At 41.3% G+C, this 60,948-nt stretch overlaps 1 protein-coding gene and 2 long non-coding RNA genes across 17 annotated transcripts in view; 1 reads left to right on the top strand and 2 right to left on the bottom strand.

The window, feature by feature from the left end:
* Window positions 1-22,313: 22,313 nt before the first annotated feature.
* On the top strand, window positions 22,314-24,194 carry LOC143126146 (uncharacterized). Its single transcript, XR_012987387.1, has 4 exons — window positions 22,314-22,723; window positions 22,799-22,948; window positions 23,190-23,266; window positions 24,036-24,194. It is a non-coding gene; the product is annotated as an uncharacterized LOC143126146 (long non-coding RNA).
* A 20,952-nt stretch (window positions 24,195-45,146) lies between these two features.
* Window positions 45,147-47,020, bottom strand: LOC143125408 (uncharacterized). The gene is made up of 4 exons (XR_012987254.1): window positions 46,653-47,020; window positions 45,945-46,012; window positions 45,590-45,700; window positions 45,147-45,459 (listed from the first exon to the last, which is right to left on the bottom strand). It is a non-coding gene; the product is annotated as an uncharacterized LOC143125408 (long non-coding RNA).
* A 4,577-nt stretch (window positions 47,021-51,597) lies between these two features.
* Window positions 51,598-60,948, bottom strand: part of LOC143125406 (uncharacterized) — an 86,370-nt gene continuing 77,019 nt past the window's right edge. For 8 of the 15 annotated variants that reach the window (XM_076286839.1, XM_076286852.1, XM_076286849.1 and 5 more), the window contains 4 exons: window positions 58,871-58,981; window positions 58,477-58,507; window positions 52,478-52,553; window positions 51,598-52,313 (listed from right to left, as the gene is read on the bottom strand). In XM_076286839.1, coding sequence (XP_076142954.1) covers window positions 52,284-52,313; window positions 52,478-52,553; window positions 58,477-58,507; window positions 58,871-58,981 — 248 coding nt within the window. In that variant the 3' untranslated portion in view covers window positions 51,598-52,283. Of the gene's footprint in view, window positions 52,314-52,477; window positions 52,554-58,476; window positions 58,508-58,722; window positions 58,745-58,870; window positions 58,982-60,948 lie in introns of all 15 variants that reach the window. The other 7 variants (XM_076286844.1, XM_076286842.1, XM_076286846.1 and 4 more) reach the window with 7 other exon arrangements.

Here is a 60,948-nt window from a genome sequence, read left to right as displayed (position 1 = left end):
AAGCAGCAGCCCTTTTTTTTGGGGGGGGGGGGGGTACCACTTACTACTTGCTATAAGGTATAAATCATAAATATTAGGTACACTAATAATTTCTAATTGTGATCATTAAGTATGGTCATTGTCAATGACAATGTTTTTTTGTAGTGTCGAGGAGTTCAGTTTCAGTTGTCCTTACCTTAACCCTAGCCCTTGAGTTATCCTAACCAGCCCTTAGCCCTAATAAGGTGAATGATAACCTTGGCACAAATGACGCTAAAACACCAAACATGTGTGGTGAAAAATGAAGAACAAACACCACCGAAACAACTCTAGTCTAAGGATAGGCCCAGAAATCTATTTATATGGATATATAAAGCCATTATTATTGGTATGGTATTGTTGTTGCACATTTGACACAAAGCAGTCCGTGAAAACATGCACATCAGTGGAGTGCTTTAATGCAAAATTGAAAACTATGATTTCATTGCATTACTCAGCATGGATGCACGATGCTTGCATGATAAATACTTCCCAAAACAACAGTTAGGTAGGTAGGTAAGGATGCCATTTAGGAGTGTAAATCAAGTTTAATCACAATTTGATAAAATATAGATTCTTTAAGCCAATGATTTGATTATTTTCAATACTTCAAAATGTGTAGCAATGCGATTCGATGCGTTACTGGTCTGTTGTCGATAGGAAATGATAGATTTTGGTTAGTTTTCATGGATTCAAATGCCAATATTATAGGCTAAATTATAAGCCAAATACTGAACATTGACTGTGGAATCAAGTAGGTTACAGTTTCTTTCCCCCCCTAAAACCTCCTGTCACTAGCTAGATGCTTTCAAATTTAACATGGTTTTAAACTCATATGTTGCAGTTTTCTGTCACTGCAATAAAACTAGCCTATTTGGAATATTTTGTATAATTTGCTGTTCCTTTTATGAGAACAATTTAACTGATCAAGTTTTCACAGGCTATTGAATGATTTAAATGTGAATGCCATAAACTTAATTCGCCATTAACTAGATTCGCGTGGTTCTTCACGCAGTTGTCATCTAAATGCAGTGTTTTGTAGGCTATTCAAAGAATGTCACGTTCATCACTCAGTTGTGGTGTAGGTCTGTCTTGAGTGACCGCTGTCCCTTTAAATGTCTGGGACTTTAAATAACGGGACTTTTAAACTGCATGCTGTTTTTGTTGATGGACAGTTCCGTCTTTGATTCAGTTTTCTACCGTTTTAATAAATGACACGCGCACTTGCGTGGTTAAAAGTAAGGAATTGTTTTCACTCGTTTTCTTGCAATTCCGTAACATTAGATACTAGGTCTAGGTTACGTTAAAAAAATGTTGTCGGTTACAGTGACTAGTTCGAACTTTGTTACTGATGGGATAGGTGGAATTTTATTGCACGGTTCTGGATGATCAGTCAGATGGCAGCGCTACCGTCAGCTGAACGAAAGCTTAGGCCTACACTAGTCAAGTCCACAGTTGTTAAAACTTCCAGCTGAAGTAGCCTAGTGTAAACTGAGAGAGTAGCCTATATATTTTTTAGCTGCTATCCGAGTGATAGGCTAGCCTAGGCCTACATCTACCGCTCCTTTGCTACATGAACAAATATTATTAGATGAGTGACAGAAGCACCGGACACCAGACCAGCAGGCCCATATGATAAACGCAGCTCTGGTAGCCTGCGGTAGGGCCTAGATGACGTGAAAAACGCGAGAGTCGCCGAAAAGCATCCCTGGCCCCTAAAAAACTCTTCGGATCTGCACGATTCATATAAGTCGCCCAAAGCAACGTGAAGGAGACGCCGAAAAGCGTGTTGTTTGTATCCCCTGTAATATCAACTGAAGCAAAAAGGCGAAAATGTTGTTTGTTGGCTGTCAACCACGGAACTCTACACAGTTTACTTCTACGTCATTGCTATCGACTCAGACTCACTCAGGTCCTGTTAGCACGTATATATTTTTTAATTAGGCAAGATGAAGTTAAGACATGTAGACACAAATATTAAGCAAAATGTAAACTCATATATTGAGGTGGTGATGAAAAATTTACTACCAAGTCAAATTGCATTTATTACCTTTTACTACCTTTCAAGGGCCTTAATTTTGGTAGATTCTATTTACTACCTTTTACTACCTTTTACTACCGCGCGGACACCCTGACATTCTTCTTAAAGTGACAAGCACTCAATTAGATTTACACACCACAAGTGATGATATTAAAGACAAGTTTAGCCTAATCATTTAAATATCAATATGATGTATTCAAATTACTAAATATGTTTAGCTATTAGTAATCATGCAGATCATAAAATTATAAGTTTATAGTTTATATGAATTCCAAAATATGACAACCATCACTTTCTATGTGTGTGTGTGTGGAGGGTCAATCAAATTCTATGATTGCCACTGATGTGAATGATCTCACAAATCACAAATCACACAAACCAATTTTGAGTTGTGAATGTGTCCCCACCAAAGCTGAGACCAAACCTACGCCCTTGCTCCAATGTGAATGGCCCCCTCCATGATCTACCTTTGCTCTTGCTTCCATGATCTGCCTCTGCTCTTGGTTCCGGAGTCGGATGCACAGGAAACAGTCTGTAAGATCAAACTCTATGGCCCACAGTTTTTTCTGGGTCTCTGAGATAAAATATCCCTTCAAGTCATTCTGTTCCGCTGATGTCCATATTAATTCCACACCTTCCAGTATGACACTGTTGTTCTCCTCTAAGGCATTGTGAGCAGTATCCATTTCGCAAAGAGGCGTCCATATCTTCTGGTACTCCTTGTAGTCTTCATATACTGACTTTGATGGATAAAGCGCCAATTTTGAGAAGCATGTGGTGGGTCTTTTTGAGTGCTCCAAACAGACCTCAAACTCTGGGCTGTTTATCAGGTGTACTTCAGGAGTTCTACATGGGCCCATTCCAATTTGTACTGGAAGGACCTTCCCCAACCTGAGTTCCAGAGACTTTTTGAAGTGGTGTTTATCTGTTTCAGCATTCATTCTCTCATTTTCACCAGCCTTTGAATCTGCCCTTATGGCCTCCAGACATTGTTCAGCTTCATCCCAATTCTGATTTTGCGCAGCACTCCTCATCTTTTGCCAGGTATCCACAGCAGTGCAAGTGGTGTATTTGCTGCCCAGTGTCTTGACTGGATTCTTTCCTGTATTTGTGAAGGAGTACACTCTTCTCTTCCAGTGTAGTGTCATGGTATTTTGCTCCTTGTTGTACTCTGGCTGATCCGCTACTTTTAAATGTCTGTACAGGATGGACAGATCCCCTAATGTTGAAGTAAGAGGAAAAGAGAACCAGAAATTATGGCCACCTTTGTGCAGTGTATGGACAAAAGCCATATGTACAGCACACTGTTTGTTTAGTTGAGTTAGCATTTTCACATGTAGGGTGTAGTCTGAAGCCTGGTCAAAATCATGTAGAGCACAGAACTGGTAAATCTCAGCCTGTGTATAGCCCGTATCTCGAATCTCTCCACAAAGAACACAGTGCAAAAGCCTCTGCAGGATGATGTCAACATATCGCCTCATGGGGGCAGAGGCCCTGGTGTAGGAATCTAGTTGCAGGTCAAAGTGGCCCATTCTAGACTTTGGAGTGGAACAAGATCGCAGAATCTCAGCCTGGCTAAGCAGTTCTCTGAATTCTCTCTCCACAGAGATCAGAGTTGGGTGGATATGATCAGAGGCCATAAGTTTCAGTAGAGTGAATTGGTCTCTGTTCCTTATTGCTTCTTCCAGTTTCTTTACAACACCATTAAAGACCTCAAACTCCTGTGGAAGCAATAGTTGGTTGTTGGTGTAAACGCATAAACGCAAGTAAACATAGTTTATCCACCTCTGAAATTTCAGAAATAGAGTTTATCCACCTCTCAAAAGAGTTTTTCACCAATTGCAACTTTTGACATTCAAAAATCACACTATATTATCCACATTCACAATATGTACACTCATCAACACTCTAGGATCCATTTAATAACACTGGTATTGTTATAAACACTGGACAATAACCTCCACCATCATCAAACATGTTCTGAATGCCTTTTTTTAAAAATCCGATACAGCATGTCACAGCCCACCTCACCGAGATCACAGAATTCATAGTTTACCCAACTCTTATTTTACCACTATATCCCTGCTTCTGTGGCCAAAAGTTGACATGTGACATCATGCCAATCATCGTGCCAATGTGTTGTGAATATATTGTACCAAACAATTGTTGTCATCTCGCCCCCTGAGCGAGGTTGGTGTTGTGAAGACTTGGGCACACGCAGTTCTGCTCGAAATAGATGCCCGATAATTGCCCAAAATGCGTTGCAATATGGCCGCCGAGAGACAGGACTTGCCTAAAAGGACTTTGATAAAGTGCCTTAAAGGAGATATAGATCTCTCTTTCTGGAGATCAACAAGTACTGTCGTTACGAAAAAAATCGGTGCTACTGAGTTCGAGTTACTGCAGCCAATAGCTAGAGCAACCAGGCAGCTACAGTGCTGCACTCTGGGAGCATTTTTAAAATTGTGCCCCCACCATACTCAGAGACAGTACTCGGTGACCTCGGGAAACAGAGATCTATGTGAAAATTTGTTAATTGTGATGCAATAGTTTTACAATGTGAAGGCAATAGAACTGACTGTATGCCTTTAAAGTAACATGCCACCGTTTTATGAAATTGGGTTATTCACCGACTCCCCTAGAGTTAGATAAGTGAGCAAAAATATTTTTGTCTCAGTGCATGCATTGTCTTAGTCCGGCAGTGCCCAGTAGTGAATCTCTCGTTGCCAGATAGCATGTCATGAGTAAAAGTGAACCAACAAAATCCCTAATTACTTCTTGTGGTCTCCGTATTAACAACGAATGGGTGCAGAAATTTCACGCAACACATGAGTACCTTGTCTCACTCGCCACAGTACGGACAATATCTGCGCTCTCGTTGTGAATACGGAGGCCAAGGCGTAATTTTTTTTGCTTACTTATCTAACTCTAGGAGAGACAGTGAAAAACCCAATGCCATAAACGGTGTCATGTTCCTTTAAAAATGTAAATTATATTTGAATGCAAAGATTTTCAGACATCTCCAGTGATTTTGTATTTGCACACATAAATGTAACTGATGTACACATGAAGTTCACAAAACTAAGATATTATATGAAGGTATATTTGCCCTCTATATAGCATATCTAACCAAGAGGTAAACTGTAAGGGGTACTAATTCAGCAAAGATAATTTGCATCTTATTCGGTAGGCTAGAAGTTATACATAACAAAGTAATGACCACCACATATCCAACTCAAGAACTGTGCATGCAAAGTAAACAGATAGTACATTAACAAAAAACACCAGAGAACACACTGGATTTGAATTCTTGATCAGTCTAATCTGTCTGGAAAACTTTCCTGAAATGTTTGCCTATTTTATATCTCATAATTTTAGAGCTGTATCTATGTATGTTTAATTGTTCAGTCAGGACTTGGTCCAGATGGTTGATGGTTGCATAATGTTTCATTTGGCAGTATGGCTCTGTTCTGGGAGCTCCCTGCCAGATAAACCCTCAATGGGGTACAGAACAGACCAAACATCAATGTCAATGCCAGCACCTCAATTAAATAAACAAAAACACAATGTGCTCTTAACCAATGAATACAGCTACAGTCCAACCTTTCAATACACCAGCAGTTTCAATCAACAATGGCACTCCACTTTCATTGATGACACGTTTTAGTTTGGGTTAATAACTGACCTTAAACCACACACCTACCTGTGTAAGACACTCCTAAGGGAGTGTCAAAAGACATCTGTGTGTGACATTTCATCGTATGACTGATTGTCAGAGTACAAAGTATGCCATCAATAGACATTGGTTTGTCATTTCAATTTGTAAGCCACACATTATGTTATGGCAGGCTACAGCAGCCTTAAAAGGCCGCCCTGAATGATGTCCACCAATGTAAGAGGGAGTAATCAGCTGGGTAGTCAGCTGAGCAGTTAGCCAAGTTGCTGGGCGTGACTCTGTGGCCTGCATGAACTAACGCTACAGTATGCTTCATTTTTGCCATATTGGTTCTCTAGTTTCATCTCATTAATGTGTGATTTGTGCCGGTCGACGCCAACCTCAATCACAATCAGTGTTACCACACTCACAGTTCTGCTCTGACTGTACAATGATATACAGTATACAATGTTGTTTAAGAAACTGTTATTAAACAGCATCAAGCTATTTTCCTACAGTGACACACAGAAACTATGAGCCCATGCAGGGTTGCTCAGCAACAGAAACAACAGGACTGACTGGTTCATGTCAGTTCAGATTAAATGAAACAGAACCTCAGTTACAAATCGATCCCTATGGTTGGTTTAATGAATCAATGTTAAAGTTCAATGCCTTTGTGAAACTTAATTCTCATCACCCTTTAGCAATATACAGTTGTGTTCAGAATAATACCAAAAAAAAGTGAACAGGTGTTCCAACCCTGAACTGAACTACATTTCTGCATTTCTGGGTTTTGCCTCAGAAACAGCATTTTTGATGTCACCCAACAAGTTTTGTATGGGATTGAGGTCTCGGGATTGGGCTGGCCACTCCATAACGTCAATCTTGTTCGTCTGGAACCAAGACTTTGCTCGCTTACTGCTGTGTTTTGGATCATTGTCTTGATGAAACACCCATTTCAAAGGCATTTCCTCTTAAGCAACATGACCTCTTCAAGTATTTTGATGTATTGAAACTGATCCATGATCCCCAGTTTCCCCATAACATGATTATTGCACCACCATGCTTTACTGTCTTCACAGTGTACTGTGGCTTACATTCAGTGCATGGGGGTTGTCTGACAAACTGTCTGCGGCCCCTAGACCCAAAAATAAAAATGTTGCTCTCATTAGTCCACAAAATATTATGCCATTTGTTCTTGGGCCAGTCAATGTGTCCAATTTTCAAAAACCTTTTGATTACATGTCTTTTTCAGCAATGGCACTTTGTGGGGGCTTCTAGATGATAGCTTTGCTTCACATAGCTGTCTTCTGATCATAACAGTACTCACAGGTAACTTTAAATCTTTTTTGATTTTCCTGGAGCTGATCATTGGTTGAGCCTTTGCCATTTTGGCTATTCTTCGATCCATTCATATGGTATTTGACCGTTTTTTCCCACATTGTTCAGGCTTTGGATGCCATTTCAATGCATTGAAATCATTTTGGCTGACCAGCCTCTAATTTTCTGCACTTCTTTATATGTTTCCCCTCTCTAATCAACTTTTTAATCAAAGTCCACTGTTCCTCAGAGCAATGTCTGGAATGACCGATTTTGCTGAGTGTTTCAGTGTAAAATGCACTATAACCAGCGTGCACAACATTTGCTGCCTTTCTGATTGGCTCAATGTATTCATATCACACCACATGGTTGGCTCAATGTATTCACATGTCGACGTTTTGCCGAGGAAGGGGTGTGATATGTGTAGTAACGGCCATATTGTCGTTACAAACTAGCCCCATGCATTTCTATGGAGGATTTTTTGAGTGCTGTGTCTCCTCATTAGAAAGTCTCTGATGGATTTTTTGAGTGCTGTGTCTCCTCATTAGGAAGTCTCTGGCGTGACTCCGTGGCCTGCCTGAACTAATGCTATCAGAGACTTTCTAATGAGGAGACACAGTACTCAAAAAATCCTCCATAGAAATGCATGGGGTTAGTTTGTAACGCCAATATGGCAGTTGTCTACTCTACACATATCACACCCCTTCCGTGGCAAAACATCAACATGTGAATACATTAAGCCAATCGTGGTGTGATCTCGCTGCTGGAGCAAGATTGGTGTCGTGAAGCCTTGCGCACGTAGCGCACACGCATTTTTGCCGAAATAGATGCCCGATTAGTGCCCAAAAAGCGTTGCAATATGGCCGCCGAGTGGAGGGACTTGCCTAAAAGGACTTTGATGCTATGCTCCATTTTTGCCATATTGGTTCTCTAGTTTCATCTTATTAATGTGTGATTTGTGCCGGTCGATGCCAACCTCAACCACAATCAGTGTTACCACACTCACAGTTCTGCTCTGACTTACGATGATATACAGTACAGTATACAATGTTGTTTAAGAGTAAACAGCATCAAGCTATCATCCTGCAGTGACACACAGAAACAACAGGACTGATTGCTTTTTGTCAGCTCAGATGAAATGAAACAAAACCTCAGTTACAAATTGATCCCTATGGTTGGTTTAATGAGTCATTCAATGTTAAAGTTCAATGCCTTTGTGAAACTTAATTCTTATCAGTTTTATCTTTTCTTATAAACTGACCTATGATCTAGTAGCCTGGTGTTACCATCCTACGTACTTCCGGCCAAAATTTGATTTCAGCCTCGCACGTAGTCTGGCCCAACAGACAGTATAGACCTCTCCAGAATATATCCCGCCTCCTAACTTCCGTATCCATCCAACTTCCGGGCGTGGATTGTCTATGGGAAATAACATGGCGTTTTGAAAGATCGTACCTGTCAAACTCTGTAGGTGACAAAGTAGAAAAAGCTGCTGGGCAGATTGGCCTACACACTTCTGCCATCTAGTTTCCACTGGATTTTTTGATTTTCGGTGCCGTTTGAGTAGTATAGTCTATAGTATACTACTTAAACGGCACCGACAATCAAAAAATCCAGTGGAAACTATATGGCAGAAGTGTGTAGGCCAATCTGCCCACCGGCTTTTTCAACTTCGCTACCTACAGATGTTTTACCGGTATGATATTTCGAAACGCCATGTTATTCCCCATAGACAATCCACGCCCGGAAGTTGGATGGATACGGAAGTTACGGAGGCGGGACTTATTCTGGAGAGGTCTATGCGGTTCGCGTACAACCGCGCCAATCAGCGAACAGTTGAGTGATGACGCGGAACTTGCCTGCCGAGTTGATTGTTGTAGTCCAGCGAAGCTTGTAGTTCAACATTATAGCAACAATGGCGACGGAGGAAGAGACGCTAGAAGCTATCCGCGAAGTTGTCTCAACTCTCGAGGGCATCAAGCAATTAAAGCAGGAACAAGAGGCTTGTCTTGTCAATTTTATAAATGGCAAGGACGTCGTAAAACTCTCCTTCCAACTGGCTTTGGAAAAAAAGTTTGATTTATCAGATGGTGATTACTAAACCTAAACGCACAAGTGTACTACATGCATCACTACTTTTCATGTTTTCAAATAAACGTTTGCTGCTCGTTATTCTCCCCCCTACTCTCAAATTACCTTTACAAAATCAATGCGGCCTACTTAAGGAATGGAATGTTTGCTACTAGCTACCCTACCCTACTGAGCGGGGCTCAAGGCCAGGCTGTGTGTCTTGACGTGAGCTAGCCGGTTACCAAGCGGGGCTCAAGGAAAGGCTGCTGTGATTGTGCTTGACTGGGACTAGCGGTTACTGAACTGGGCTCAAGGTAAACCGCTCCGTGTTTGACAGAGGCTAGCCTGTGGCCGAGCTGGGCTCCAGGCGAGGCTACCGTGCTTGTGGACAGAAACGTTAGCCAGTCACTGAGCGTGGCTCAAGGTAGGCTGCGTTGTTTTATGCCGAGGCAAGCTCCAGGTTAAATAACACGTAGGTCGTCAGTACAACTTATCCGAGAGTGTAGTCTGAATAGCCCGTGGAGAACAAATTAAGCTCCGACGAAGTCACCGGGATGCGTAGAACAACAATCGTCTGATAAGCGGCGAGAAGAGATAACAGGGAAAACTGGCGTGTGACAAGAGCTGATATAATCTCGGCGACGTGACGCTTTTGGTGTAGAACTCTCGGTCTGTGGCTGGCGCAAGTTAGAGATATATCCACTACGAAGAGACTGCCCTAGCGGCCAGGTAGCCTGCATACTAGCCAGCGGTCTGTTTACTACTGAGAGCAGAAGAGCCTGAAGCGGAAGTGGTAAGCGTAAAAGCCTGAACTCCGGCGCACAGCACACGTCATTACCAAACGTTGCTGATTGGTTAAGGGAACTCCAATGATTTCAAACCTCAAAATAAGCATCCGCCCATTACGGAGACGGATTCTTATTACTTTGTTCCAGACTGTATGACGAAGAGAAATCGTAGTCACAGGCGGTAAGGGCCAGGCTAATGATCTAGAGCAGGGGTAGGGAACCTATGGCTCGCAAGCCACATGTGGCTCTTTTGGGAACTGCATCTGGCTCTCGGACAAACCTGCCATTTGTTTACTCAATAAGTCATGAATAATTTTGGTACTGCATTAAATTAAAAATGGACCTACTGAAATCAAAATGTTAAAATAGTGTATAATATAATATATGTTCACGTAGTTTAATCCATCCCATGTCTGTTCTCTACCGCTGAAGTTCACGGTTACGTCGATGTACTGTACAGATATGAAAAACGCGTTTTTTTATTGGACAATGCTGTGCCGAGATAACATTCCATCCACTGATGCTTTACTTAAAAATTCAGCTAGCTAACGGTTGTTTCCAAAACAAAGAAAATAGCTCTGTAACTTCTTACTTACCTGTTATCAATAAAAGTAATAACTTGACAGTACATTCTGAAATTGTTGGTCTTAATTGAAATACATGTATTTAATTGTATTCTGTGTTTTTAAAAATAGTATGGCTCTCACAAACATTTCTTTTTAAAAAATGGGCGTTTATGGCTCTCTCCACCAAAAAGGTTCCTGACCCCTGATCTAGAGAGACCTGTAGTGTTTGAATGACACAAGTTAAGTCACCATTTAGCAATATACAGTTGTGTTCAGAATAATACCAAAAAAAAGTGAACAGTGTTAGGTTGTAAAGTAGTAATAAGGTAGTAGGTATGCAAAGTAACTGTAAGTAATTTGTAAGTAAATAAGTACGCAGTACAGCAGTAACGTTTCATTCATTCTCCATGTATTCTTCTTCTCTCTTATCATTCAGAACACGTACATATCAATAACGCGTAATACGTTCTCGCCACCTACTGGCGAATGTACAGTAGAACACAACATTCCCCCTTTACGTAAGGATGATACCACAGATATAAATGTAGTGAACAGGCATTTTGACAGAACAGCAGTAATTAGAAATGTCTTACTTTAGCACTTAAAATATAAGTAGAAATCCGTACTGTACCGGAAATATCAAGAGCTATGTGTAGGCTACTATAGAATCTTATTTGTAATAGAAATATGTCATGTTTCATGTGTCATCATGTTTAACACTGATGTTTCATAAGTAGAAATGAGGATAGTAATAACAAAGCAAAAACTCAACAATCGTAAGTATCAGTAGAAATATGTAAAACGATTAATATTCAATAGCCAAGCAATAATAAACATTTTTAACCGGCTACCTTAACTCAGTTTTTTTATATATCATTTATGGTAGAATTAAGTTTCAGCGTGTGTGTGTGTGTAATGTGAGTGTAACTAAATGTGATTAAGTCACATATTCCTGAAGCCAGCTTGGAGGCCGTCTGACACGAGCAGGGGTTGTCTGAGTGTTCATGGTGTCAGGGCAGTCAGGCTCAGGAACTGGGATGTCACTCAGTTGATCCTGTGGCAAGCTCACGGATGTTGCAGGTGAAGCAGGTGCATGGTATCTGGCCAAACGTGACACGTGCCATTTCTTTCCATCAGCCAGCAGATAAGTGGTCGGGCCCACTTGCTTTCTTACTGTCAGTGGCGGGGAATAGCGTGGATGAGCCTTAGGAACATGAGTAGGCTTCCGGACGCGCACCCTGTCCCCTTCTTTGAAAACTTGTATGCGTGCGCCACGGCTGGAGTCAGCGTATGACTTCATGTACGCTTGCTTTGAGGACACTCTCTGACGAAGTGATTCAGTGTCAATGCTTGCTTGTGGTGGGGTAAGGACGTGAAGACGTGTTCGCATTTTCCTCCCATGTAGTAACTCGAATGGGGAAAGTCCAGTAGTGGCATGTGGAGTTGCTCTGTACACCTGGAGGGATTCTGTAACGGTGGCTTTCCAGGGCTTCTGTTGCAGAATAGCAGACTGTACTGATGCTCGCAGGACGCGGTGAAAGCGTTCAACCGCTCCGTTAGCTGCAGGGTGGTAAACTGCAGTACGTATGTGCTTTATGTCAAGATCGTTTAGGAATGCAGCAAATTCTGTAGAAACAAATTGAGGCCCATTGTCTGACACAATGGTTCGTGGATTACCTAATCTGCTGAATACTGATGTGAGAAAAGCAATAATGTTCGCTGTTGTAGTGGAGGGTGTGAAAGCTACCTCAGGCCACTTACTGTGATAGTCTACCAGTGTGAATGCATAGCGGCAGTCCGGGGAAGCACTTTCAAATGGACCAACCACATCGATTCCCAGCTTCTCCCAGGGCTCTGATGGGAACTGGACAGGTTGCAGGGGTGCAGCAGAGGGAACAGCGGTCTTGTCTGAAGACTGGCAGAGGCAGCAGCTTTTAATCTGTGTGTTCACAAAGGCATCCACACCTGGAGCAGAAGCAGCAGAAAACTCAGCAGGAGAGCCAGCAGACAGGTGATCAGCAGACAGCATGGCAACAAACTCAGGTTCAATTGCAGTGTCATCAGAGGCAACAGTGGTCATCACAGGAGCGCAGACAGGAGAAGACAGCGGAGCAATGGAGCAGAGCAGAGCAGGAGCAGATGTCATTGAAGTGGCGGGCTGGACAGTAGAGCCTTTGAAGCACAGGCTCAGGCCATTTATCAAATCCATGCCCAGCAGAGCAGTACCAGATTCCACAATGAAGAAGGATGTCTGACATGTAGCATTATTCCAGGACACAATAGCATGTAAGCAGTCAATAACTGGAATGGGAGCACGGGAGTAGGTCACTAACTTAACTGTAGGAGACAGTAGCTGTTCTCTCTGGAAGTGTCTCTCATACAGGCATTTAGGCAGAATGGACACTGCGGAGCCTGAATCCACAGTTAGCTCAACAGGCACTGAAGCAGTCGCAGTCTGAATGTTAACTGTGCATCGGATCTTCTTGGCAGATGCTGTGTGTTCATGCAAGTACAGTATTTGAACTTCAGGCAAGTAAATTTCACGCACAGAGCGTGGTGGTGACGAACGACACACTCTGGCAAAGTGTCCAGTCTTATTGCAATTTCTACACTTAACTAATGCAGCAGGGCAGGAGGAGTCATTTGCAAGATGTCGGTCCGATCCGCAGCGGTAGCAGGTTCGGCTGGATGCATGACGAGACGGAGCAGAGGCAGAAAAACGAGAAGGCGCACTAGATGGCTTTGGAGGAGGTGGTGGTGGTCGGCGGTGGCGGCGTGCAGTAGAGGTTGCAGACACAGCTTGCACAGGAGCTGAGCGATCGCCAGCAATTCGCTTAGCTTGCTCACCAACGGCTTCTATCTGTGTGGCAAGGGTAATGGCTCTCTGAAAAGTTAAGTCAGGTTCGAGAAGCAGTCGTTCGCGTATGCGAGGATTGTTTACGTTTTCCACCAACTGATCACGTAGCATTTCATCTAAGTTGGACTCAAACTCACACGTACTTGCTAAGTCCCGCAACGCTGCAACATACTGTAGCACTGATTCGTGGGAAGCTTGTGCACGTTTTCTGAATACATGACGCTCAGCCACTATGTTCCGACGTGGAGTAAAGTAAGCTTTTAAAGTATTAACAGCATCCTCCATGGTCTCACCTTGATCAGGCAGTGTGTAGAAAAGTCTCTGACCTTCGGTTCCTAGGCAGTGTAGAAGGAGTGCACGTTTTCGTGCATCTGGCCATCCATTTGTATTTGTAGCTACCACTTGCAAATAGTTATGGAACATTTTCAGCCACGTGTGGAATGGCAGAGCAGGTTCGCCAGGGCATTGTAAAAACGGTGTAGAAAAAGGAGGTGAAACAGCCATCATTGAAAGTAGTGGGTAGAAAAACTCGTCGCCAATTTGTTAGGTTGTAAAGTAGTAATAAGGTAGTAGGTATGCAAAGTAACTGTAAGTAATTTGTAAGTAAATAAGTACGCAGTACAGCAGTAACGTTTCATTCATTCTTCATGTATTCTTCTTCTCTCTTATCATTCAGAACACGTACATATCAATAACGCGTAATACGTTCTCGCCACCTACTGGCGAATGTACAGTAGAACACAACAAACAGGTGTTCCAACCCTGAACTGAACTACATTTCTGCATTTCTGGGTTTTGCCTCAGAAACAGCATTTTTGATGTCACCCAACAAGTTTTGTATGGGATTGAGGTCTCGGGATTGGGCTGGCCACTCCATAACGTCAATCTTGTTCGTCTGGAACCAAGACTTTGCTCGCTTACTGCTGTGTTTTGGATCATTGTCTTGATGAAACACCCATTTCAAAGGCATTTCCTCTTCAGCATAAGGCAACATGACCTCTTCAAGTATTTTGATGTATTGAAACTGATCCATGATCCCCAGTTTCCCCATAACATGATTATTGCACCACCATGCTTTACTGTCTTCACAGTGTCCTGTGGCTTACATTCAGTGCATGGGGGTTGTCTGACAAACTGTCTGCGGCCCCTAGACCCAAAAATATTATGCCATTTGTTCTTGGGCCAGTCAATGTGTCCAAATTTCAACCTTTTGATTGGGGGCTTCTAGATGATAGCTTTGCTTCACATAGCCGTCTTCTGATCATAACAGTACTCACAGGTAACTTTAAGTCTTTTTTGATTTTCCTGGAGCTGATCATTGGTTGAGCCTTTGCCATTTGGCTATATTTCAGTGTAAAATGCACTATAACCAGCATGCACAACTTCCTTAATTATGGGCCATACAGATTAAATTACACAGAATGAGCAGCATGCATGTCATGACTGTTGGGTCTGTTGGTTTTCTATGACTTTAACACTTAACGGTAAATTATTTGGCTTCTACCAAAACATTGATTTATCAGGTTAGTGATGTTGGACTGCTATTATTTTGATCACAACTGTATGATGATACTACAAGATCACATTAGAGGTCATATTTACTACGATGTCAGAGGACATGTACACCTGGCATTCGAGGCTATAGCCCCGGATGTCTTAGGAATAGCCCCGGATCTCTATGCCTTAAGATAACAATGAAAATCGCCCTAGAGGTTTTAATGAGGTTCCAATCGAATGCCACGGCCAGCAGCCACAACTGCAACCAGAGAGGGTTAAAGCGGACCTTTGCTGCAACATTGTTACTAACGCTGACCTGGCGTTCCTTACTGTTAAATGCCGATTTTTTTCTCTTAATGCCCTATAAATACCATATAGGCCTAGGTCTGGAAAAATTAGCTTTATTTGTTATTAAAATATGATAAGGACCCCAAAGATGGGCCTTCCTTTCCTTCTTTGAAATTCCATCTTTAACAGCCCAATTTTCAAAATTACCCGGGGGAGAAACCCCCGGACCACCGTAAAAGAAAAAATCCTTGTGATGCCCCTGGTAAGAATGTCAGAAAATACAATGTTGTTTAAGAGTAAACAGTATAAAGCTATTTTCCTACAGTGACACACAGAAACTATGAGCACATGCAGGGTTGCTCAGCAACAGAAACAACAGGACTGACTGGTTCTTGTCAGTTTGGATGAAATGAAACAGAACCTCAGTTATTTACAAATCGATCTGTATGGTCGGATTAATTTTCCATTCGATGTTAAAGTTCAATGCCTTAGTGAAACTTGATTCTTGTCAGTTTTATCTGTTCTTATAAACTGACTAGAGACCTGTAGTGTTTGAATGATACCAGTAAAGTGACCATTTAGGAATATATGATGATACTACAAGATCACATTAGAGGTCATATTTACTACAATGTCAACAGGACAAGAGGACATGTACTGGTAAAGTATGGCCCTAGTGTGGATGGTAAGAATGTCAGAAAATACATGCCGTGGAGTCACATACCTTTCAAGCGATGACCGGCAAACAGTGGGAGATGAATGAACAAACACAAATGAAGGTTGGAATAATCAGCCTTTTCATTGGAGTATTCATTGCTCACATGTTCCAGTGCATGGAAACGCTGACAGACTAATCTCTGTAGAGCATCTCTCAGGAGAAAGAAGACATCCTGCTGCCAGCACCTCAACTAAACAAAAACACAATGTGCTCTTAACCAATGAACACGGCTACAGTCCAGGCTTTAAATGGGCCATTCTACCGAATTCGTGCAAATTCAGAGGTTGAAACATTTTGAAAAAAGTGTCTTTTTTCCCCAAAACTTTTTATTCACATGCATTGTATAACATCTAAGGTACACATTTCTAATAATTGGACATTTTAATTTCATATTGTCTTTTTGTACAGTTTTGGAATGTTTTCCTTCTCCCAAAATGTGTCACTACCGAAACACAATAAAAATTAACAAAATAAGAAGTTTTATGATAACCTATCAGGAATTTCTTTACATATACCTTCTAAAAATATTTTTTAGAATTTTCTTAAAGCATTTCCATGATTCAACTGATAACAATAATATTTTTTAACACAAAATAAAGGTCATTTATGAGATTAATTGCATTTTAAAAACAATATTTCTTTGTAAAACGCATAAAGTTGATCATACCGTTTTCAAATTTAAGGATGTATTACTATAAATATATATTTAACCAAACACCACCCTGTTATCTTGTCAGATGATTAGATATAATCTTTTTTTAACAAAACATCCCATGTTTCGGTTGTGACAGCACATGTTCGGTAGTGACGGTAGTGTTTCGGTAGTGACTACTACATCAGACTGCCAGTATTTTGTGTTGATAAAAATGACAAATAAGTCACAAATGTTGCACATAATGCAGCTAGCACATTTAACAGACATATATATATATTTTCTTTTTAAAGAAATCTGTTTAATATTACACTGAACAGCTGATGGATAGTTTGGGTGTTATGGGATGCAAGATAGAACATGTATGCTTGGTTTTAAGTGTTCAAAAATGGTCATTTTCAAGTATTAGTATATAACATGTTGACAATTTCTCAAAGAATACATAACCTCCAGATCTCATTTAAGTGTTCAATTTGTTACCTTCAGGGCCCTATATTGATAACCTAAGACGCATGATCTGAAGCATATGGTTCTGATGTATGTAGGGAGTGTCTAGTTCACTTTTCCTAGTTTGACAGCGGAATAAGTGATCAGACGCCAGGTGCATTGTTCAAAAGGATTGTTATAATGTCCCTCGCTCCTTAATTGAAAGGCTACTTCAAAGTAAAAACTACCTAGGGTTTATCGGTTTATCTGTGGGATGCCCATGGACACTACCGCCGAAGTGTAAGGCTATTTTGTTTTGGTTGTTTTTACGCTGGAGTATCCCTTTAAGCATGAATGTTTGTTAGGTATAATGCATAACCCATAACTGCCAACATTCCCGTTTTCCCTAGTTTCTCCCGTATTTCAAGGTCATCTCCCGGCGCCCACCCGTTTTGTTATTTCTCCTGGGGAAACTCCCAGAATATTGCATTACCATCAAACTTAATTTTAAAATCATGGATGTATTCATTTTTTCTGTTAGTCTGACATTTCCCAGGTTGCCAAATTGGGTATGATATGCACCCTACACATAGCCAACACAATGACTTACTTTCAATTTCAATCCTGTTGTCATAAAACCTGGCAACCCAAAACCCGATTTTTTAAAAGCTAAATGTCAGCAGGTATATACGGAGCCCTAGAGGAGTCATTGCAAGGTATTTTTTGGTATATATCCAGAAAGCGTGGGCTCATTTTACTAAATTGTGCACTTATTTTACTAAATTGTGCTCTCAATTTAGTAAATCGTGCTCACGATTTAGTAAAACGTGCACACGATTTAGTAAAACGTGCACACAATTGCGCGCACGTTTTACTAAATAGTGCGCTCATTTTACTAAATTGTGCTCTCATTTTAATTGTTGTAAATTGAGCGCACAATTTCATAAAACGTGCGCACAATTTACTAAATCGTGCGTGCGCATGTTCTAGAGCACAATTTAGAGCACAATTCTAGAGCACAATTCTAGAGCACAATTTAGTAAAACGAGCGCACTATTTAGTAAAACATGCGCACAATTTACTAAATCGTGTGCACGTTTTACTAAATCATGCAGACAATTTACTAAATTGAGAGCACAATTTAGTAAAACGTGTGCACGATTTAGTAAAATAAGCGCACGTTCTCTCGATACACAAACATATCTTGCAATGACACCTCCTGGGCTCCGTATGCCATAACCAATCAGAAGAAAAACAATAAGAGTGCCATCTCCCATTCCCTAAAAGCAAGTAGGCCTACTGCATGTACCATGGCACAGTACCACCATCTGGATGAGCAAACACATTTCTTTTTTTACTATTTAAATCAACAATTACCCCTACTAGGTACTCACACAAATGTGAAAGTGTGCAAAACAAAATGTGAAAGTATGTATGGAACTATTGTTGGAATGCTTGAAACCAGGCGACACCGCTTTGCCTCGTCCATAGCCAGCCTAAACTCTGACCCACTCGGTCAGACAGCCCAAGTAGTTAAGCAAATCTGCAGTTCAGTTTTTGTTTTTTAAATGTAAGACAAGGTTCTTTCCCAAATTTCAACAATGAAAACAAAACAAGGGTGGAGGGGTGGTCCACTGTGTAGGAATCCTGGACCATGACCCGGATCAGGAGTGAGGTTTAGGGGGCTTTAGGAGTGTAACGGTAGGTGTGCAGTATGTTGGTAAACCTCCCTGCAGACGCCTATAGAGTAGTGTTGCAGCCTGGGCTTTTGCTTTGCTAATGCTAGCATGCTCCTGATCCGAGGTGCTGCTGTTTGCGGGTTTCCAGACGAGTGACAGGTTGAGCTACGTGGTTCAACACAACACAGATTACACAGGCAAACCAGCGTCCCCAGGTGTATGGAGTATATATGTGTCTGTGTACTGTCTATGCTCATGCACTTCGCTTCCTAACACCCCGATAACATTCCAATGAATGTTAAAAAATGCTAAGGACATTCATCTAAGCACACCAGCACAGACTTTGAATTGCTTTGCCAGGGACTTGTTGCTTAGGTCAGTGGTTCTTAAACGTTTTGACTGGCGACCCCCAAAAAACATTGGCCAAGTCTCGAGACCCCCTTCTCTCCAGCCAATGTAATTTGGTTTCCTTTTTGGAAAATGTTGCAAGACTGGCATTGGAGGCAGAGGCAGAAATGGTACGCTATGTCAACATCAAAACCAAGCCTTTGACAATCTGATTTATTGTTTAGATAACTAGCACTCATCCAATGTATAACTGGCAGTCCTGTGGCAAGGCTGCATAATGTTCTGTCACTGGTAAGCTTACGCACAGCATCTTTGAAGTTATCGTTGCAAGAGGCGCAGATAGAGATTTGAGTTTGCGTAAACAAAGCTTCCACCTTCGGAGGAACATTATGGAAACACTGTGAATTGTAACCATATATCTAGGGCTACTGAATATCCCAGTTTTTAAACATGTTGGTCTGAACACCTTCTGCAAATCATTTCGCAACCCCACCCATAGTTTTGTCAACCCCCCTGGGGGTCCCGAACCCCAGTTCAAGAAACACTGGCTTAGGTCTTACCAGGCTGTTAGACTCCTCTGACAGTGCACCCTCAAAATAACTGAAATAATGCCCATTTAACTTTAGATCACTTTCCTTGGTCAGTGGTGTTATCATTTTTTGTGGCGTCAAAATAGCAATTTGTGATCATATGTCTGACCACCCCTGTTTTTTCATCGATACACCCGTGGGTGTGCAAGGATCACACAGTATGGGTGTCTGGCGGAATAATGATAAAATGCGCTGACCTAAAACTAGGAAAACAATTGTGTCGCGCCTGGTTCCTCAATGCACTGACTGTAAGATAGGGCCCTCAGTCTTCCTAACTAATGCTTCTGCAAAAATATGCAGTTGAACAATGATTTCTTTCACTTTCCTTTCTTAAATATTCTTGGTACTTCACTGAGTCATCCCTCAATATTTGTCTATATTTTATTTATATAAAGGTGCAATTGGAAATATCACTGATTTACCAAAATATAGGACCTAACGGTCCATTTAGTCACTACCGAAACAATCTCGTCACAACCGAAACTTCAATACATGTTTCGGTTGTGACTGTTTCGGTAGTGACGAAAACATATATTTTTGAGCCTATCTCAAAGATGCTAGTCAGCACATGGTTAGATAGCACAGTTCTGAACATTTATACACAAATAAAACTACATTTTCAAAAAAAAACAACCAAAACAACTTGATTAATTGAAATAAATATGTGTTCGGTAGTGACGTTTTTAAATGTTCCAGCCTGATTTTGAGACTTTTGAATGCATTTACTCAAAAATTATTGGACTGATCTACTCACCATGTGGCCATGAGAGAGAGAGGGATTCACACACACTTCCTGGTCCAAATGGAGGGGTGTGGCTAAAATCATTACCATCCTATGGGCTAAACCTTACAGTGTTTCGGTTGTGACATAAAAATGCGGGACAACATTTTTTACATAATAATTTATGATTTTTGAAAAAATTATGCAATAAATATATTTTTTCGATTGCTTTTATCATAGGTATTTAAAAGATCTTTAGAAAAACATCAGTGGAAAAAATTACAAAAATGATTTCATATTTTTTTTCATAAGGTGAAATTTAGGCCTTAGGGTTTGGGACAGCCACCTCTCAATTGAAAGTACCCTAAACATGATGATTTTATATATATTAAGCTTGATGCTACCTCAAATATTGTTTTAGTTCTTAATAGATAATAAAAAGATCTTCGTAAATATGTAACATTTTTCTGTATAAATGCTTTTTAAATTACTTTTTAGGGTCTGGGACAGCAATTTGCACGAATTCGGTAGAATCGCCCTTTAAATACACCTGGTTAGCAGTTTCAATCAACAATGGCACTCCACCTTCACTGATGACATGTTTTATTTTGGGTTAATAACTGACCTTAAACCACACACCTATGCACCTATGAAAGACACTCCTACTGTAAGGGAGTGACAAAAGACATATCTGTGTGTGACATCATTACATCACATGACTGATTGTCAGAGTACAAAGTATGCCATCAATACACATTGGTTTGTCATTTCAATTTGTAAGTCACATAATATGTTATTGTTCAAGGTGTTGGTACTTTTATTTGTCCCATCAATTTGCCTTATAGGCCCACTGAGAATTTCTAAAGTTTCATAAAGAGAAATAGTGTCACAGGTCATTATAACAGAATGGATATTACAGTAGGCTAGGATCAAAGTTGTTTTTATGACCCATGTATCCATTAAACCCTACCTTTGATCACATGTGAACTGACAGAGCACTGGTCCAGTCAGTGTGATCGGTTTCTTAGGAAATGAAACTCTGAAACATTGACTTGGTTAGCAGCTAGCCTATCAGCCAACGTAGCTCTCATTGGCAGCTTAGCATAATGCAAATCAGATATCAAATGAAGGCTATGGTTAGCTTAAAGGAGAATTCCGGTGTGATTTTGACCTAAAGTGTTTTGAAACATGATACCGAGTGTGAACGTATGTCTCATAGCCCATCTCGGCTTGTCCCCTGCACTCCGAAATCTGGCGCTAGTTAGCCGATGCTACCAACAAGGCGGTCAATGGTTGTGCCTCGGCATCGGCATAGCCATGCAAATAAATCACTGTTTTACACCATTTACGAGGCTCAATGTATCTCCACACTTCATTGGTAGACTTCCAAGGGCCCTGAGATTTAAAACGAGACATTGAGAACTTTGAAAAAGCACTGGTAGTTTACTTACAAGACGATTTATACAGACAGTATCTTCTCGAAGTTTAGCGTTTGCAGCCATCTTGAATTTAGTCACGATAAGTCGAGCGACGAGTAAGAATGAACAGGTATGATAAGGGATCAGATTCCAAAAATAATTCTGTGGAAATGCATGGATTACAGTTTCTTCCAGTAGCAGCAACTGGAATCCATGCATTTCCACGGAATTATTTTTGGAATCTGATCCCTTATCATACCTGTTCATTCTTACTCGTCGCTCGACTTATCGTGACTAAATTCAAACTACCAGTGCTTTTTCAAAGTTCTCAATGTCTCGTTTTAAATGTCAGGGCCCTTGGAAGTCTGCCAATGAAGTGTGGAGATACATTGAGCCTCGTAAATGGTGTAAAACAGTGATTTATTTGCATGGCTATGCCGATGCCGAGGCACAACCATTGACCGCCTTGTTGGTAGCATCGGCTAACTAGCGCCAGATTTCGGAGTGCAGGGGACAAGCCGAGATGGGCTATGAGACATACGTTCACACTCGGTATCATGTTTCAAAACACTTTAGGTCAAAATCACACCGGAATTCTCCTTTAATGAGGTAACAGTTACTGTTGTTAGCTACTTAACATTAACAGTCATTTATAGGGCAAATTAGCTTAAAGTTCATGCTCTACCAAAAAGCTTGTTTCACGTAAAACAGGCATCCATAAGCATGAATTTGGCCTTCACAAGTTGGTTATTTCAAAACTAGCTGCATTAATTGACTATCAAGGACGTGTTGATTGCTGAATGTGCATCATTGATAGCATAGAAGACACGTGTTCAGTGCAAAGTGCCAACAGGTGCACGTGCCACATTTACTAGTTTAGTCAGTGTCACTGAGATAGTTGTTACCTGTTTTTTTTTTTTTTTAAGAAACTGTTTTAAAAGTAGTGTTGATTTTGTCTGAATGTTTGATTTTATGTTTTCTCAGGATGTTGGTGAAAGTTAAATACCAGGCAGACCAGATACATTAAAATGGTGGAAACTGATGCCACTCTAGAGGATTTATTTAACCAAGGTACTGATTTATTCAATTGTTGCATTGTTTAAGTCTATTGTCAGTTTTTTTTGTAATGTTCTGTTTTTATTTTAGTGTTCATGAAATTTGATATTTAAGCCAAACACCAAGCTGGGCTAAAATGTATGATGAGTTTGGTACAGAAGATTGACAACTATGTGTCTGAAGATGTGGTGAAGGATCCAAAATGTGGTGTATTAAAGCTGAAGCCTGCAGAAGATGATGGTGAGTTGTAATATGGAATGTAGTAAAAACTTGGTACAAGTTTTGTGAATATATCTACAGCGGTTGCAACACATTGTTTTGATGGAATTCCACTCTGTGGGGTTTGTGGATGTTGATTATGTCCGTCTTTGAGCCTATTTAGTGTTTAAAAATCTCAGCCATCAAAGACTACATGACATACAGCCGTCACAGGTACTGGACATGACTATATAACTGATTTATTCTGTCCTCTGCTTTGTAGTAGATGCATTATGTGATTCAGATGACACCACTGCCTTGTTTCCAAATAAGCCCAAGGGAGATGATGGGGTAGAGCAAGTAAGTGGCATTTTTTCCCTTGTTAAATATTGGTAAAATCATTATGCTGCCCATTAACACAAAGGTAACCTAAACTGAAACCCACACTGAGGTATTTTTTTTTCTTCAAAAAAATTCCACACACTCAGATCTGTGCAAAATGATCTTTCTATTCTAGATTTCGGTCATAGACCCTCTTCAGGAATCCTGAAAAAGGCCCATGACCGAAAGCTATATAAAAAGATAATTTTGCACAGATGTGAGTGTGTGGATTTGTCATGCTGTGCTTGACTTTTGACTTTAAATCCCAGCATCTCAACCACCAGATGAACAGTATTATTTGTCTCTTTTAAATGATTGAACTTGAAATGAAACCATTTCATAAGTATTTCTGCATACAAATTGTAATGAATCTGTTTAAGATCAAATACATTGTTTACAGTGCACTGAATTTCACATTGATCTCCATTTCTCAAGGTCACCGAGAACTGTCGGTACAGGGAAAAAAACAAAACAAAAAAACAATCGGATTCACTTAGCTCGAAATGCAGCAAGGAAGCTACTGTGCTACACTCTAGGGGCATGTTCCTGAGCCCTAATGTTCATGACCCCAGAGTGTAGCGCTGTAGCTGCACAGTCGCTCTAGCTGCTGGCTTTAGCAACTCGAGCTATGTAAAACCGATTGTTTTCGTTTTACATACTCGGTGACCCAATAAATGGAGATCTATTTGGAAAATCGCTGGATTTCCCCTTAATGCTGGAACTCACCCTACTTTACACTGTTTTATAGGAACATTTCTATGATCCAGCCAGCGGAGCAGGGTACCTGGCCTGACGCATTAAAACAATTCAGAGGAAAGCCTCAGGAACCACAAAGTCCAGCACACAATGAACATAATGGAGGACCAGCTTCTGAAGATGTGCCCGAGCCAATCCTGAATGAAGAACAGCTGAGAGAGGCAGTATCTCTAATGAAGCATTCTTCTGATGAAGAAGTTGTGCGGCTGAAGGTGAACGTTTGATTATCATCAGAAAAAATGGTCCATGACCCTCAATCACCTCATATGCTTGCAACATTCTCTCGATTCGTGGATGTAATGGATCAGATTGAGCAAGACTGTGTTACTGTTTGGTGAGATTTCAGCGAACCTTCTTGAGAGGTAGTCAACTATGTTCAAAGAGAAGACTATTAAACAGAGTAAAGGTCTTTCTTCCTCCAGCATCGAACTGCAAAAAAGGATCCAGGTAGCAGAATCACCACATGGGCTGTGTCCCGGTAGAACACTCAGGTTAAAGTGTGGTGAGACTGGGTGTTTCAGGGACATTTTCTGGCTTTTAGAAAACATTTGGAAATGTTACATGAGTATAGCGTTAATAATGTTCATGTTTTGGAAAATAACTGTAGTGAACACAGAAGTAATGATTTGGCGGTAGATTTTGATACAGTGGTTCCTGTTATGCATTCTGCTGTACATGAGATACAGGTTAAGGAAACTATTCAGTTTTTTGAGTGATAAGCAAAGTGTTGAGGAAATGAATCATACTTTAAGTCATCTTGAAAATCTCTTCTAGGCCCCATCCATTGGATCATGCCTTAGGTATGAGCTACACCAGGCGCGTAACTGAAGCGTTCCGTTCGCGACGCGTAAAATTCATTTTAAATGAATGGTCTATTTTTTTCGAACGTACGCGCCGCTATCACGTCTGGTGTAGCTACCTCCATTGATTATAGTGGCAGCTAATTGTTGCAGCAGACGCTATGCGAACGTAACGCTTCAGTTACGCGCCTGGTGTAGCTTCACTGTTAGAATGTGTAGACTTAAACATGTCGGTGATGCTAGAATGTTTCAGTACAGGCTGTAGAGTGAGTAAAATTGGTATGTAAGCTAATGTATCACTAACAACAACTTGATATTATGTTCTAGTGGCTTTGTTCCATTTGATGCCAAATGTGTTGTACATGCATTTACAAAAGGAAAAAAAAATGAAACTTTTTATATTGTATATTGATACATTAACTTAATATTTTGTAATAAATATATTTTCAATAATTTGTCTGTATGTCCTTCAGATTTTGTAGAGCTTGATAAAGACAAGCAAAATGGTGACTCTAGCAAGAGTAGCTGGGAATAAACTCTGAATAGAGATAAACTAAGATTACCCCATTAAGAGTTAAGATGACTCTGGAAAGAGTTGTTGGCTTATAGAGTAGATTTTTCTTTACTCCCTGTGGAGTTTATCTTGGTGATTTTTCAACTCTCTGTAGAGTAAATTTAACTCTGAAAAATGTGCTCTAGGAGAAGAGTCAAATTTACTCTCTGTGGGGTGGGACCAATGAGTCTCTATGACAGAGTCAGAATCGACTCTTATTAGAGTTGAAAACAACTCTGACAATTTTACTGTGCAGAAGCAACTTCATCCCAAATGCTTCATCACACACACACTACATACCTTCAGGGTGACGACTGAATCATTCCATTCTCTCTTTCAGTATAGGGACACATCCTTATCTGGGTATGTGAAGACTTCCTCAATCCAACAGATGCAAATATATGAAAAACACGTATGCAAACCACAAGCACACTTTGTCCTAAGCAGAGTTTTAATGCCAAAACAAGGAAGTTGTTGATGCTTCGAAATTATTATATTGTACTCCACTGTGCATTATGAGGTTCTGAGCTGTTTTGGGGATTCATTTAATCACAATATTGCGCTTCACTGTACATTATCTAAAAGCTGCTGCTGCTGGATGTGTTAACAACAACTTATTACAACAATTTCTTCTTACACACACACACACAAAGATAGAGAGACAGAGAGAGACTTTTACATTCTATTATATATATAATTAAAATATAAGTACATACAGTATTGTATTATTATTTGAACTTGTTTACAGACATGTGTACATGGGCATAGGTTTAGAGGGAATATTTTGAGATGACAAAATTGTCCCCACCAATATTTTTGTGAACTCTTATGTGCTATTTGGACTCAAAGTCAGAGAGTCTGGTATCCAGGCTAATTCCGACGGCCAGGACGACAGTAAAAGAAACACTGTTGTTTGACTGGCTGAAACCGAAGGGGGGTTATCTGACAAGCACAAGAGTGTCAAAGCATGCATCACTTTGTGGTGACACTGGCAGACAAGCGAACAGGTATGTTGGGTAGGCGAAGTTATCAAGGCTGTCTGCCAATACATAACACCAAAAAAGGCCAGTGTAAAATGTTTTAATAATCCCATTGCCCTTCAGCATGTAAATTATTTCTCCTTTTTGTGCTTTGTAGATCAGCTATGCCACCAAAGAAGAAAAGGGACATACAAGCTTTTCATTATTGCTATACCTCTAAGCATCTTTCAACCAAGGTTAGGAATCATGTTGATTAAGGGTGTGCGGCATGGACAGTCACATATAGCACAACAGAAGTCGCGCTATCATGATAAGAGTTACCCAGAGCCCTATCTATCTATCTATCTATCTGTGACCAGGGCCCATAGGAGCCTGAAGTTACGCAAAGAAACCCGACTACGCCACCCAGAGGGAGACTGGCAAATGTACCCTATTCAAGTATGACACTTTAGACACAAGTTCTTAAACAGACAGACAGAGAGGGACCCAATTCAAGTTCAAACACACTTTTATTGATATTTTGGAAACTGAAATAAACTGCTGGAAGGGAAATAGTTAGTAAATATGTACTTTATTAGATGTTGTCAATAAATGTAAATAAGTAGCTTTAAGTTAAGCACAATCACAACAATTTACAGCTCTTGGTATAAATATATATGTATCTGTGTAAAAAGGGCAGAGAATACTGTACCAGCTGGGAAAGAGTGTCAGGTGGGCCACTGGAGGGAGGCAAAGCGCCCCAGAAAAGACACCAATTTACCTGTGCAAAAATACCCTAGACACCAAAACAAACCCTGGCTTACCTTCCTTGCAGCGATCAGGGGGGAATTATATTCCAAAAGAGCCAAGCAACAGACTAATATGGAAGCGCTGAGCTTAGCAATTTGAGGCCAAATGAGGAAGTGATTTACACCCGTGTGATGTGAATTATGGACGGCCCATGTAATCAATTGGGAACGTAGTCCCCGGCTACATATCTATCTATAAGGCTCTGGAGTTACCATGTCACTGATTGTTAAGTTAGAATCTTGCAGTCGCAATAAAGAATGGATCTGAGACATTTTCCTGTTTCTATATTGTATGTCATGTATTTGAGTGTAGCATGCACAATGCAAATGATGTACCGCAAAGCGGTACAAAACATGACCACCACTCAGTCCTGCACATTCTCTCCGCAAAAATAATGTGTGTGTGTTTTATGTGTCTGTCCGTGTGTGTGTAAGTTCGCTTGTGAGTGTGTGGGTAATGGGGTGTGTGCATGTGCCTGCATGTGTGTGTTTTTATGTGTGTGTGTGTGTGTGTGTGTTTATGTGTGTGTGTGTGCGTGTGGTTGTGTTTGTGCGTGCGTGTTTGTGTTTATGTGTGTGTGTGCGCCTGCGTGTGCTTGTGTGCGTGCCTGTGTGTGTGCATGTGAGTCTGTATGTGCATGCCTGTGTGTGTATATGCGCAGTGTACAGTCACTACATGTACACATATATTCATTTATTGTTTGGTCTCCCATGAACGGAATTCCACGAAACTTGGCATGCATTCAGAGGTTGTCATAATGCTCCTACGCTTCAAATTCCGTACAGTTTTGAACCTGTCAGCAAAAGATACCTGCGATTACAATCAAGGCTTGTATGGAACAAAAACAAAAACCAGAAACAGAAACGAAACCAGAAACTTTACATTTTTTATGTTCCGGAACAGAATTGTTTATCTAAAATAATGGTAACCGGTTAATACCGTTATTTTTTTTCCGTTCTTTGACAAGATTTCTGTGCAATATGATTTGGTGAGGTTCACTTCCGGTCATTCATTCATCGAGAAAAATATAATAGAGAAGCTTGCCGCCAGCAAGTAGCCTAATCAAGATCGAATGCCCATAGGCTTTTGGAAGGATGTAAGAACTGCTTCTGTAATGCTTTGTGGTTTTGTATTGTTTGATGACATAAGAGAAACAAATGCACTGATTGGGCCCTGACCAGGTTTGGTCAATTGAAGATCTCAATGACAGCTATGTAGTCTGCCCTATTTGTCATTTGCACCAATTGAGCTAAGAAGTATAATGGATATGTGTTCAGTTCCTTGCCAATAAACGATTTTCCGAGACAAGTAAGATGGCTGACACTGAAGTGCTGTGCAGCTCATTGAGATACTGATTTACTGAATCAAAGATTGGAGCTCAAAAATACTCCAAGTTTTTCCTTGTGGAAAGGAGTGCCATCATAAGGTAAAAGTGATGGATGAAATTAAGCAATCTCTGAGCATTATCCAACAGGAGATTGGCAAAATTGCCACCCAACAAACTCAGATAGGCTACTCAAGCTGATTGAACAGGTGGACGGCCTCCAAACGCAAGTGGCCGATCTCAATATCAAGAACAAAGAGAAGGATCGGGAAATAGAGACTTTGAAAGGGAGAATTTAGGAATTGGAACAATACTCACGCGTTGATGATGTGATAATTACTGGTTTGAAGACCAAACATCGCTCCTATGCAAACGTCGCGGCCGCGGCCGAATTTGGAGCAGAATCTCCGCCAGCCGAGTTGGAGACGCTGGAGACCCAGTCAGCGATGGTCAAATGTGTTTTGTCAATGTAACGGCAATCTTAGTTAATTGCCGTTATATTCTTGGTAGACACTATAGGCTAATGCTTGTTGCTAGCTTTTGTCGAGCTAAAACTGTCTTTAGGTAGCACTACATTTAATTTGAACAACTCCTCCGTGTACAAAACGGCTGTGATAAAGTTGAAATGCAGTTATTGTCAACACGGAACGAATCATTTTTTCTACAGTACCTGTTACTTAAAATTGGCAGGCTGTATTGACAAGATAGCTATTTAATTGGCACATGTGCGGTATGCGAGACCGGGGCTGGTTGGAACAAGGGCAGGTTGAGACACTGTTAATATCCAGGCTACTAGAAGGAGCTGCAACAAAATTCCAAACTGACGGCCTTATTGAGTAGAGTAAACTCACGTATGTAACTGGTCTTCAGGTCATTAACCAGTTAGGTGAGAACAACTTTTTGATTTTGTAGTGTCAAAACTTAGAATATGCACCTCCCACTAAATACATCCTAGAAGGGTAATAGTTAGGGATATATAAAAAATACTCATCTATAATATAAAATGAAGTTTAAAAACCTGAGGTGACTGATATTAGCAGGCTAACAGCATTGGTGCAAAAAAGTTTGACCTAATGTGGGCGGGGCAGGTTGGCACACTGATTTTGGGGTTGGTTGGCACATACATTCTCTATGGCTATTTTGTGACAAATCTATAAACTTTGTATTTTACACATAAAAACATCATCAATCTTTATTTTAACATTGTTATTGTAATTACTGAACATAGTTTTACATTTGGAAGCATTTCAGACATTTTTAAACATTTGAAGTAAAAAAAAATCGGTAGGGACCAAATTGGTCTTGACGGTGGGCCCTACTGAAGAAAAACACACAGAAAAGCAATTAGCAAAGCCCTACAGGTAGTGATATAGATGAGCACTTCAAACAAAAGCAAAAGGAGTACTGCAAAGTACTATAACATAGGTGTTCCAACCAACCCCGACTACATGTGCCAACCAACCCCGTGCATGGGGCAGGTTGGAACACGTGCACAATACCACTTTAATTATATATAACTCAAAACAAGGGATCATTTGTTGACATTGAATGTATACATTTTGTAGCTGAGATCCCAAGCTTTCAGTTAATCACAATTTGACCATTTCAACGCATTGTAAGACAGAGAAATATAACCGAGAGTGAAAAGTGTTCCAACCAGCCCCGGTCTCCCCTATGTGTGGTAGAACTGTTGACGTAAGTGACCGTCGTTAAGTAAATCTTATGTCAGTGTTGCATGCATGAAAAAAGACATTGCAAAAAATATTGAATTAAAACATTTAATTAACATATGTTTGATAACTAACTAAACAGAGCTAATAGCTCAAGAGGGGGACATTATTCAAATAAACAGAGCTAATAGCTCAAGAGGTGAACATTATTCAGGTAAACAGAGCTATAGCTCAAGAGGTGAACGTCATAGAGAATACCACTCTAGTCAGTGCTTGGCCTGTTCTCACACATTGAGCACTGGCATAGGTCTGTACATGGTATATGCTGTTTGTATGTACATCTGCCCTTAGTACACTGTGTTTTTTGGCATCCACAGTGTACAAGTGCCAGTACAGCCTCTGGAGCTGGTGGCAGTGACATCCACTCCACTTAGTAGCCATCTCCAGCCATTTTCCACCCATGGTTCACTGGAGGTGGAATATCCGGCATACACTCAAGGCTTCGGCGGTGTACTGCAGCCTGATAACTTGCCCGCTAAATATGTTTGTGCAAGCAGTCTTTATTTGGAGGTAAGTCGCTCTCTGAACATTTTCCTGCCTTAAAAAGTTTGGCCCTTGCAACGTTCACTTCTTCTTTTTCACAGTTTTCTTGTTCATACAGGTGACATGTGAAGACCTCCAGTGCATCACAAAGGTCTGAAGATGGGGTGAAGCTAGCTCCTAGGTCTTGGAACAGACGCAAGTACTCTGGTTTTGAGCATAAGTTTTTGTAGGCTTTTGCTTTCCCAACTTTATACAGATCACTCACAGTATCACATCCAGAAAAGGCATGCAGACCTACAAGGGCATGACATTTGTCCTCAGCAAGATGGCTGTGTAGTTTGCTTATATCTGTAATGTGTGTTTCTCTTCCCTTGGCTGTGTGGAAGTACAGATGACTGTCTATTTGTGGGCAAAATGCTAGAGCCAGCACAAAAACATCTGTGTCTGGACTCCTCATCACTAGGTCACTGCAGGACTTGGATGCATAAGCGGCGTGCAGCAGAATTCGTGTATCTGCCTCTTCTTGAGTAGTCTCAAGGTCTTTGATTTCAGTTACATCAAGGACAGTGTCATTTAGCTTGATTGCATGACACTTGTGGCCATGTGTCGTGATGATGGTAACATTTTCAATTTTTTTTGCAGATGTGGTCCAGCGTTGGAAGAAGTACTCAAGCAAGTTGTTTTTGTTCTCCCCACATTGCAGGCATTTTTTCCATTGCTTGGGTGTTCTCTGCTCGTCACCATAGATTTTTTATTTTTTGGTAGCCCTGCTCAGCCCGTCTCCTTCGCTCAGCATTTTTGATACTTTGGTTGTTATAGGTGTCACATACAAAATGGAGCTCTGTTGACTTCATTTCTTTTGCTGAGTGAACTAGTGTCCTCAGTACGTGGTCAGCATATTGCCCAAATGTTGGCAAAGGCTTTAGCTGTTGCACAAGAGCCATAGCATCCCAAATGTAGACTGAGCCATCGGGGCTGTCTTTCACAGTAGCAGGCGGGCTGATTTCCTCCTGCAAGACATGAATCAGCTTGGCTTTATTGGTTTTTGCCAGGGAGCTGTCAGTGTTTGCGAGAGCCTGTGGAAAAGGACCCAAACAGAAAGTGAGCATTTCTTCAATATTAATTTGCCTAACACTGCCCACAATAATTAATCTTGCAAACAAGTTGCGGTGAGTTGTCAGGGTGATTTCTCTTCCTTTGACCTTTGTTGTAGTGCTTTGGCATGAGTCTTTAAATGTTTTAAGTTTTATTTTTTTAATTGGGTCATGGTAAGACCTTTCTCCTGTGCTGATCCGTCTGTCAAAGAATTCTGAGTGCCACTTTACCTCTCTGTTTAGCCTGTATTAAGTCTGTGGCAATGTTTTCTGATGCCAGCTGGCCAGAGGAGACTTGATAGAGAGTGTCTCCATCCAGGGATAGGTCAAAAGGATTCACCATGTTCTCAATAGTGCTCAGAATGTTTACAACATCAGTCTGATCTCTCTGCATTCTGCTTTGTTCTAGCTCTGAATTCAGATGTGCCACTGGTCCCTGCCCTGCCATGTTTTTGCACTCCACAGTGATTGCTGCCCTTTCATGCTGGGTCAAGGTCCATCGGTGAACTGCACCCTTATTCAGTGAGAACCCACTCATGCCTCCCTTTGTCTTAGAATCTTGATTGGCTGTCTGTTCAATTACCTGATCGCATGCTGTGCCAGCAAAGCCATGTGTCTGGTGCCTTTGTGCTATGAAGTCACCTGAAGTTAACTGCTGGTGTGCTGCTGGATGTGTGTTTTCCAGATTGTTCATCTCGGCCCAATATGCTGTCAGATAACGGGAATAGTTGACTTTAATAACAAGCAAAGAACCAGGGCAGCATGCATTGAACAGTAGACAAATGGAGAGCCCAGTTCCCCTCCCGAGTAGCCCGGATAAAAAGAAGCAGGGTCTCCATCATTTCAATGTACTGGCTCCAAAATGCAAAGGTCAGATTTGAGTGATTTGTTTCCACAAATTCATCATAGCCTTTCAGTTAATGCAGGAATGTATCAGAGCTAAGTGCCTCATTGAACTCAATGGGGAACCTGTCTTGCAGGTCTGTTGCAATTTCCATCGCTGCAGAATTGCCTGTGTATGGCAAAGTGTCTGAGTAGGCCTGCCAGAGCAGTCTTTGCAATGCCTCTGTGAAGAGCTTGTGGGCCCGCATGCTCCTGTTGTAATGGTGGCCTGTAATCACCCCATCAATAGAGCCTACAGCCACCAGTTCGGACTCAATTAAGATGTCCTGAAGGCCTGCGTCTGCATAGAGCTTCCCAATGCAGGAAAGAAATGCCATGGCCGTATGGAATTCTCCCATCCTTAAAACAAGTCTTTCTGAATATAAGCTTGTCTGCCAACGGATTTCCTGTGCCTTGGCATAGATGGCTTGGTCCATAACCAATACAACTTCTGTTTGTTTTAGGCTGTCAGCAATTGCAATGGAGCGGCTCAGGATCGTGTGAACCGTGTTCAGGTCAGTTGGGCTGGCATCAATCACAGGTAAGTAGGTCACATTTGTAAGAGGTAAGACTGCATCTTCCTTCAACATAATATTAAAACCTGTCCACCCAGGAAGAACTTTACCCTGGGCCTCAGGGACTTTCATTAAGAAGTATGCTGCATCAGTTCTCCGAACTATGAGGAACAGACCGCTTTCCTCTTCTGTAATATAGTAGGTTAAGTGGTGGAGGATTGACTGACCGCTCTCTTGTTCTTTGTCTCTGGATGTGTTTGGAACAGGTGCTGCATCATTACCCGTGGCTCGCTGAATTGCGATACCATTGGTGTTGTGCGTTGTCCCTTTACCAGACAGGGTCTCTTCTCCAAAATCATTGTTGTCCCAGACCAAAGTCACAGGCACTTCAGCACAGATGGATTCTGAGATGTAAGTTTCTCCTTTCTCCATTTGCAGATTAGCCAGGGCAGTATCATGCTCAAGGACCAGGGAATTGGATGAGCAGTGGCCAAGACCATTCAACATTCCAATGAGTTGTGCTGAGCCAGACATATGTCTAACTGCCATGGCAAGTGCACATTGCTTCGGCATGAGCCATCGTGCTTTTGTTGCCAAGGTAATGATGTCCTGACAGAAAGACAATATTTTCCTGCTATCCTCAAAACTGACCCTAACATGCTCGTTTGCTGGTTCTGATGTAATTCCAGATGCCCATGCAATGAAATTGAACAGCTGGTGAGGCACTACCTCAAAGGCCCTCTCCAGGGTGAGGTCACTTGCAGTGGGAGGCCATGGAAGTTTTTCAGATGATTTGGCAGCATTTTGGGGGATCTCTTTGAGGGTAAGTGCAGCATGATATAAAAGGCGATAATCATCTGTGATCTCTGTGGTGGCATTGTCAGGCTCCTCTCTCTCCATCTCCAGGTTCATATCTCCATCACTATCCTCAGATGAGGATGAAGAGGACATGGCGACATCCTGGAGAATCTCCTGGAGATATATTGTCTACATAAACAAGGTATGTTTTGGAGGCTTTTTGGAATTTTAGAAAAGGATGGGACTTATGAAGCCTCTGTTTCAACAGGTGATCCTTATACGCTCCTATGTCTACTCCCTCTGTTTCTTTCACAGTGTCTTTGAAAAGGGTATTGAGCCTTGCCAAGCGAAACACCTCTCGCCTTTTTATAAGCCTCTCCTCAATGACTGTCTCACAAAATGTTTTGTAGCCAATTTCAGAGCCTGCTCTCTGTATTCTTTGTTTTTAAGTACAGGTGCCTAGTGTAATCCCTTAAACAAGTGAAGTGGTAACATGCTTCGCTGGCAACCAAGTCCCTGTCTCTAATACAGGGTTGCCAACTTTGGGTGTTTGGCTGGAGTGAGATTTTGTGAAGTCATAGTGCGTGTGCGTTAAATTTTTCCCTAAACCTAATTTTAAAAATGTCTGTCCCCTGACTTTTTTGCTATGTACAGTATAATCCCTGATTTAAGTTTCTTCAAAATGTACAATTAAATTATTGATTGCACTTGAAAACAAGACCAGTGTTTTAACCCCGTGGCATGGAAGATGAGCCACTGGGCCCCTGGGCACAGACATGAAAAGGGCCCCCCTGCCCACCAGAAAAAGGTAGTAGCTCAGTAGAAAAAATGGAAAAATAACCCCTTAAATGATTACTTCTGGCGAGTTTTGTGGAAAGAAATGGACAGATTGAGACTTATGAATGTGTGTATGAGTGTACGTATGTATCAGGGATGGAAATAGCCTAAAATATTTTTTTCCACCTACCATTGTGGCTGGTGGATTCCAAAGTCTACCAGTCACTAGAGATACAGTATGAACATTTGATGAAAAATCATGACCAAAATGATTACGGTTATTGGTATTGCAATATGATTAAAATGTGCTGACTTTTCTTCTAAACCTACCATCAATGTTGGACAGAACTCATAATTGGCCTGCCCTTCATGCCCAGTAGCAACAAATCTAAAGGTCAACAGAACAGCTATAGTGTCATAAAAGTGGTGTGGCTCCTTTAAGACCGAATCTGGAGCCATCCAACTTTATCTAACTCTATACTATCCTACATCATCTGATTTTAATATTATGTCTAGGCTACAGTATATTTAACATTTAACATTTATTTTCTATTTGGCCTGTTATGAAATTATGCATTGACCAATATAAGCACACTTTTTTAAGACACTTAAATACATGCATGCTTAGCATTTTGTGAAAACAAATCATTATGGCTACATCGACAAACTCTTAGCCATGAGCTATATATCCTCTGATTTTAATATTTACACATATGTAGGTATTTAAGCACAGCTCAGTTTTAAGACACTTAAAGCCCAAAATTGGAGACCATATAGAAATTTGCTACCATTTCAAAACCGGATTACTCTGGAACGGTTTATTGTACAGGGGATTGCATTACACCTTTGTGTTCCGTAAGGTCTGCTGTTTATTCTGGTTTACGGTTTGTCATGTGTGGAACGAAAAGTTTGTGAGATATTCCTCCTATAGGAATTGAAATGAGCGCAGAGCTATAGTAGCCTAATATGATTATTTCTTGAAAGTTAATTTATTTTTCTCGCAGCAAATAGCGGCTAGGCCTATAGCACTTTATAAAAGATGAGAAAAAGTTATTTAATGTGATGTCTGTGAGGCTACTTCGCGAGTAGTTCCTAGAGAAGAATGGGCGGCCACACTTTATGTCGGTCTGCCTCATGTCTAAATAGCAGCGTGTTCCGTGAAGGTGTCGCGGACCGGATTAAAATAGCCTAGTCAGCGAATCAACAATCAGAGAAAACTGCGCTGAGAACGTTGTAGGCGGATATTAGACCTACCTGCCAGTGGCGTAACTATAGGAGGTGCAGCAAGTGCAGTCGCACCAGGGCCCGTGACCTCCCGGGGCCCGTCGCTACCCCCGCCCTGCCTCCTTTTTTGTTTTTTTTGTTTAGAACTTTAGAATGTTAGAGCACGGAGAGTGAAGCGTCACTTTGACGATCTATCGGAAGATGAGCGCTTAACCGATGCAGAGAGATACTTCAAAGTGCAGGTATTTAATGCAACTCTGGACATCATAATCAGTCAGCTCTCACAAAGATTTGCAAGTATGCGGGAAACTTGTCATGTGTTTGAGTCTTTACGTCCTATGACCCTTCAACTCGCAGGTGATGATGAACTGCTTGAAAAGGCAAGACGTTTGTCAGACCATTAGTATAGCAGGGACATTGCACCGACATTCCCAACACAACTCCTCTCATTCAGGTCTTGCTTTAAAGCAGAGATTTCACAGAAGTCATCTATTTTTGAACTTGCCAAAATGCTGGTGGTAGATTATGACAGTGTAACATCCACATTCGGGGAAGTGTGTACCAGGGGCGTCGCTAGCTATTTAAAACATTCGGGGCTAGAGCCCAGAACTTAGAGACCTTTTTGTCCGGGGGTTCGGGGGTTTGTCCCCCGAGAGATTTTGAAAATCGGGCTGATGAACATGCAATTTTAACCTACTTTGAGAATGAAAAGGAAGGCCAATTGTAATGACTCACGTCACGGCATTCTGAATATTTTGATGTTTAAAGACCGTGTAAGGAGAACGTCTCTTCTGCCAAAGTGCACCACATACAACACCCAAAATATGACATTAAAATAGCCTGTAGAATAAACATCGTCATGCACCTCTGTCAAGTGCACAGGTGTGAGCGTTCGTCTCGGGATAAACATTTGGACGTCATCCCCTTCAATTAATGGGTGTTGGATTCACGATCGTTTTGCGTTGTGTTTTAGTTCTGATGTCTGTATTGAAGATGGTCAATAAAGCTTGACGGCTGGATCAGGATCGGTGATCAAAAGAATTTATTGTAGATGGTACAACACTCAGTAACCGAGCACAGGCTAAGTCTCAAACAGTAAAACTGCACAGAGTCTAACAGGTGTGGTAGTTAGTAGAAGCGGGCTGCTGCTGAGCGTCTTGGCATAAGATGCTCCCCGAGTCGCTTCCTCGATCCGTCTCGAAGTCCAAACCTGAGACAAAGCCTGTTATACTAAAATCATATCAACGTAAATCATGCCAACGTGGAAGGTACCAACCACTGTACAAAACCCGGCCCTGGCCAGATGGAGATACTAGCCCGAATAGGCAGACATGCTGTCTCCCTCGGCCCATGTTATCACTGATGTTCCTCAGATGTTCCTAAACATCGGCCTGTATGACCTTCCTGCTGGTACACAGGCCTAAGGCACAGTTATGTACAATAATATGAACCTCTCCCTGTTGTATACTACACACAGTAACACAAAAGTAACACAGATGAACACATCAGAATACATACAGAAATACCCCAGATTTTTACAGTCCCCCCTCTTGATCAATTAAAAAACACAGATTTTTATAGATCATACAAAACCAATAAAAGGAGTCTGATGTGGTCTAAAGAACAGAGGACAAACCAAGACAAGATTACTTCTCTAGCACTTTGAAAAAGGAAAAAGTGCCGGTGTCTTAAAAGAAAACATAATAACTGATTTCGTTCCGGAGGATTGTCTCACACATAAAAAGAAATTAAAAAGGAAAGGAATCAAACCCACATCCCCGGTTCATCCCGAGGCTGGGCAGGAGGTACTCTAACAGGGGCCAATCTTGGAGTGGTAGTGGTGGCACGCTTGATGATACACAACACCACTTGGATAGCTAAGTAGATGACAAAGATGGGAATGAGCAGGGGCAAAATTAACTGGACAATCTGAGCAAACAGGGACCCACCCCAGCTACTCAACCAACCTCCCAGGGACCAGCTACCATTATCCCGCTTAAGCTGCTGCACGTTGGCGTAAATATCTTTGATGTAATTGGAGACATTAACGGTCGAGTCAGGCACATAAGTACAGCATTCCTGTCCAATCAGAGCACAAGCACCTCCCTTACTGGCCAAAACCACGTCCAGGCAGAGCCTATTCTGAAGGGCAACCTGTCTTACTGCATACAGTTCCCGTTCAATGTCTGAAAGAGCGCGTGCAGTGTCATTAGCTACTACATCAACAATGTGTACCAGATCTCTAATCTCATCAAGCGCCACAGTTAGGCCATAAGTTGGAATTAAAGCGGCAAAGAATCTCTGTGTCGGGGTTGCAACAATACTGTGACCCCCAGAAGCGTCACGCTTAGTCCTAGGGTGTATGGATGTTGACTCACCCACGATCCTCACAGCTGGAACAACATAAGCTAAATAACAGGAGCCTTGCCAATTAGGGGGAAGATAGGAATATGCATACTGTCCACACACAAACATGGAACCACGTACAGGGGCTAGTGCATTAGTGATGACCGTGCTTCCTGGTGTTACACCTGGAACACGCATCATCGGGGGAAGGGGAATAAGGACCACTTCACCTGACTGTTCAATGGAAACCTCAGTCTGTCCAACCGGAACTTCATATGGGCAGATGCTCTGACCTACCACCGACCGTCCACTCTTGTCGGCCACCCAACAGATCACACCACGTGGGGCATAACTCAATTTAAGCTTAGTAGGGGGCCCTCCGACCCATGGAGGATTGGGAAAGATGTCATCAGGGGAACCATTTGTAGTACTGTTAAAGGCTGCTACATACTCTGGGATGGTAAAGGGGATGGCTATGTAAGGATACACTTCAGAGGCAGATGGCATTAACCCGCATACCCAACACGAATGCTTACGCTTGGCCTGGGCCAACCCATGAGCCGTCTTCAGGAAAGTGTTGTCCTTGTGCACATCATGATGGCTGTCATACAGAGTATCAGTAACAATAACCAGGTGACACAGGATAACAGCACAACAAAACAACATTTTCGGTGACATTTTCAGATGATAAAGGAGACACACAAGAACAGTTACACAACACAGAATTCAGTGAGCTGATCGCTGTTAGAGAATGATGGAGTTGAGGATTCCTTCGGGAAACAGAGTCTTTTTGGGGAGAAGTGCAGGAGACCGGCAGGCAACAGTTCAGTTCAAAGGCAAAGTCTCTGTCCCAGATGTTGTCTGTGGCTCCCGGCAACCTCATAGGCACATGTGGAGTGAAAAGAAAGAGCAGTATCAGTTGAAGGATAGTCATGAAAACAATAGTATATATAATCATCTATTATAGGGGTGTAGCAACCTCCCAACCCTGGTCCCCCAGTGAGTCCCCGGTTAACCCGTTGCTGCGTGTTCAGCTCCCTTACGGGTGTCCCCAGAAACCAACCTCTAGAACCAGGACTACAGGATTACTCCCCCCTCTTGATCTAGCTTAACTGTAATCATTCTCAAAAATCGGCAATTGTAATTGTATCCTCAGATTAAACATTTCATATATCAGTAATCACACATATTTAATCATCAAAATCAATTATAAGACTTATCTAAGTCTATAACTTTTCATAACATGAGTTTGTGTCAAGAAGAGTCCACTACCACAACACTCTGAGCATGTTCGGATTCTCAAAGGAAAGATTCTACCCTCGGATCCCTAACCTTTAATTTCTCCTGACGTCATAAATTCCTGGTCAAAATGAAAGTCTCCCATGAATCTTCCCCCCTCTAGTTCACACCTCACCCCTAAAAGAAGATCGGCGGAACCTCAGATAGAATTCGTACCCTACCCAAGCGCGTCATGTTTCAGGCGGTTCTATTAGTTTGCAATGGCTCGCATGTATCCACTTTTCTCTCACCCTGGACCTTCACTGCCAACTGTGTTATCAACAAAATCTGATCTGAGCAGATCTGTTCTGGCAAACCGTATCGGGGAATGATGTCTTTCACAAGGACTTTGGCAGTGTGTAGTGCAGTTCCGGATCGTGCAGGGAACGCCTCGATCCACCTAGAGAACTGGCACAGAACAATCAGAACGTCGCGATAGCCTTTGCACTTTGGAAGAGTGATGTAATCTATCTGAAGAACTCTGAAAGGCCCTGGTGGAGCAGGTGTTTTCAATGTTGGCAGCTTGACCTTTCTGTCGTGGTTGTTTTGCCGACAGGTGGCACACCGCTTGACGATGTCCCTGGCCGTTGCTGTGAACTTTGGGGCCCACCAGACCTGTATGAATCTGTTCCTCATCTTCTCCACTCCCACGTGTCCAAGTGAATGAATTTGCGTCGCCAGGTATGGCAGAAGACTTTCTGGAGCCACTGTTCGTGTTCCAAACCTCCACAGGTTGTCGTCATGGAACTTCGCCGCATTTTCAATCCAAGTCCACTTCTCTTCTCGGCTAGCGCTGTTCTGCATGTCTTTGATGTTGGCCAAACTTTCCCGTTTTCCCTCTTCAGATGTTTCCTTGACCTTCTTTGTCACTCTCATCATGCATTTCTCGTCGTCATTTTCAAAAATTTTCCTGTTACCGTTAGATCCGTCCGTGTTTCCATTTCCGTGTCCATTCTCGTTAGTCGTTTCGTTATCCCCCCCCTCTCTTTTTCTTGCGGCTGTTCTTGACACCGCATCCGCCATTGCATTGCCTCTTGCTTCAATGGTGTCTTGCCTTGTATGTGCCTTTACTTCGATCACTGCCAGGTCTTTTGGCAGCTGCATTGCATCCAACAATTCTGCCACAAGCTGTCCATTCTTGATGGGACTTTGTTTCACACACGGAGGTGGTTTTCCAGTCAGTCTGACAGGTTCCATTTCCAACAGTCCACAGTCATTCTTTCCCTTAGCCCATGCTGGATGTTCCAGGAGATCCTCTCTTTTTAGCCTTCTCAGGTTCCACAAGACTTCTCCATATCCTTCTCCAATGGCTATGGTGACTGGGGCTGTCTGCTTCAGACTGCATTTTTCTCCGGTTGGTCCACCAGCTGTCTTGATGATGCCTGACAGAGGTATTTCGTGTTTCTTCAATAGGTCGGAAATGTTGGATGAAAAGACTGTACGTTCAGCGCCAGTATCAATCAAGAATTCAATTTTGATGTGTTCTTCAAGCAAGGCAGTAGCATAGAGGGTGTTGTCGGTTCTCGCTGGTTGGTACAGCACAGACACGCCGTCGGTGGTGGCTACTGTGCGCACAGGGCATATAAGTGCCTCGTCAGCTGACTCATCCCAGGCATCCCAGTCCTCCATCGCTGGCCTGGTTTTCATTGTCTTAGGCCTTCTTACCGGAGCAGTCGCTCCCTGGGCAGCATTGGATGTAGATGCCCCATCATTCACTGGTGCAGGTGGGGGTGAGGGAGGTGGGGGTGGGTGAGGTAAAGAGTTGACAGGTGGGTGAGGTGGGTAAGGGCTTGTAGCCAGTGGCATTGGTAACAACAATGGGGGAGGAGGTACTGAAGCTATGGCTAGTGGCTGTGGATAGCCATACTGGAGTGGAGCAGTTTGATGATGGTTGGTTGCAGACGTTCTTTCTTGTCTTTGTGGATTGTAGAAAGCATTGGCTGCTGATGGGGCCAGAATGATTTGTTTCGTGTCACCTGCTGGCTGTTGATCAGGTGGGGTTCCCATAACAGCAGCATTCTGTCCAATGAAGCTGTCTTTATCAATGTCCACTGCACTTCTAGATGTCTCCACCATGGCATATGGCGCTGTTGAGTCCAAGTCAGGCAGAGTCGGTTTGAGGCGGGTGCTTGGTTGCCTGTTGCGACCCCCGCCCACAATAGGTGCCGGGGTGTATGGGAGGAGTTGGCTCCTCCCCATTGAGTGGGCCTCTGAAACTACTCCTCTTCGCCTCATTTCACTCTGTTCTGGCAACACATCCGCTTCCATGAGTTGTTCCTCCAAATCACGTCTGTCCTTCTCTGTTCTCCAAATCCTGCCTCGGATCTCTAATTCCAACTTTTCTATTTTTCTTTGTAATTTTTTCTCAAATTTGCCCAATTGTAATTTCACTGCCATCCAATCTGACACATAGTCGTGTATCTCAGCTAAGGCCTGCAACTTAGTTTTCCTACCAAGAACCATATCTGGATTGTGCTGATATCAAATCATTAAATATTAAATTGTACTATGTGTTTCGTGCAGTGACGTGATCCTTTTAAATATATTTTTTATATTTTCCCGTGATGTGGTAGTGATATAGTGATGACAACTTTGCACTTTGAAAATTTGGTTAGTAATTTGTTCACCTCTCAATTGTTCACAAGTTGTCTGTCTTTCTTTTTATTTATTTTTTTTTATTCCACACTCACACACACACATTCTAGCTGCTCCCGCCAGGGAAAAGGAAACACTCTCTCTCTATCTCTCTCGCTCGGTAACCTGGCACTTGGTAAATTATTTTACTCACAGCATGAAGCCACAACAATAAATTTCACCAGTGTCAGTTCCAGTTAACTCAGACTATTTCCTTTCTCCCAAAAACGGCTGGACAACGACAAAAATTAATGTCTCATTCACACCTTTAACGATCTCTCGTTAAATTCACAGTTGACCAAGTCAACAAAAACATAGGTTGGAAACCCTATCCCACTTTTCAATTACTGCACAACCAAAACACCCCCCTCTGGTGATTTCGTCTCCTCTCTGTATCACTGTAACGCTAAGTTTAGTCTTAGGCCATTAAACTAAACAAAGACCTTGAGAAACAACCACACCGTTCACTTCAGCAAAAATAATGACTGTAGCAACAGTAACTCCTTCTATTTTCTCTTCGGCACCCGCACAGCAACTCACAAAACCCACACAGCTTTTATCACAAAACCCACACAGCTTAGCATGTAATGGCAGTACAGAAAAAGAAAAGCTTTAATCCCCCAAGCTTGTCCGTAGTTAATCGATTACTTCTTTTAATTCGTTCACGAATCTATTCCAATTACCCAAAATATGTGTACACTTCAACCGTTTACTTTATCAGAAAACTCCTTATATCCAATGACGTCTAGAGCTCATCAATCATTGATATAGGTATATAGGTATGTTACTTGTCAAAACACTTAATGACACAAACTTCAATACTCTCATTAATGTGCAGCTTTAAATAAAAAAAATATAATTTACTCCCTAAATTATGTCTATTTTTTTTAACTTTACTCTTGGTTCTTTTCACGCACAGAGGAGGAAAAAACTCTTTGCTTTCACCTGGTCAGAGTTTCTTCACTGCGGCGGGTGCACACACACACAGCGTCCTCCCTCTTGGTAGGCTTCCAGCTGGGGTTGGTCACGTCAGCCCGGGGCCCAAAATAGACTCTTCTTACAGATGTGAAGTTTCAAAATCTGCCCTCGAAGTCTGTTTGAACCCGAAGTCTGTTTGAACCCGAAGACTCAGTCTGACCTCGCCGGCACCAAATGTTGGATTCACGATCGTTTTGCGTTGTGTTTTAGTTCTGATGTCTGTATTGAAGATGGTCAATAAAGCTTGACGGCTGGATCAGGATCGGTGATCAAAAGAATTTATTGTAGATGGTACAACACTCAGTAACCGAGCACAGGCTAAGTCTCAAACAGTAAAACTGCACAGAGTCTAACAGGTGTGGTAGTTAGTAGAAGCGGGCTGCTGCTGAGCGTCTTGGCATAAGATGCTCCCCGAGTCGCTTCCTCGATCCGTCTCGAAGTCCAAACCTGAGACAAAGCCTGTTATACTAAAATCATATCAACGTAAATCATGCCAACGTGGAAGGTACCAACCACTGTACAAAACCCGGCCCTGGCCAGATGGAGATACTAGCCCGAATAGGCAGACATGCTGTCTCCCTCGGCCCATGTTATCACTGATGTTCCTCAGATGTTCCTAAACATCGGCCTGTATGACCTTCCTGCTGGTACACAGGCCTAAGGCACAGTCATGTACAATAATATGAACCTCTCCCTGTTGTATACTACACACAGTAACACAAAAGTAACACAGATGAACACATCAGAATACATACAGAAATACCCCAGATTTTTACATGGGCTATGGGTGCCTTGAAAGCAATGCATTTGGGTTGTGTAGGTAGGCTATCACGAACTTTTGCCCAAAGAAAAAGTTCCATTCTGTCAAAATCAAGCCCAACATGCATTGCTTGGAAGCCCCCTCAAACGAAGTCAGGTTTACCATATTTACTGCGCATGTGATTCAATAGTAAATCACGATATATTGAAACTGAGCTGATCGAAATGTCCTCCTGCACTCTAAGAAATGGAAGTACCAGTGTGTACCTAAGTCGGTACAAATGCTTGTCGCTGGGGCAGTACCCTTTTGAAGTACAATACTGTACCTATGAATGCAGGTACATTTGTGTACCCTAGCCATCTGTACCCATCAAGGTACACTTGTGTACCTGCAATGACTAAAATGTACCTGTATATATCATTATCACATAGTACCCTTAAAAGGTACTATTCTGTACTTCAAGGGTACAACCCCAGTGAAAATTTAAGGTGGTATAACTAAAATATATGCACAACCAATAAGTACATTTAAATGTTTATTCTGGGGGGATATTACACACAATACTTCACATGAATACAGGTACAATAAATGTTAACATGTTCATATTAAAAACACATTCATATCAAAACATCAAAATATCTTATATCCATATCAATATACATATTCACGTAAAACATGTTATGACTCTTAATGTAAGTGTAAATAATAAAACACTTTGGTTTACAATATTTTGCCTGAATAGCCACATTGTGTTTATACGCAGAAGGAAAAAAATATATTAATTTGCACGATAGCACTAACACCTTTATATGATCTATAAAATACCAATATTTGAGCTAGTAATTACTCCAACAAACCTTGTATGCTTTCAAGTTCATGTTAATACTCGTGTATGTGACAGTGATGAAAATACAGTATCTGCTTGCCATAACCATTACACGTTGCAAAATTAACAAAGTCCTTGCAGTAACTTAGTAGCTATGATCTTAGATCTCATTCACAGTGCATACACCATAGAATTGAGTGAACGATATGTGTGATGTAATGAGTCATATAGCGACATTTTAGAGTAGTATCTCAGAAAACAATGTGCAAGCCTTTGGGAAATATTAGCAAGCCTGTAAAAATGTACAATATATTGTTACAATGTTCCATTACCTCACCAATAAATCAATCAATCAGAAAACACACTCCAATCCTTCCAATCATGAGGCGAGCCACTAAAAAGGCAAGAGTCTCAAAAGGCACCAAAGTTCAATTTCAAAAACTGGCAGAAATCCAACATATTCTTCAGGAGAGTGTGCTAAGTAAAGGTCAACAGCAGTAGAGGCTGCTGTTTTCCCCCTCTTCAACTTCTGTTCCTCTGCATATATCCACTTTGACTTAGACTGGAACCTTACTTGATCTACAGGACGTTTACATATTTTCAATAGCAGTGGTAGCCTCACCAATGACAGCAGGGGTTTTACATCTGTTGGAAGCAAAATGCAAACACAAACCTCAGAATAAGATTTTTTTCAACCACACAAATAAATAGCCTCAGACAGATTGTGTAAAATACCTTGTCTAATACATGTATGTAACTATATGAATCTGCTCACCTGGCATAGATCAGCGTTGATTCATTACAAGTTCCATGGACCGGCTGACTCTCCCAAACTTCTCCTTACTCCTTTTCACCGTATCTTCATGAACAAAAGCTGCCTGCTCCACTATGTGTTTGAGAGACAAATGCCATGCAATAGAATAATATAATTAAACAAAATGACACAACAATGAAATAGCACAAAGATAATCTTAACCAATATATAAATTGCTATTGGACAAAAAAAAAAATCAAAAAGTTGTCTGTATTATTATAATTTGCATAATTTATTATGCAATACTTTTCTATATGTATTTAACATCAATAAGAAAAATACCATTACAAAAAAAACACCAAGTTGGGTAACTTACGTAGCCATTAGATCCTTTAGGAAAGGTAAGCTTACTTCCAAGTGGCCATGTTCTGCCTTGGTGGGTATCTGTGAGAAGGATTAACGTTAGATTTACTTTAGACCATTATCAAGCTCTGAGTAACTTTATAACATTATAGAATGGTTCTGAGTTGCTCCCTCTAGCTTCTAACTAGATAAGCAATGACAACCAGGATGTTCTGGTGAACATAGGCAACTCAACTAATTAATTTTCACCTAAACAAAATGACAGTGTTGAGAGTGATCATGCTTACTGCATGTATGCACTTACCAGGCTTCTTTCACCTGCACTACCGTTGATATTAAACCAGCCTTTCAGGGAAGTTAGCAAGTATGTATGGCTAACAGTGCTAGGATATGCTCATATATCTATGGGCTAAGCTAGTTAGGATAATGATTGCTAGTGAAAGTTGGCTTTAATGGCTTCCACAAAAACTTAACATTGACATGGGAAATAGTAGATAAAACACACACACAAATCATTTCCTTACCATTTATCACGATAGTCATGCATTATTGAAGGAGTTTGAACTCCATTTAAAAATATCTGAATTCATAGCTAACCTAGGCTAAGTTGCTAGCGAATGCTAATGTTAGCCTTTAAGCCAACAATCTGACTCCATTACTGTAACAGTAGGCTATTTACAATGTACAAACCAAATTTCGAAAAATTGCAACTACACCTTACCTCTGAATAGCTTTGCCTCCTCTTCCACAAAGATTATTCCATCCTGCACATGTGTTTTCTCACACCAAGCTCCTCACTGAAAGTTGCTCCATTTCTTGGTGAGTGAGATGAACAAAGTTGAGGGGGAAAATAACGGTTGCTCCCGTCCCGAATCTCCTCCCCCAACAACTTTTGAGTGACAGGCCATGTACTTTTTGTACCCTTAGGTACAAATATGGTCCCTTTGCGAAAAGGTACATTAATGATCCAGGAACGGTACATATTAGTACTTTAGGGGCTCAATTTTGTTCCCTTTAAGGTACAGGGTCAAAAGTTGTACCTAAAAGAACAAAAATGTACCCCAACCGTACCCCTATTTTTGAGAGTGTGGGTTGCGGGAGATGATGACACACTGTGAGTTTCCACTTCTTGTCCCTGCTCTGCCCTTTTTTTTCTCTAAAGAAACTTCTAATATCCATTTGTCCTTCTGTACACTTATTTCGCTAAGGCTAGTAGAAGCACGAAACAGCAATGCGTAATAGCGTAGAGAAGAATTGAAATTGCATCATTTTGCAACAAATGATTCTAAACCTGCCCAGATCACGTCAGATTTTCTTGCGCTGCTGTTAATGCACACAATGGACACAAACACAAAAGTCTCTTCTACGGGGCTATTTATTTCATTCACGATTAGAGTTTTTGTTGTTGTTGACGGCCCATAGATCCGGGGCTATCCCCAGAGGATCCGGGGCTATAGCCCCGAATGCCCAGGTCTAACGACGCCACTGGTGTGTACTCATGTTGTTTCTGGCATTGCCTGTGACTGTGGCAACAGCTAGCGATCTTTTTCCAAACTCAAACTTATTAAGACCTATACCTAAGGAGCAGCATGGGGCAGGAGAGGCTCCGTGGGTTAGCTATCCTGTCCATTGAAAATACCAGAGCCAGAGCATTAAATATTGGGAACATCGTTGACGATTTTGCACAACGAAAGGCTCGTAAGATGGCCTTGGGGATTGTATGCATATTAATTATTTTATTTGGTTTCTGGACGGTTAAATAAGTTAGGCTACATTAAGTTTTGTTTCTGCGCAGTGCGAGTTTATAAGCAAGCAATCTACGCTTGCAGTTTCAGCAGAGGGTTGAAGAGGCGCATTGAGTGTTCCCATAATTCCATGCGAGTTGATGTTAATGCAGTAATATTAGATTACCCTGGCCTGCACGCTGTTAATACAATTTTTTTTAGTGTTTTTACATGCAATGGATAGTCGTGTGTTTTTTATTTGAAATTGTAATCTGTAACTACTAAACTACTTTGGTGCCTCAGGCCCTTTGTATAAACAATTGAAGTCACCCTTAATGTGTATTGCATGTATCAGAGCTAATTAATCCTGGGCCAAATTTCGTCGGTTTGAGGCCCGCGTAGCGCTCTCGCACCTGGGCCCACCATTGGCTTGTTACGCCACTGCTACCTGCTGTTGGTCTAGACATATGTATGCCTTTTAAACTCGTATCCTGTCATTTAGAAACAATGCTGTGGGCTAGACTAGTGATCGATCAACACAAAATGAACGGATTGCAAAAAAAAAAGAATGGATTTGGCGTGACATTTCTTGAGTGTGCGTGAGAGCGTGAGATTGGTGCTGAAAGCGTGAGTGTCACGCCAGATGCGTGAGAGTTGGCAACCCTGTCTAATATGAAGGAGGAGAGCCTCATCTTTTCTGCCTTCAGCGGCAAGAACCAGTTTCCCAGCATGCAGTGTTTCACATAATGCAAGTTTCTCCTTTAACCTTTTCTTTCTGTGTTTTTCCTGCTTGTATTTGTTACTTCTGCAGATAATGCACTGCACAGGTAGTAGGTGTGGTGCTCGTTGTGATGTAGAAATACCACTGGTGTGTGACTTTAGAGTCCGAGTTTTTGATGGACTTTCCTCACCATCCTCTTCCTCACCATCCTCTAGCTCTGCCTCTACCTCTAGCCCTACACATTAAACAGAAGACAACCTTCCTCACCATCCTCTAGCTCTGCCTCTACCTCTAGTCCTACACATTAAACAGAAGACAACCATCCTCTAGCTCTGCCTCTACCTCTAGCCCTACACATTAAACAGAAGACAACAGATTTAGGTTGTGTTGCCTACTCTCAACAATAGTGCATTCATTGACAGATACTAGCTGTTGGATCAAATTGTGTGGGCAGTGCTTATGGGAAACTAAAATAGTGTTCCTCTTCATTTTAACATAATCCACTGCAGAATAAATGTGCGTCCCTGTCTTATTAACACAAAGGCTGCAGGAAGGTGTGAATGTAGGTACTGTATTTGTAGTCCTTCCTATCATTCAAATTTAACACAAACTGGTTCCTTAAAATGTCCCCTAATAGACTTGGCACTAATTGTCATTTATTTTCTCATTTACAGGGCAAGTTGAATTCAACATTGAAGTTAACACTACATTCATTTTAATGGTTCAACTTTTGATACCAACCTTTTGTTGCATTTTCTTGCAATAAAGCTTCCTTCTCTCTCCTCTTTTGTGCTCTTTGTATCTTAGTTTTATTTGTGACATGGCAGTAGCAATCTCTGTGGTAGCCACCGTTGTCTGGTACAGCAGTTGATTCCTGGCTGTTCAAATTAAACCTCTGCACTGCCTCTTCTGCAACAACACTCTCTCTACAGGCAAGGTCTTTCCGAAGAAACACTGGCTGAATGAAACTTATAGCTGTAAATGGGCTTATTGGTCCATCAACTTCCACTACATGCATGCAGAAGTTCATGGCTGCAGGTGATGCAGGTACCATGTGCCCGAAGAGGCTATTTCCTGGCTTTTTCATGACATGATAGATGTATACAACTCGCATGAAATACAAATTCCAAGATGTATGAAAAACTTTTATTAGTGTTTCCAAAGAAACAAAACAACCATCATACATTATGCTGTAAACGTTACTTCTACACCCATATTCGTTTAAGTTGCATACTCTTTTCATTTTATATAAAGTTGAGTAAAGAGTTCAAAAGCCTAAAAATTATCCAAATAAAAAGGCCAAATATTTCACGTTGGACACGGGTGTTTGTTTACAGTTTTGGGCGGGTCAAGCCACACCGGCGTAATTCCAAGAACGCGATTGGATGACAAGGAACAAACGTCATGCATTTAGGACCCAAAATATAGCGGTCTTGTCTATTTGCCTGGAAAATAATGTGGAATAAAGTTATCGATAAAAAAAATATGTTCATTAGCTGTAAATGGCAACAATTTGTATCTAACGTGAATATACACGTAGAATGTATCCATAAAATCTTGGCGCCTCCATCGTGAAAAAAAGTTCAGAAACACGAAATCGCCCCACGGCCTAAATTTAATTGATTGTGAATTTCTTGCCGGGCAATGATGAGTAACTTAACTTGAATAGTAGTGTTGCGTGGATGTGCATAATATCTGAATGAATGTGTGTTTCTCAATGTTATAATCTATACAACTGTATACATGACTAAGTTTGAATGGAGCTAGCTGGGCAATGAACTGGGCTGAATGGACTGGGAAAAAGTTTTTGTTTTTTTTAAATGACCTGTATGAACATAGATTGGCTTCAAAAAAAGATGGCAGAGCCCAGCCCAGCCCATTAGACATTGCCAGATGGCTTAGAACTCTGCCAGGTGCAAGCTTAAAGGTGCGATTTGTAGGATTGTTTACGAACGTTCTGTAGGCCAAAATCAAAACACTGGTGAACGTTCTCAAGACTACCAGACGCAAGCCTCTTCTAGGTTGCCAGATGTAATGAAGACTTAGCGTTAGTTGACCTGCAGCTGCTTTAACGTTTCTCCAGCCATGACCCAGCTACACATTATGGAAACAGTGAAAACAAAAAATACCTCTCTAACCAACGTAACATATTTAGCTGAAGTTAGCGATGCAGATGAAGTTTAGCATAGGCTACCTGTTGTGGAGAAATATGGCCAGCTCTGCGTCAGACTTGATATTCTTAGTTTGACGAAGACGTCACCATCTCAGGAAGCTCCTCCGATGTCCACTTAATTTGTTTCTTGTTTTAATTTTGGAAATTTGCCTGCCTCTTGTAGGCGTTCATGACTACAACTGACAGCTGTTGACAGTTGGCCTTTGCTAATTTGGCAACCCAAATAGGAGGACGCGCCAGCCCATTATTAATACGCTATTCTAGAATTAATCGTTCAAAACATAAACGAAAATTCCAAGAGATTCCGCCCCGTAACTGATTTTTTTTCATGGGTTTTACGGGGTTTCACGGGTTAGAGTAATGTTGTCAAATAAGCCATTACTTCAATTCATCGTGTTTCCTCACTCTCTGACAACATATGGTGATGATTTTTGGAATGGTTACAGTTTATTTTCCATTATTTCCTACATACTGGACCTTTAAGCAATTAGAGCTGTGATGTCATAATCCAAATTCAAATCCTGAACATTCCGCCTTTTTTTTTAATGGGGCCGAAAAAATGCCAAAAAACGGGAATAACGCGAAAACGACAAGGGCCAGCGACACGAAAGTAACACGCGCACTACACCGGTTCAGGCCTGAATTTTTGGAGTTTGAACCGCGTTGATAGCTCAAACAGTCTAGGAGCAGTAGTTGGTAAAAAAAGTGGGTGAAGTTTTCCATTGATTTCCTCCTCTTCTGGCATATCTTGACTGGAGAACCATGCCAACTTTAAGTTACTTCAGCTTGTAACTTAATAATAAGTTACAAGCTGAATCACCAGAGCTCACCTAACAGGTGGTTACTGACATCTTCTAATCTTTGGACACACAACCAAATGTATTGATTATCACAATATGGAGCTCAGGATGTTATAATCCCTCAGCATGTTCTACTGGTCCATTTTTGGCAATGGACTACACTGTCCACTGAACTATTTGAACTACTGTCTGATTTTTCTCCACAATTGGCTCTTTTTTGCCTTATTTACAAATGCTTACACACAACATGCCAGAAAAAAACAACTAATGTTTAATACATCAAATACAGTATAAAGCCTCTACTCTGCAACAACAGCAGCTCAAAAGCTACAATGGAAAAACTGATTATTTGAAAATGAAGCATTTTTGAATGAACAGATCATCGAAACATTTAGAAAGTTAAGTATAATATAGACTAGCCATAGCTGATTCCAAATTCAATCGGAGACATAGTGTTGAAGTTTCTACAAATACAATTACAGTATATAAATGCCATGTATATGTTGCAATTTCAACTTTCACAGTTCTCAAGATATTCACAGAAAACTGTGTCCTCAATCTCTAGTTTAGGTGCAATCTCTAATTATTCAGTGAAATCAGCCCACCAAGTTTTGTGTGCCCTGGTTTTTCGGTGTCCCAGGAATTGTTAAGCAAAAATTCAGGAAGTTGATAACGTGGGAAAACCTTTCCTTATATGACTGCTACGCTAGCTATGCTAGTGGCAGTCATAATAACTAGCATGAAAATCTTTAACTAAATCTACAGTAGGCTATTTACCCTAATGTAAAGACAGATTATTAGGCTACTAAAGCTGATTTAAGTGAAGTTTCAAAAAAATATTTAAATATGTCAAATCTAATATAATTTCATGCTGGTAAACCTTATGGAATGTCTCCTTAGCCAGTAGTGCACCATTGTTTCACTGCCATATCCTTTATACGACAGCTTCGGTTTCATCCATCACCTTTAAAAAAAAAAAAGCATTTAGGTTTAGACAGTGCAACCAGTTACGAACTTGTAAAAACAGTAAAACGACAGAGTTCTATACAGTGAACCTGTGACAAAATCCCACAGCAATTCTTTTGCTGAAAATCTGATTGTTCCACTGCCTGACTGTTGTTAGTTTACCTTACTCATCTGTGGAAGATCAATTTTCATTGCTCTGTAATGATCTGACCAGATCGTGTTCATATTCAGGAGTGTTCTTGAAATTGAAAGAAATAAACTTGCATAAAACACATTCACACACATTTTCTTGAAAAGGAATGTGTGTGGTGAATAGATTGAGTCATTGGCATATGCATATTAAATATTTTGAATATAATTTGTGTCACTTTGGATAAGAATCATTCAGAAGTATTTCACATAACTTAATGGGGCTAGACGTCAATAATTGTTGTCTGACGTTGTTATACTGAAATTCTAGTCAGCATACGAGTCTGATACTGCTCCATTAGGACGTAATTATGGGGCGTGTTTCAACCGATACGGGGGGAAATGCCTCTGCACTCAATTGGATAGACCTACCCAATCAGGGGGTCGTTTCTAGAAAAGTTGCTCCAGTGGTGAGATCACAACACATGATTGGCACGATGTCTTCACAACACACCATATGATTGGCTCAATGTACAGGGATGCAAACAGAGGTATGGTCAAAAAGGAGTGAGATTATCGAAGCCCACGCCCCCGCAGGAAATATCATATACTGTAATTACATTTTGCCACCACCTCTGCCATCCAGGGCTCACCCTATTCACACAAAAATGTTCTTTATATGTCCCAGTTCTTGGAAATTCTTAAAGGTAAAGAATACTGAGACAACGCTGGAAAATTTGGCATGTCCCTTTTTTTCCAATTTTTTTTTAAAAGTCTGACATTTTGAATTTGTGTCTGGCTGTCTTGACATCAATCTCCGTTTCAACCTGTAACCCATGGGCGGATTATGAACTTTCGGGCCCCTGGGCCCAGATGTATTAAGGGCCCCCCACTTATTGCCGTATATGTGGGAGGGGGGGGGGTTGGGGGTCCTCCCCCAGAACATTTTTAATTTTTCTGATGTGATTTCCTGTATTCTGGTGCATTTTGGGGATGGCCAATACTAAATTCAATCAGATTCATAGCCTACATCCTGATTTGTTGATATTGAGGCAATGATTCCATGCAAAGGCTTGGGCTTCAGGGCCCCCTAATCCATCCCTGCTGTAACCAAGACCAGTTCCACTTTGTTTTACAACCCTCATCCACTTTCTTAACTGTTAGTGCCTCACTCTCATCAAATTCTCTCATTCTGCAAATGAAAAGTTGCATATATTAGCCATAGTGTTACCCTAGACCTGACAGTATCATAACATGCAAAATAGTTCACTTCACTCTGCCCCCTTTCTCAATGCGCCCCAAAATAACGTTCTTCTGCACGAAAATGTACAGTTAAAATGTATCAACAGTAGTGCAGTCTGTCTGTTAGGATAAGCCCACACATCAGTTTCTCGCCCTTATGTGGTAGGTGTCATTGAAAATAAGTCAGTTCGTCACTTGACACTTCAGGTTGTATTTGCGAAAAAGCCTAGATCAGCGGCTCATTAGGCTACTAGACGTCAACAAGCTGCTAGCCTAAAACTAGCACAAGTACGTTACCATTAGGCTACACATTGGAAAGGGGGTAGAGTTGGATATAACGTTAGGCTGCTACTAAAATATTAGGCTACAGGATAAAATACTGCTAGTCTGTCCCGGAATACTACTAAACTGACTGACGCAACAAACAAGGTTAAAAAAAAAAATCCAACTGTATTTTTGCTAGTCATGTAAAATGTAGCGCTAACGTTAGTATGCTACCTAGCACTAACCTGGCATAATTATTGTAAAGACTGTGACACATTAGGACAACCTAACCATTACACAATGCAAATGGTAGAAATTATCTGATTAGAAGACATCAAATATGGTTAACCTTACTTTTCTTGCAAAAAAGACCAAGCGCGACACAAAATTACTGGATCCCGGACTGATGGATGTAACGTTAAATCCTTGCAGTGAAGTGCAGCCCCTTAGCAGTCAGATAATGGTGCGCAGCCAATGGGATTTTTGATTTAGTGTTGTCTTACACTTCCTATGTTTCATGGACTGTAACGGTAGGCTATGTGTTCATTTAGTCATTTTAATACAGAATTAACTTTTATGAAATTATAATCAGACACTTCAACCCCCCCCCCAAAAAAAGAAAAACTCATCGGATCTGCACGATTCACACAAGTCCCCCAGACAGCCGTGAAAAAGGCGGAATCCGCCAAAAGGCGCGCCGTTTGCATCCCTGAATGCAGTGTTCGAATTACGTGGGAGCCAGAGGGAGCCGAGCTCCCATAGAGTGAGGATTGGCTCCCATGAAAGCAACAAAGTCAAAAATCTGAGGGGGTCTCTGATATCTGAAGGTGTCTGGCATTGTAATTTAATCTTAAACAGCCGCTCATTATCTATCCCTGTGCGATCTCTTACCATTACAGACGTGAAATTAAAATATAGGCTACTACGGGACGTAGACCTACCCTACGCTCTTGAACGCAGCATGATGACACTTCACCACCACACCACTAGACTATATGAGCAAATACGATCGATTTGACAGCACTCGCAAGTCTGAAGAAGTTACCCTGCTTTGATGAGAATGTTTATTTACATAGGCGTTCATTGGGCTAGCCTACATGGGTTGATACGTGCGGAAAAGTCCTGTTTGCTGTTGAACTTGCGCCTCTTCTATGTTGATTAACAAAGCCATAAATTATGGCCCATAATGCAGCTTACTTCAGTGATTCTGTGAACTGATCTGTAGCTATCCTCTGTCATTCAGAGCTCCGGCAAGTTCCCAGATATTTTGAAACACCTGTTAGCAATCTCTGATGGCGGAATAGCCTATTCAATGGCTACCCGACAACATCTCAGTGCAAATTCCAAAATCGTTCGTCTATTTATTCCCATGGTTCAACACACGAGACGACTGAACGCCCAGGTGTTATGTGCACATTAGCCTATAATACTAGAACATAGTTTGGCTGCAATGGCTTAATTATTTTCTGCCAGTTAGTGCATTTTCCCTGTGTATAAGTTATACTACATGCATTATTGTGTTTGACACTGAGGATAGCCTATCTGAGACGGTGGTCTGGTTCAAATGAGTTAGCCTACGTTGTGAAATTGAGAATGGCACTCAGAGTAAATCCTTTAGTCTATCTTTGTATTGTGAAATTGAAATTAAATATGGAATATTACAATCAATAATATGTTGAAATGAATTAAAAGGAATCAATTTCTATGAAAAATCTCTATTGTGTGCTTGTGTCTAGGCCTATCTTGCGCATATATAGGCTACTGCGCAAAAGCGCCACTCGCGCCTAGGCTATTTAATTGTATCGCCTTGTTAGGCTATGCGCGGGGTGTGCCAACTTTTTATGAGATAGAGAGACCCCCTTTAAGACAAAAAGATAATTCGGGCCCTGCCTGAATGTATTCACATCACACCACGATTGGCTCAATGTATTCACATGTCGACGTTTTGGGATACAGGATACGGGATATGTGTAGACAACGGCGATATTGGTGTGACTTACTAGCCCCATGCATTTCTATGAATGAGTGCTGTGTCTCCACATTAGAAAGTCTGTTTAAACCCAGTGATTAATGCTGGCATTGTCATTGCCATCTGCAAAAACCTAAAACTATTGCAAGTATATAAAACATTTTACTGAAGCCGACCAATATGTGCCATTATTTGTGTTAAATATCTATGTTGGAAAAAATATATCGCAAATGTTATCCATTGTCTCGTGGCTTAACGGCAGCGCGTCAGTGCACTACGCGCTCGGCCGGAGTTGCATCCTATCTCTTCTTTTCACCTCTGAGTAAGAGTAGGCCTACGAGACACAACAATAGGTTTTGACCATACATATTTATGTATATAGTTACTCTACATCGAGAGACCATAGGTACAATACATCAGTCAAAAACAATTGAATCTACGTGTCACACTAGTTCACTTGCAGGTAGCGAGAAGCAAATTTCACATCATAAGAAAATCGAACCTACAACGCTGGGATAGTCACCTGCTAGGAAGTCACCTGCTTTAGCCACTACACCATTTATCACTGTGCTGATTTTAAGTCTCTGTGAAGATTAGCCTATAATACTAACTTATCAAATCAGATCAATCATTGAGTCACGAGATAAACATCCACGTCGTATTTTTTGGTTAGGCAGTTGTGATTTTTAGTTAGGCGCTCTGGACACCAACTGGAACTACCAAGGGACGACACAAGTGCGACTGCCCAGGGGTAGTAGTTCAAATGACCAAACTTTGCGTACTTGTTTGCGATTGAGAGTTCAAACTCCCTTTTCTAGAAACACCAAATCCAAGAACGATGGAGCAAACTACCAAGGTTGCGACGCAAGTTAGCAAACAACGCTTTCTAGAAACGAGCCCCTGAGCAACGAAATAGCTTACCGTGAGTTGTAGGAAGAATACCAAACCATCCTTCTTCTCCACAAATGTCTTAACACACCTGACAGCGACATCTAAGACAATGAAATACGTAGCAGGGTAGGCTATTCGGAAAAACGGATATCGCCTCCATTTTGAAAAATAATTCCTTTCGCACCGATGCTACAAACATGCTATAAACAGCTGGCCAATCAGAGATTTCAAACAAACAAGGGAACAACATGATACAATGCAAACATGCTGTTTTCCCTTGATGAAAGTGAAACCGTTTCCCACGTATCCACTTTGGCCGAAGTTTTCAGAAATAATAGTTTTCAGTTATAAAACCTCAATTTTCGTGTAAATGAAAGGCATGGAAATAATATGCATTTTTCTTATGGGGTCTTAGAACCCATCTGTTTAGATTCTAGCCACATCGGTTTTGTTGCAAACAAAATCAACCTAAGCGTGTTCAGATGATGTGATAGACATCCAAAAGTCCAGACCGAACTTCCTGACCTCCAATGTTGTGGGCAGGGCTAAGTTTGGCAGGCATCCAGGCTAAGGTAAGAATTATCTTATTTTACAATTCTTACTACAATTATTGTTGAGTGTTTTAAAGCGATGGTTCGGAGTAATTTCACCCTAGGGTCCTTTGCACCATGACCCCGAGCCAAACATCCTCCCAGAACCTTTTTTCCCTTTGTCGAACCCTGGTCGAGTAGCGCTGTCAGAAACTAATGACGTTCTGCAGTCGTGATGGAACCAACTTTTATCTCGTAAATTACCCCACTAATAATGCCCTGAATGGTACGAAACTTCTGCTGTAGTACAACTATGACCTTAAGTCCAATAACGAGGCATTAGAAAGTTTGTAAGTGCACCAGGAGTTAATTTAAATAAGACTTGCCTGATTATCTGCTACTATACCGCTGCGTCAACGTTTCTTCCGTGGTTTGGGAAAAGCGCGTAAAAGTCCTTGCAGGAAGCATGCATAAGGATGTAGATCCAGGAATGCACTAATATTTTGTTCGTAGTCCAGTTTGCAACAATTATTAGTTAACACTAAGTTGTAAACACTTCGGGAAAAAAATATTAAAAACTGGATATACCAAAAAACGTTTATGTAATCGCTTCCTGCAAGGACTTTTACAGGCTTTTCCCAAATCACGGAAGAAACGTCGACGCAGCGGTATAGTAGCAGATAATCAGGCAAGTCTTATTTAAATAAACTCCTGGTGTACTTACAAACTTTCTAATGCCTCGTTATTGGACTTAAGGTCATAGTTGTACTACAGCAGAAGTTTCGTACCATTCAGGGCATTATTAGTGGGGTAATTTACGAGATAAAAGTTGGTTCCATCACGACTGCAGAACGTCATTAGTTTCTGACAGCGCTACTCGACCAGGGTTCGACCAAGGGAAAAAAGGTTCTGGGAGGATGTTTGGCTCGGGGTCATGGTGCAAAGGACCCTAGGGTGAAATTACTCCGAACCATCGCTTTAAACAAAAGAACACCACATGGCTAGCCTGGGTGCCATTCTGAACTTAGTCCCGCCCACAACATTTGAGGTCGGGAAGTTCGGTCTGGACTTGGATGTCTATCATATCATCTGAACACGCCTATGTTCAAATATATTCTAAGAATACAGAAACAAACCTGTAAGAGTACACGGTTTTCCTCTGCAGGTCTAGGGAGAGTAAGACATAGGTCAGTGAGGGTCATTTGATGTACTATTTGTAACAAAGTGTGAAATAGAATAAGGACTATACTGTTCTCATTAAAATGTTAAAAGCTAAGGTTAGGGTATTTTAATTCTGCAAAATCTCATCATGTTGCATTCAAAGCTCATCATATTGTTTATTAATTCTCCTCAAGATTTTTTTTCATCTTGCCTGTACTTACGCATCTGTCTGCCCTCTGCCTACTGAGAGAGAGAAAAATTAAAGCAAAGGTGATACTTTGACAGTGGCAAACCATTTAACTAAAGCTGCTGTGAATGGTTTTGATTTTGTTTAATTGACAGATTTCCCCCCCCACAATCAGTACTTACGGTATCTTGTCTGAGGGCATATCCACAGGATGAGAAAAATGGATTCGGCAGGAATTATCAAGGCCAGTGGAATGATTTCTACTGGTCGGAACACTGCAATGCATACATACACTGAAATTAATTATGACCACCGCGCAGCGAAGCGGCGGTCATATAGGTTTAGTCAGATTTTTTCTTTTTCGCATGTCCAAATTTCCGTTAAGGATTCCCGGGACACTGTAAGACCGGGGTACACGAAACTTGGTGGGCATGTAACCCCACATGGATAGCATGGAACCATCGTTTTTCGTTTTGATCTGTAGCCCCCCGAAAGGACCCCCCGAAAGGAGGATAGGGCAGACACAGTTTTCTGTGAATATCTTGAGAACCGTAGGGCCTAGGATGACCAATTTTTTGCATATGTTTGCCTCCAGGGGTCATGTAAACCCATTCCATATGCACACATGTGCATAAACAGATACACACGCACACACATACATTCACAGTAATCCTACGTATGACACATACTCACACAGTAGACATATAAATGCATGCACATGCACGCACACACACCCACCCACACACACACATAAACATGTACACGCACACATGCACACAATTCAAGAATTTCTCAGAATTATGAACAGGCGAGATGGGGGTGGGGTTGTATAAAATGTATTTTACATGTGAAATTTATGAACTAATCATGTTTTGGTACTTGTTGTCTAGCAGATACCAGTGAGAATTGAGTGTGCATAATGCAATTCAGTGAGACAGTTAGAATCATATATGCCTTTCAGCGTGACTTATTTTTGTGGAAAACGTGCTGGACTGGGCGGCGGTCATATTTTGTACAGCTCTGCGGTACATCTACTTTCTAATTTGTTTCAAGCATTAGTAAGCCAGAGTAAATCTAATTGAGTAATATCATTAAATGCAGTATACAAATTCAGGGCTGATTTGCATATTGCACAATTCACATTTTTTATAAAAGATTTTGACAAGATCGTCTGGCTTTGCATTTCATTTCTTAGAGACAAACACTCATTTTCTTTTTTTACTTTCTTTCAGGTATTTCTGCATATTTCTGTAAAATATTTTGAGGGATCATATGTCAAGTGTCCTGTATATTCATATATATGTGTGTGTGTATGGTTTTATATGTATATAATACATTGATGTATTGATATATATACATTGATGTTTATGCCGGCGCCCTCACGTAGAGACAGTAATTCAATCAGGGGGGTCTGTATAGGCTGCACTGTCTAGCCCGACGTATGTTGGCAGATAATGATGGGCAAATGAAGCTTTGTTAGAAAATGGTTTCATTACTATAAGCTATCTTGAATTTCCCCTTGAGGATCATTAAAGTATCTATCTATCTATCTATCTATAAGCTTCCTCAGCTTCCACAGCGATCTCTCCTGGTGAAGTGCCAAGACTGCATCTAAGATAGTGGACAGGAAGCTTTACTAGTGAAATAAATCTAGTGTAACCACCCCACCCCCACACCCCAGTGGCAGCACTATTGATTCGCGAGGCGGTGGTGCTCCGAACCACTCAGGTGATTCATGCAGAGGTCTCAAGTTTGCCTACAAAAAAGAACCACAACAGCACAACAAAAATCTTTGCCCATATAAGGAGATCCGGTTGTTAATTGAAGCTAACTACCTATGGCAAGTTGCATTGCAAGTTAGCTCTGGGGCAGCAAAATTCTAAGTGTGCCGCCTTCACGTACCAGAGATCACAGCAGCCACTCGAAGGCAGAGGACAAAAGTGTGTTTAGGAAAACATCTGCATTTCAGAATTTTTCATCCCTGCGAGAGTTTAACAGTGAGGGAAATTTGGAATCCGTGAATTAGTAAAACACACTCAGCACACAGTGAGGTGAAGCACACACTTCAGCCGTTCCTACTGGTCAGGATTCAAACCAGCAACCCTCCGGTTACAAATCCAAAGTGCTAACCGGTAGGCCACGGCTGCCCTGTAAAGGTGTGATCATTCAAAATCCCCATGTTATTCTCCCATATGAAAAATCACCAGATACCGGATGTCAAAGATGGCAGCTTTTTTGTAGGCAAACTTAGGCGAACAGA

Source organism: Alosa pseudoharengus, unplaced genomic scaffold, assembly GCF_046254945.1.
Source record: "Alosa pseudoharengus isolate Yale_2024_CS ecotype anadromous, Long Island Sound unplaced genomic scaffold, YU_APseudo_1.1 YU_APseudo_1.1_scf_16, whole genome shotgun sequence".
In the NCBI taxonomy this organism is placed as follows: domain Eukaryota; kingdom Metazoa; phylum Chordata; class Actinopteri; order Clupeiformes; family Clupeidae; genus Alosa; species Alosa pseudoharengus.
The sequence above is the reverse complement of the archived record's forward strand: the minus strand, read 5'-3'. Positions and strand labels throughout refer to the sequence as shown.